Source organism: Gigantopelta aegis, chromosome 4, assembly GCF_016097555.1.
Source record: "Gigantopelta aegis isolate Gae_Host chromosome 4, Gae_host_genome, whole genome shotgun sequence".
NCBI classification, from domain to species: domain Eukaryota; kingdom Metazoa; phylum Mollusca; class Gastropoda; order Neomphalida; family Peltospiridae; genus Gigantopelta; species Gigantopelta aegis.
The window spans coordinates 98,725,376-98,797,464 of NC_054702.1; the positions used below are offsets into that span (position 1 = coordinate 98,725,376).

The 72,089-nt window shown below is 36.4% G+C and overlaps 1 protein-coding gene across 1 annotated transcript; it reads left to right on the forward strand.

Annotated features, from left to right (window-relative positions):
• Positions 1–7,082: 7,082 nt before the first annotated feature.
• Positions 7,083–35,522, forward strand: LOC121371544 (cell division control protein 42 homolog). Its single transcript, XM_041497517.1, has 3 exons — positions 7,083–7,636; positions 11,364–11,422; positions 33,613–35,522. The coding sequence occupies exons 1-3, from the start codon at positions 7,450–7,452 to the stop codon at positions 34,108–34,110; spliced, it is 744 nt and encodes a 247-aa protein (XP_041353451.1). The 5' UTR covers positions 7,083–7,449; the 3' UTR covers positions 34,111–35,522.
• Positions 35,523–72,089: the final 36,567 nt, after the last annotated feature.

Genomic DNA, 72,089 nt, shown 5'->3' on the forward strand with positions numbered 1-72,089 from the left:
TCATGAGATTTGGAGGATTTAGCTCAGTCGGTTGAGTGCTCGCTTGAGGTGCTTGCATCGCAGGATCGAACCACTTCGGTGGATCCATTCAACTCATTGTGTTCTTCCCGTTCCAACCAGTGCACCACAACTGATCAAAGGCCGTGGTATGTGCTTTCCTGTCTGTGGGAAAGTGCATATAAAAGAGATCTTTCCCTCTGATGATTACGTGTCATGGTGTCGTTAAACAAAACAAAATTCATGAGATTTGAAAAACATGGTCTATCATTTTACAGTGTCCTTGAATGAGTTGGGTATTTACTCTATTGTATAATGCGAATGACAAAGTTCCAAAACACAACTATGTCCGTTAGAACCCTATTACTTTCTGGTTACAAGCACAGGTCGGCTTACGGGTGGTGTTCGTGGGGTGCCAGGCTCAAACCCTTTGTAGTTAGAAGTACACCAACTCGACCACCAGCCGCCGTTGAATTTCAGTATTGCTTTCTCGTGCTGAACCATCTGCCTAATTATCAGTTACGTGAAACATTTCAGTAATCTGCAGGTGATTAAGTACAAAGCATTTCGCCATCCATATCGCATTTTCTAATGTCCTCACAGTCCGTAACGTTCTTGGGCCATCGTCATCATAGCAGCATGCATGCTGGTACCGCAGATATCTTAAAATCCGTAAAACATTTCCGCAGTTTTGTGTAATTACTGTTTCACTTAGTGGTTTCATGGAATCATTATATATCTTAGTATTTCATGAAATCCCTACAAAAGATTGTCGTGGATTTCTCAACATTGCTGAAGCATAGATAATTATGTTGACATTGCATTACAAAATATCGGAACATAACAGAAACAAAACTAATTAATTTAAACATCACTGAAGATCAAACTAATAATCCATCTAATAATGGTTATCAAGTAATTTATAAATTAATATAAATTAACACACATGCTCACCAAACAATTTATTATCACACACTAGGCTACCGTGGAACCAAGCAACTATTTAAAGCATATGTTTACGATTTTCGGGGATTTTGTGAATCCGCTGTCTTCACAATATTATTGTAACATATAGAGGGAGTATGTACGACAGACGTGCTTGAACCAATATTGGTTAAAAGTACGTTAAATCCCTATCCTGACCCATCGACAACTGGTGTTTTGTCTAGGAACCAACATTGATTAGAAGTAAGTTACATTGTTTTCCTCATCCTACATATCTGTCCGAGATAAAACTAAGACAAAATACTCTGATGTCTAAATATTATTTGATGAATGAGATTACGGTAGTACATATTATTAAAGCAATGTTCAGTATTTAATTCGAAAAATGATTGTAAAACATTTTAAATAATATTTTATGAAAAAAAAGTAAAGCTTGTTTTATTTAACGACGCCACTAGAGTACATTGATTTTTTATCTTATCATCGGCTATTGGACGTCAAACATATGGTCATTCTGACACTGTTTTTAGAGGAAACTCGCTGTCGCCACATAGGCTACTCTTTTACGACAGGCAGCAAGGGATCTTTTATTTGCGCTTCCCACAGGCAGGATAGCATAAATCATGGCCTTTGTTGAACCAATTATTGATCACTGGTCGGTGCAAGTGGTTTACACCTACCCACTGAGCCTTGCGGAGCGCTCACTCAGGGTTTCAAGTCGGTATCTGGATTACAAATTCCATGCCTCGACTGGGATCCGAACCCAGTACCTACCAGCATGTAGACCGATGGCCTAACCACGACGCCACCGAGGCCGGTAATATTTTATGAATTAATATTCTTCTAAAACACGTTTGACAATTTATAACTTTTTCTAAGAGAAGAAAACTAACGTTGGCATCCCATATTTTCGTTCATCCAATTGTAGACATTTTTGTGCTTACGTCCAATTAAGGTTCAAGAGGTTCAAGCACGCTATCCTGGACTATTTGAGTTAGTGATTAGTGAGTGAGACGTCGGTGCAGTGGCTTTACACTTACACACTGAGTCGTTAAACTGGCTCTGAGTGGGAACCGGTACCAGGAGACGAACCCATTCTTATGGCCGGTGCCTTAACCACGACACCACCGAGGTCGGTAATATCTGCTTTATCGCTTATATACATATGTTATCAATTTATTGTCATCCGATCTCTTTGGTAATAACATTTATGTTATGTTTATGTGATGTGAAAATACTAATCAATTTAAGTTAATAACAACGACTGAACATATTACGTTTTGTATTGTCTGTACAAGCTAAACGGTCTGTGACGGAGTGGAAAACTAATGGCCTTAACCGACCCCTGACTGGTTTTCGATGCGCGATAGTTTGTGGTGGCTGATCACAATCGAGAAACACGTCATTCCCGTGGTCACAACATTCCAGATGTTCAAAGTGCTCGTGAAAACGTGAAATAGTCCGTGAGACAACCTATGAACTATGCTAAGATATCAATCTCAAAGTTTGCCGCCATTGAACTCTGTCATCAGTAATCTTTCTCGCGCTACAGGCGTCATTCCAAGCAGTAAACAGCACTCGTTTCAGGGCAATCGTGAGTCTAGACAAAATGGCAAACGAGCTTCTTGTAATTTTATTTTAGTTACTAAATGGTGATTTTAAGGAGCTGATTTTACTGTTAGCTGTTTTGTATCAGCGTTCAGCTTGTCTTAATGCATAGTCTGTTTCAGAATGATCATAGGAGATAAAACAAATTACAACATATGCATTCAGTTATTTTAATTGTGTTTAGTAATTAAAATATGTAATTTATAGCTTTATTTTCTTCCCATAATGAGCCATTCTTCTACTTCTGGTTCTTGTTGTGTTAACCTTGGCCATGTACAACTTCAGTTTTTGCCATAGCGACGTTCTGAAGATAGATTATCTCTGACATGCATTGTTCTTCGATATATTATAACAAGACGACACTTGTATATTGTGTTGTGGTAATTGGCCATACTTTGATAACAATGAAACACTTTTTTAAAGCTATACATTGTCGTGTTTAGTTGTTGTTGTTGTTGTTGTTGTAGTTATCGTCAGTAAATTAATGAACAAGATATTTCTTGTGCATATCTTTTGGAGAACTTGAACCTTTCTTGATAATAATTGTAAGTGAGACATTTCAAAGAAGAAAAGAAAACCACACATCTAACAAATAAGCACCGAGAGAGAGAGAGAGAGAGAGAGAGAGAGAGAGAGAGAGAGAGAGAGAGAGAGAGGAGAGGAGAGAGAGAGAGAGAGAGAGAGAGGGGGGGGACTATTATGAAACCTTTTATAGTTAATCTGATACATGTATGTAATATTATTTATTCACTGTGAATAACAAGACAAGATAGATATTTATTCAGTTATTGAGGCCACATGACCAAGATAACTACTTTTAAAAACAAATTAATTGTGCGCTACGCGTGTACAAATTTACAATACATGTATATTCAATTTAAACTGGCAGATTTCTTTTTAAAAACAAGGCTATTCCTTTAATACACTTTATATTTTGGGTAGAAATCAATAGATTAATTTTTTCTCTTGAAGGATTTACTATAAAGTATTCTGATATGAAATATTTCCTGCTCAAAGCATAATATGGATATACTAAAAGAAAATGATATTCATCTTCCACTTGATTAAGATTACACTTTAAACAGATAGTTTCATTTCTTTCTATTACTGGATTATATCTGCTTTTCTGTACTTTTAATTTATGTGACAAACACCTAAATTTAGAAACAATTCTCAAGAGATCTTTGTATTGTGACAAATATAATATATACTGTGAATAACGGATTGATTATAAATAGAAAACGTTAGTCACTGATTACGAACAAATGTTGTTATTGTGGCTTCAATAACACTCGGTGGTCGTTTTCCATGAGTACCCTTATTAGGGTTGATATCCGATTGTTGCGTGTTGCTCAATCGGGTTTAAAGCGCGTTCTTCACAATGGAGTGTCTGGTTTTTGAGTCAGTTGTGACACACTACAAAACAGACTGTTTTCTTGTCGCAATCAGATCTGATTGCTTATTGTTCACTTGTGGTGGTCAACGAATTAGCAGTTATTTTACATTTAGCTTTTGTGAGAATGCATAACTGGAAATAATATTTATTTTGAAAGTAAGCCATTGTATTTGTCATGCAGACCATACGCCTGACTTTGGAGAATTATCATAAATGATCATAAATTACTGGTCTTTTGTACAAGTTGGCTAAGAAAAAAGACAATTATTTACATATTTCATATATATATCTATAAATCACATATAAACATTATACATATATATATATATATATATATATATATATATATATATATATATATATATCAGAGAGAGAGAGAGAGAGAGAGAGAGAGAGAGAGAGAGAGAGAGAGAGAGAGAGAACGTTAGTCACTGATTACGAACAAATGTTATTGTGAATATATATATGTGTGTGTGTGTGTGTGTGTGTGTGTGTGTGTTCACAATATATATATATATATATATATATATATATATATATATATATATACGACACCTAGACACTTATGCGTAGAATCTACACAGTTGTGTGAGATAAATGATGTTGTTAAATATTCTTATCTGTTGTATATAAAGTGGAAATGTTTTACTTTTCTGTTGCATATAACGTCGAAAGGTTTGACAGTAATAGCCCACAATTAACAGTTGTCGATGGCAGGATTATTCCGCCGCATTTTAATTAGCAATAAAGTGATGAAAATACTTTACAACACACAATGAAGTTGTCGGTTGCGTAATCAATTAGATGTTGATACAAGGACAACTGCCACGGGGACACTAATGGACTAAAGTTGTTTTGTAATTAATACATTGTGTTTTATATCAAAGGTGTTTGTATAAAACGATTTTATTTTTACGTTAATGTAAGTACAATATCATTCCTATGAAATTCATTTGATGTCACCGCAACTTGTTATACGCTACTGTATGTAAATCGGCTCCCACGGGAAGCTAAATACATAGTTATTTTGTCGTGAAGTATAAAGTTAATTGAGCATTTAAAACAAAATGACGCGCTCAAAAAGAAAAGAAAGAAAGAAAAAGAAAGAAAGAAAAAAAGAAAGAAAGAAAAAAGAAAGAAAGAAAGAAAAACAAGAAAGAAAAAGAAGGAAAGAAAGAAAGAAATGAATTTGCACTTTCTCTGCAACAAAAAAAAGTGGAAAGGTTCTCTTTTACGTTTAAGTGTAAATTTAAGTATTTTTTGTAATCAAGTGTCCGCTGTGACTTTATCTGTCCTAAAAAACTTCGGGGGGGGGGGGTTGGCAGAATAAAAACAAAATATTCATAGCATGGTCTTGTCCCCACCCCACCCCCCCCCCCCAATATAGTACTTTTTAACTAAAAATTACATTTTAGATAGCTATTGACACATTCCAAGGGAGCTAACTTGTGTTGCCATCTTTATTGTATATGTACAGCCAATTCAATACTGTAGTAATAAAACGGGTATGACTTATATGTTCTATCAATATTCGTGTTATGTATTGTCTTTTTTATGGGCAAGCCCATATAAAATAAAATCATGTTCCTAATCGCAAATAGTAACCTAGACAACGCAGCAACAAAACCCTCCGCACCAGCTAACTATACACTACCAAACCATCTCTCTCTCTCTCTCTCTCTCTCTCTCTCTCTCTCTCTCTCTCTCTCTCTCTCTCTCTCTCTCTCTCTCTCTCTCTCTCTCTCTCTCTGCTTTTATGGGGGTTTTTAAGGGGTTTTGTTGTGTTTTGGGGTTTTTTTGTGTTTGTTTTGGGGGGTAAAAAGGGACGGGCGGATTTGAGTGTTAGAGAACCACTTTCACCCATTGGCATTGACGATTGTTTGTTTGTTTTATTTAACGACACCATTAGAGCACATTGATTTATTAATCATCGGCTATTGGATGTAAAACATAAAACATTTGGTAATTTTGACATATTGTCTTAGAAAGGAAACCCGTTAAATGTGTCCATTAGTAGCAAGGGATCTTTTATATGAACTATCCCACAGACAGAATAACACATACCACGGCCTTTGGTATACCAGTCATGGTGCACTGGCTGAAATGAGAAATAGCCCAATGGGTCCAACGACGGGGGTCGATCCCAAACCGACCGCGCATCAAGCGGACGCTTTTCCACTGGGCTACGTCCCGCCCCTGACATTGACGAGTATATGTCTGCTATATCATAAATTATTTTGATATGCTGGTACGTATTGTTTTTCTGTCTTTTTGTCAAAAAGTAGGCCTGGGCTTAACATTTTCTAAGTACCGTTTTATTTAAACAATAAATAAATAAATAAATAAATAAAAACTCATTGCCTTTCTTTCGTGATAAAGTAAAACTTTCCAATATCTTATGTATTGTTCAAAGGGCAGTTTATAATTTTTCAGTTTGTTGTTTTTCGGGATGTTTGTGTTTTGGTTGTTGTTTTCTTTTTGTTTTTTGATTGTTGTTGTTGGGGGGGGGGGGTATTTGTTTTCGGGGGGGTTTTGGGTTTGTTTTTGTGGGTTTTTTTGTTTTTTGGGGGGGTTATTGTAAAATGTGGGCTTTTTCTGTATTATTTTTCGTTTGTAATTGGTTTGTTTTGATGTTGTGTCATGTTACGTTGTAATTCTTGTTGTTGTTTTGTTTTGTGTTTTTGTTTGTGATGGGGGTTTTTTTGGGGGGAGGGGGTTTTGTTGTTTTGTTGTTGTTATGTTTTATGTTTTGCCGATTCAGATGTCGCAACTTCACTTGTAATTTTAGGTCCGATAGGCCTACACGTAGCCAACTAGCCTACATACATATATCAAAAGTTGGTTACATGAGATAAACAATAATTTCCATTCATGTGACAATTTATTTGCATCTGTTACCAAATTTGAACCACAATAATGAATGGTACCTGGTGACATCACTTGTAACAACGTTCGGTTATCAATCAACTTGATAAACTGCCGATATCCGTGACTCATTCACGGTGACATTTTGAGGTGTCCAATCAAGTGATTTGACACACAGGTTGTTTTGGGAAGGCACGAGACGAAAGCGACGGGGATTCGGCGAGTTAACCAATCAAAACAATCGACACACTGGTTGATTCTACCGGCACGAGACGTTTACCGTCAGTTGACCAGCTGGGTCGAGAGAAGTAACATACGAAGAAGTGAGGGTTTTAAAAAGAACGCATATACACGCTATCAACAGGACAATTTAGCTGTTTAATTAATCTGTATTGGTTATCAACTGTCACTTGGATTATTGGTATTGTGTTGGAGATTGTAATTTTAAAAACGGCGGAGTTAAATTCCGAAACATGAATCTGTGCGAATCGAAACATTCATCTGTCAGTGTCGCAACAACCAGCTGACGAATTGCGTTTCGTGTTTTCACTGCAGCCGATGAGAAGTATTTTTCAAGTTTCGTTCTGTAGTTTGTTTTTCTGTAGTAGAAGCTTTGTTTCCACAGACCCGGCGTTAAGATGCCCCCACATTCTATGATGGATCATAACACGAACTTGTTGCCAGAGTTGGACCCTCTTGAACAGCAGAGGGTCAAGTGTGTCTTGGTTGGGGACGGGGCGATCGGAAAGACTAGTTTGGTTGTCAGTTACACCACGAACGGATACCCCACAGAATATGTGCCAACAGCATTTGACAATTATTCAGGTGTGTATTTGTTCATTCAACAGAAGAGGATATTATATTATATGTATACATGCCAGTTCAGGGCCGTAGCTAGGATATTTATTATTATTTTTTTTTTTTTTTTTTTGGGGGGGGGGGGGGGGCGCAACTGAGTAGTTAATAGTCTAAAACTCCTTTTCTTTAACTTTCTATAATGCTTTCAAATTTTTTCTATTGCCCCCCCCCCCTGCTAGCTACGGCCCTGCAGTTAGGGTTATAATTTATTACTAAACTTTCCTAACCCAGTGTGTCTACTTACCATTTTATATTTATTTATTTATTTATGTCACTTATTATTAAATGCTGGGTGACCCAGAGTCTGTTGGTTAGAACCTTTGACAGAGGAAGGAAAGGGATATTAGTTTAGCCATACACAGCACATTGTAAACAACAGCTATTAGGTGTGTAACATGATTATTATAACACATAATTTAGATAGAAAAAAAACCCATTGCCATAATTAAAACCCATTGTCATCAATAAAAGTACTACTGAATGGCAGCTTTTTTGTATGTACTTTCGCAGGCAGGATAGTTCATACTATGATCTTCCATATATAACACCAGCAGGGGCCTAGCTTCCACATACGCAGGTACACAGCTGCGTACCACCTGATATTACAAATATTTTTTAAATTAAAATATATGATGTAAATGTGTGTATGCTCTATGCCAATAGCATTTTGTTCCATCGCCGAAAAATTCTTAATACCACGTGAAAATCCCAAGCTAGACCCCTGACCAGTATACCATCAGTGTTATGGCACCTCATTTATAGAAGTGACAGCCTGGAACAGTTTGAGAGATGTCTGCATTGTTGATATATGTTTGACAGCTAATGCAATAAGGTACATGACTAGTACCTTTATGAAGAACGCCAGTATACAAATGTTCCCCCCATACACACCCTCCCATCTCATCCAGTGGGTATGGCTAGTACATCAAAAGCTGGTGTTGGTCCTGGTCAATGGGAAAATGAAAAAGATTCCTTGCTATTTTTCAATAGTAGCTTCAGTGACAGCTATAGATGTTTAGATTCTCTCTAGACACGAAATAGTCTAGTTGCTGATGTGTCATAAAACAAATATTCCTTTCTTTTCCCATTACTGATTTATTTTAGGTCACTAAGTACATATAACTGTATACATATACCTGTACAAATACTGAGTTGAAACCTAAAAATATTGCTTGCTGAAACCAGAACAGCTCATGGAAATCATCATGACTCACTTTGTGTTTCAAACATAAAGCTGACTCTGTGAAAGGGTTTTTTGTCAAAATATTGTAAAGAAATTGAAAACAATGTTCACAAATTATGTTTGTAAATGTAAGGTAGTGGCTAGAAAACTACAAGAGTTGAAGTAAAATATAGATGTTCAGGCAGTGATGTAGCGTGGGTTGCCAGTGCCCAGTTAGCACTCCCCGAGTCCCTTCCACCAGTCCATAATTTTGCGCCCAGGGCGACAGCCACGGTGGCCCCACTCACGCTACACCACTGTGTTCAGGTGGGACATTTGGCCCCAAGTAATCAAACAAGACAATACTTTAAATCCTTTACCGTAAACAAAAAAAAGAGTTGAAGACCTAAAAGTAATAAAACAGGTTTTAAAAGTATATGGTATGTATCACCTTCCGTGCAAGGTTAAATTTCAAGTAGGTGTGTGTGATCATTTTACAGTGGGGCTATGACTATAACTATAACATAATTTTTATAGGTTAGCAATAAGAAGACAACAGTGATATAGTTAGTCATACATGAAAGAAAACAAAAACAAAATAGTCCAAGTAACGTTTTAGACCTAAAAATAGTGAAACGTGTTTTGGAAGTATATAGTATGTTAATATTGTTATCACCTTCAGTGCAAGGTTAGAGTTTATTTAGGTGTGTGTGATAATTTCACCACGTGGGCAATATCAACATGCATGGCTTAGTATCACGTGTGCAGTACCGGTACACTGCACTGTAAAATCAGTAATGTGACTGTGGATGACAATATATTAACACACTTTTAATACATAAAACCGTAAAACAATTAGACACCTGTTAGACCGGCCTTGGTGGTGTCGTGGTTAAGCCATCGGACATAAGGCTGATAGGTATTGGGTTCGCAGTTTGGTACCGGCTTCCACCCAGAGCAAGTTTTAACAACTCGGTGGGTAGGTGCAAGACCACTACACCCTCTTTTCTCTCATTAATCACTAACAACTAACCCACTTTCCTGGACAGACAGCCCAGATAGCCGAGGTGTGTGCCCAAAACAATGTGCTTGAACCTTACTTGGATATAAGCACGAAAATAAGTTGAACTGAAAATATTAGATGTCTATCAGCAGGATGTAGCTAGTGGGAGAGTGCTTGCTTAGTGTGCAGTGTATCATAGGATCAGTTGATCACTTTGAGGCTCAGGGACTAGGGATTTTTTCCTGTCCCAACCAGTGCCCCATGACTGGTATATATACCCTTAAAGACCATAGTATGCACTATCCCTTCTTTGAGAAAGTACAAACATCCTGCACTGTTTTATTTTGATGTGGGAAACTTAGAAGCAGCAGGTTTCTTCTATTTCTTTCAACTAAGCATATAAATAATAACATATTACATACTACATTAAAATGTGATAAGGAGTTGCTATACAAATATTCCTTTCATTAAATTCAAATAGCCACTGACAAAACAATTGGGACTTGTTTGGGAGTATGATCTGAAAACTGTTCAGCACCACGACTGGTATATCAAAGGATGTGGTGTGTGTTATCCTGTCTGTGGGATGGTGCATATAAAAGATTCCTTTCTGCTAATCAAAAAGAGTAACCCATGAAGTGGCAACAGCGGGTTTTCTCTCTTAATATATGTGTGTTCCTTAACCATATGTCCGACGCCATATAATTGTAAATAAAATGTGTTGAGTGTGTCGTTAAATAAAACATTTCCTTCCTGAAAACTGTTAATTTTTGAGATGTAACAGTTTATAGGATTAATCATTTCCCTGATCTCTGTAGCTCTATATTTATTTTCCGCATTCCAAACATCCACAAATGGTTTGTCAGTGTCTTTGGTGTTTGCTATCTTGTCAGAAAAGATAATACATATATACATGTATATTGGATCCCTTGCATCCTTGAACAAAACAAGTAACGGTAAAAATGACCAGGATTCTTTCATTTGGTCATGTTTGACATCTTTATTAAGCATTTATAAAAAAAGAGTGTGCACCATTTATTTAATATAATTTAATCATGTAGTACAGTGTCCTAGAAGTGTGATTTTTAACACCGAACTATATATAAAATATATGTGCAAGAACACCAAACTCCCCAAAAGGTTTGATGACATCTCAAGATTATCATCTTCAAATATTTTGATTTAGAGGTAAAGCAAAGCATTGATCCCTCAATATAAATTCAGTTTTCCAATTTTTCCTATGTACGTGTATGTGTGTATGTGTGTGTTTGTCTGTCGACATAATAGTACATGTATCTATGGCAGTAGTTACTATTCATTTGTGTACTTTTGTCTGTCATTTAAATATTAAAAAAAAAAAAATGGATACAGTCCACTTAGTAAATATGCATTGTTAGCATACCTGTAATTTCAGTTAACACTGTTACTTTTGAAATTGTATATGGATGATCAGGATTAATAACTGCTCTGTATATATGGATATATATACATTTCTGGTTTTCATTTGTTGTGACATTTCTGTTTTTCAGTTGTTGTGACGGTAGACAGTCATCCTGTCCGCTTGAACCTGTGTGATACAGCAGGCCAGGTATTTACAATACATCTTTTTGTTATTAATATGCAATAGGCTTGGCCATGCCACATCTTCATCACTCTACCATGCTTGTTTAGTACCAGTTGTTATTTTTATTAGTAGTATTCCTAATGCTTGACCATTTCACATCTTCGATCATGTTACAGCACGCTACCATGCTTGTTTAGTACCAGTTGTTATTTTTATTAGTAGTATGCAATAGGCTGGGCCATTCCACATCTTCGATCATGTTGCAGCACTCTCCCATGCTTATTTGTTATTTACAACAAGTGTCTGGGGCAATCAGTGTGTTTTTGAGGAAGTCCGATAGTTGACAGTCTGTGTAAGTGTGAGTTAGTGAAGCGTGTGATTCATGAGTGCTGCTGGGAAAAGCAGACAGCTTCTAATTAACGGCTAATTACTCCCAGCTGTTCCCTCAGGGTTTATGTATTGTGGGTACAGGACTATTGTTATTACTGTTGGCATTACAAAAATATATGTTTTGCAATAGTTAGGAGTTTGTCTCATTTGTTAAAAAAACATATATATTTTTTAATATTACAGTATGTATGGTAGGTACATGACTTCTGCCATTACTGTTTGCATTACAAAAATATATGTTTTGCAATCATTAGGAGTTTGTCTCATTTGTCAAAAACACATTGATTTTTTAAAATATATTACAGTGGTACAAATTTACATGTATTATTTTTTTAAAGTCTAGACACTTCGGCCAGATATCACAAGGCTGTATGGATGAAGCACACTGTATATAATTTGTCAATATATTGATTGAATTTAATGTTTTTACAAAGAAATGCAGTATGCTTATAAATACATATGGTTACAGTTTACATGTATCAGGGCTAGCTCTGGGCGAGCAAAATAGCTCGCCAAATTGTTCATTAAACTTTAAAAATTGCAGAAATCAACAGTTATTTTCTTTAAAAATGTCAGTTATTACCTAAAATTATTTCGCCAAATGAAAATAAAATTCGCCAACTGCTTTCAAAATTCACAATTGGCGAATTTGGCGAGTGCCAGAGCTAGTCCTGTGTATGATGTATGCTCAATGTATGATACTGGTGGCAAATAGTATATAGATCTAGCCCTGTGTATGATGTATGCTCAATGTATGATACTGGTGGCAAATAGTATATAGATCTAGCCCTGTATATGATATATGCTCAATGTATGATACTGGTGGCAAATAGTATATAGATCTAGCCCTGTATATGATATATGCTCAATGTATGATACTGGTGGCAAATAGTATATAGATCTGTAAACATCACTTCCTGAATCATACTTCTCCCAGTAAATCACATCACATCACCACTTCTGTTTATGATCACATGTACAAAAAAAAAAATTGTATACAATTGTATGTTTTAGTGTAGCTAACCTCTGTGGGATACATTATAGTTTGGTTTGTTGCTAAGCCACCAACAGTTACCAGTAGTTACAAAATTCACCACAATTATTATTTATTTAGTAGTTTTTAAAAAGTAAATTTAAAAGTACAGTATAACTGAATTTGAGAACCTTAAATGATAAGTAAAATTTAAAACAAATGCTAATTATGTTTTATAACAAGTCAAAAAACTAAAAAAATCAGCACAGACTTGTAATTAAGTTTGTAATAAAAAAGGACCACATTGAGTTGAAAGTTGAAGATTTGATATAGATTAGCAGGGACCAGTAAACCACCTTAAAGCTGTTCCAAAGAGGATGATATGATTGATAGTACTGGAGAAATCCCCTCCATCCACATAACAAAATGAAATGTTATGAATGGGTTTATTTTAATCCAGTGACATCATGCAATAACAACAAAAATACTAGTTCCTCCCATCTCAGATGATAATTATGGAACAGTATCTTAATATTAACAAAATATCTCAATCGAAAGATGAATTTTCTGTATACATAACGAAGAGCAACAAATCAAAATATACTGTGTCCATACACCTACATACAGTTTCATTCACAAACTGTGATCTTTCATGGTGTTTACCACTTGAATAGCTGTGGTAAGCAGAGAGACAGAGAGCCTCTTGTTTTCTTTGTGGAGACTTATTGATGCATGTACGAACCGTGTGTGTATCGGGTGCACAAAAACAGCTTTATGTCTCTTTACCCCACAAACACACATCCCCATCCTTTTGTTCAAAACATTCAATTGATTTGCATAAAAGTGTATAAGAAGTATCACCTAGGTAAACAGATTGAGATTGTGTGGATGTATTTTTTGAATATTAAAAGAAACTTTTAAGACCTTAATATATATTTTTTGAAAAAGATTTCATTATATAAACATGTGTATATATTTGTAAAAATTAAAATACAACAATGGTAAAGAAACCTTTTCAACATGATGTTAAAGATTTCATTATGTAAATGTATACTGTTAAAATACAGTGATAAAAGACTCTTAGGAGGTTCCTTGTGTAAATTCATACATACATACATATATGCATACATACATACATACATACATACATACATACATACATATATGCATAAGATACATTAATCACAGCGTTTATAAATTGTGAAAGTAAGAGACAGTTTGAAAAGCTTTTGTGACTGAATCTACTGAGTGCAGTAAGGTATATAATTGTGAATATAAAAAGTAGGCAGAATTAATATGGTGGCAGCAGCAGTAAGCAGTGCATGGTGGCACATGTACTAAAGAACAGTTTAAAGTTAAGTTTTGTTTAATGACACCACTAGAGCACATTGATTAATTAATCATTGGCTGTTGGATCTCAGACATTTGGTAATTCTAACTCATAGTTATCAGAGGAAACCCGTTACATTTGTAATGCAGAAACAGATCTTTTATATGCACTTCCCCACAGACAGGAAAGCACATATCACAGCCTTTGTTGTGCACTGGTTGGAATGAGAGAGAAAAAAAATCAGTTGAATGGATCCACCGAGGTGGTTCGATCCTGCGACACAAACACCTCAAGCGAGCACTCAACCAACTGAGCTAAATCCATGCCTCCTTCTAAAGAACAATAATTAATTTTTTAAAACATGTATTGTACTATAAAAACTAAATCAATTAATTTTCATTTTAATATGAACGCTATGACAGCATGTACTCACAAAACATGTAAAAACAAGCATCTCTCTAACACCTGTCATCATGGGAAAATAAGGCCTGTAAAAACGTATGTAAACAGTCAGCATAATTAGGGTATTGTATAAGACATGTATTTTGTTACTAATGGCTGAATTACATGTAACTGATGCCCTTGTTTCTTGTTGAAACAGGTGTTTGCTAGGAGGTTGTCATACTCTAGATACTGTATGTACTTTAGACTAGTATAGGTATACATACCTGGGCCCCTTTCCACAATGTGATCTTAGCACTAAGATCACCTTAAATGCGTAATTACTGTATGTGCTTACGGCAATCTTAGCAGTAAGATCGCTTCGTGGAATGGGGCGCTGATGGTTACAAGTATAGGGCTCAACAGTACATTGTTAAAAATCAGTGTATTATAATTTAAATCCTATGTCTATAAAATATTATATTCACTTCTATAGGCATCTATTAATTTACAACTGTGTACTTGTACATATGATTGTGCATTCACAGGTATGTGTAACAGCTCTACATGACTACAGAAAAAGTCACATTCTTGCATTATGCCTGGGGTCTTAAGACATTTTTGTGGTCAGAATAACATGCACACTTGTTTATATCTTTAATCTATATCTGTATCTGCTTGAAACAGATGTAGAACTGGAATAGTTAGTAGCGAGTCTTTATTTATACCTACATGATGATGATTTCTGTTCCACCCAGATATGTCACGGTGTTGACAATGCTATTCTGGGAGAGGTTGCATTTGTTATTGACAAAACACATCCTTGTTTACTTCTCTTGTACAGTCACTCCTCTAGCTGTCTTTGACAGTTTTTTCTGTGTCCATAAAATTAAAAAAATTAAATCAAATTTTTTCAAGGTTGAAAATATGCTTGAAGGGTTATTTTTGGATTGGAGAATATTCATTATGATGTATATGTATATTTGTGGAATTGAGTACACAAGTTGTATACATATACAGGTGCATTAATAGTTTATCTTATTAGTTTTGGGTCATATTAGTCTTCGTAATCAGATGAAGAATTTTAATGGTGGATTGGTGGGTAGGGTCATGACATTAATATAAGGTAGTTCATTGGTGTTGTTGAAAATTATTTTTAAAATGTCTAATTTAAAGAATATTTGATTAGCCAAATGCTAAATGTTGTAGTCATTTTGTATATAAATGAGTCATTGGCTAATTAGGTATGGGCAGGTTGAGCCCTGTGTACATCCATTATTCTACTCTTCATCTCCACGATGCATGTCAACACCCTCACCACCTTCACCACAGCAATCATGGGCAGTATTTTAAAGTGTCACTGGATGTATCTTCAGATTACACACTCATTATGTATACTGGTAAATGGATGTGTACAATGTTAAGTTGTTATTTGATGGACATCGATCAGTGACCTAGCTGGCTGGTCTGTTGACATGGTCATGTTTAACAAGAGCTTCACGAAGTAGTGCTTCACTGTGTGAGAGGGGCACCTCCCTTTTCCAGTCCTTTGATTCTCATACCTGTCACTGCAGAATGGGGTTAAGCTAACAATATATGGTATATTACTTCATCAGTTTTATGCTGGAATGTCAAGCTGTCATTTGTTGGTAGTATTTAAAATACATAAAATAGGTGTGTCCCTTTTTGTGAATAATATCCAAGTTGAATGATAAGATGTTGTGACATATTAATATGGTTGTACCTGACCTTTCGTCCCAGCTGTGATTGTAATATGTATGACTAACAGTTTTGGTATATAGCAACACTAAAGATGTATGCTCTGTTATTATAGTATGATAGGACAATCATTTCAATATTTTTAATAATGCTGATTTAGTCTGCTGTTATTTTGATGTTAAATTAATTTAGTTTTGAAGGCTGGAAGTTATACTGATCTAAAATAAATGGGGATGGGGTTGGGGGCAGGGACTGGAACCAACCACAAAAAGGGCTCTTTGCTGCTACCCACCAACTCAAACCCCACACTGAATATGGTCTTGGTGATTAGGACAAAGTTTTTAAGCACATACAGGTATACTGGAAGTCATGTTTTCTTTGTAATATGATGCCAACCATCAATTTGTCTGTAAAGAAAATTACTCATCTAGGGACATATGCTACTGTTAGCCAGATCAGAGCTCATGTCCATGACAGATATGCTTCAACAAGTAATTCAGATAATTTGTCTTTGTCTTAGAAGAATTTCCATCAGCATTTCGGTAGCTGTATGTGGAAAACTATACTGAACTCCACTGAAAACGCACCAGTTAGATTGGTAGTAGTTATATTAACTGATTTTGTATAACTAGATGAATTCTGGTAGGCCTTAAATAACCACAAAAGGTTATGGTTATTTTGTGTTTTATCACTCATTTGATAGTAACTGAAAATTGGGTGATGCATTTTCAATGGAGTTGAATATATATTGGCTGCTATACAAGAGAATTTCAAATTTCATGGGAAATACCTTTTCGGTTCTGTGCCTTGTGATCATGGGAACCCATCGGAAACTGTTTTTAGGTTTCGCTGAATAGTCGTACTCCATATAATAAATCATGGTAAAAAAAATTTCAGTTCCATGATTTTACAGATATGCTATCAATGAATGCTTGTTCTACCACAGCCTGGAATACTCTGTTAACAATAAACATTTATATACATGTGTACTACATGTACATCAACAATACCACACAAGCTTTGATAAATGTCGTCATAGTCCAGTGGTTGGAACCGGAAGAAACCTGGCTAGTGCAGTGACAGACAATCGATCCCACGATCCCTCGCACCCCAGGACAGATTTAAATCCAGCTCCATTATAACTGGATTGTATTCACATGTCGTATCGGCCGATCTGGCTGTTTTATGCCTCTGACACACACCATTCCCCGCTTGTATTCTTCGCATGCGTTTTCTCCGCGATCAATCAGCAAGGCCTGTTTTTACAGATCGTCACGGCTTCTTGGATTCCACCGGTTTGTGACAGAAACCTGTGCACTTGATCTGAACGTCATGACACGAGGGCCTTGCAAACACGTAAATGATGTAAGGAGACCCAGCCATGGCTCTCTGTCGCCCACATAGTTTTGTCACCACAGATTACGGTTTAGTCTTATCGGAAGATTCATTAGTTGTATGCAAAATGATTGTCCATCACGGAAGCTAAATAAAGACATTATATTAAGACAGAATTTGTGAAAGTATTTTTGAGTTTGTTACCTTTATCTTTGATCAAACTAATAACCATCCATTAAACAGTTTGCTGGGGGAGTCGGTGTTATAAAAATTCCTCTTTTTTTTTGCTTGTGTAAAAAAACAAAACCATTTTTAATGGATAATAAATATTGTTAATGTAAATATGTTTTAATTCAGCTATATGTATATTTATAGCACGTAATAATTCCATTTGAATTGTTTTTCAATTTTGTTCTAATGATGTTTTATGCAGTGTTTATGTTTATAAATTAACACACTTTTCACTAATATTTCAAAGACATATAACAGGATAGCCTGGTTTTAAAAATATGTTAATGTTTTTTCAGCAGTGTAGTGTAAAACCACTTAAAAATGAAGAAAGAGAAAATTGTTTTATAGCTAACCCTGTCTGCTATTTTCTCAAGTTTGTTTAGTCACAGCAAGCAATATTTGTTTAAAGGTTGTCCTAAAAGTGTTTAAAATATTTTCAAGCTGAAATAAAGTATATCTGGGATATTTTCCCCCCTTTTTTTCTCCACCATGAAAAGAAGTGTTCAAATTCCCATGATTTTTCGACGAAAAATATTGTGCAAATGTGTAAAATGTTGTCCAATAGAGAAATAGTTTTTCTGATCATTCTAATTGGAAGATGTTGGTTGTGACCGGAGAAAACTGTGTACTAAATTCCTACCTAGCCGCAATGTTTGCCGAGTTATTCACCAAGTGGATTCAGTCTTGAGTTTGATTAAACAACAGTGGTCAAGAGTTGCCCCTCGAGATTCGGATTGCTAGACGTGTTGGTAATTTGTTTCAGTCTCGGGCTCACAGCATACTGGAAAGTTGTTGCTGAATGCTGGCTCAAGAGTGTAACATTTGTCTCAACTCTCTCAGAATGTATGCCACTGTGTACATGTATGTCGCTGACACCACTAACTAAATAGTCTTGTTGCATGTTTGTATGTCGGTGACATTGTTGACTAAATAGTCCTCAACATGATATACATCTTGTATGTAGAGGTGGGGGGGATATTCCAGATATGTAGTAGGTCACAGAATTGATCCACTTAAACTTCAGTAGAACTATATAAGTACCACACTACCATTCTGTGTGACATTACATATACTTGATGGAGCAGCTTAGTATAATGATGTAGTTCAGTTTAGGAAATAGGTCTTCATTAAAAATATATAGATATACAAAATACAAAAGTGCTTTTTAAAATCTTTATTTGATGGTTACAAGTACATTGGCCATTGTAGCAGGGCTAGTTCTGGGTGATCAGAAAATTTCGCCAAATCATCTTAAAATTGCTAAATATATAGCTATTTTCAAACAAAATATTAATTATTACATATGTTCTTAACATTCGCAATTGGCGAACTTGATGAGTGCCAGAGCTAGCCCTGGATTTGAAGACACTGGAAAGTTTTACTGTTACTGAATGATGAGATCTGTGCCTCTAGCATGCTTCAAAATTAAGTGATTCTGTGTGTAAAAGGTGGATTTTTTGCATGTCAGTCACCAAGTGACTATACTTCCTGACAACACTTTAGTCACATGGTTTTGTCAATATTGTGATACTTTTCATTCTTTATTTTCACATTGAAATGCATGCAGAAGCAAAGTCTATTTCACAACCAGTGTACCAGGACTAACGGATCAGATTTAGTGTTTTCCAGACGTTTCAGAGTAGTCCAAATTCATTTGACCAGGCACTTAATGAGACCTCCCTGTTTCATGGAAGTTATTACTCTCACTCCTCTTCACTCTTCACTCCACTGACATTAGTCTAGGAAAGTCATTTTAGCTTCCTTTAACATGTGAATTTATAGATAGATAGATAGATAGATAGATAGATAGATATATGGTAATACCTTAAATGACTCCGCATAATCTAAGTTACGGGAGCAATTAATCAATGCCTTGTAAAATTCAAATTTTCATAGTGAGACCTGTTTAATAGTGATGGCAGCTGGCACTTTGAGAGTATAGTTAGTACAAAAGCTAAAATAAGCTCTGTTTAAATTCTCTAAAAAAAAGGCTTGGAGTTGTTATGTCACACTTATTAAAACCAGAAATAACTATAAAATGGCCATTATTCACTATTGCTGTAATTATACATGCAAGTGCTACCTGAACATGTAGGTGAAATGAATAAAAACCTACATATAAAAGAAACAGTTTCCTGGATTCATTCGTATGGAGGGAAAGCTGTCTTGCAACATATTTGGAGGTTTGAATAATTCATAACTGAATATGATAATAGCTGGTTTTTCACACTGTTGGCATAGGCCAGTGGTAAAGCACTTGCTTAATGCGCGGTCGGTTTGGGATTGATCCCTGTTGGACTATTTCTCACTCCAGCCAGTGCACCATGACTGGTACATCAAAGGCCGTGGTATGTGCTATCCTGTCTGTGGGATGGTGCATATAAAAGATCCCTTGCTGCTAATCAAAATGAGTAGTTCATGAAGTGGCGACATCGGGTTTCCTCCCTCAATATCTGTGTGGTCCTTAACCAAATGTCCGACGCCATGTAACCATAAATAAAATGTGTTGAGTGCGTCGTTAAATAAAACATTTTCTTCCTTCCACACTGTTGGATTTCTATTTATACTGGTCTGGTGAAATGAAATGAATATAAATAGATTTTTAATATGCAGTAAATAATGCACTTTGTTTTTATTTAATATAGTCTTTTGCAAGCCCTTTTGATAAAGTTATTTAGGCTGTTGTATGCAAATCTTGGTTCTTAATATATGCACACTGTAGGTCTAAAAAAGAAGACCTGTTATTGCATATGTCATAGTGTGAAGTTTTTATTCAGCCTCTTAAATATTATTACTATTAGTTAACATTGCAGGCTTCTTGTATTTTCACTAATGTAATTTTACATTGATATGTAATTTGACTCTTTTATTATTGTGTAATAAAGTCTTATTATTTTCTTTTTTTAAATTTGAATCCTCTATTCTCTTATTGGTGTTGTTTTTGTGGGGGGGGGGGGGGTGTTCTTGTCCCTTCCGGTGCCCCATGACTGGTACATCAAAGGCAGTGGTATGTTCTATCCTGTCTGTGGGAAAGGGAAAGTACATATAAAAGATCCGTTGGGTTTCCCCTGAAGATTAAATGTCAGAATTAACAAATTTTCAGTAGCCAATGAATAATTAATCAATGTGCTCTAGTGGTGTCCTTGAACAAAACTAACTTAACTTTGTGTTTAACTTTTATTTTTTATTAGAATATCGGGTGTCAAAAAATCTTTTGAATCCTAATTCTATTTCAGAATTATGGTTGGTGGGAATTAATTTTTTTATATATATATATATACTGAGAGGCATAACTAATGCAATGAGTATTTCACTGAATATTTTCTTATAGAAATGTCAAATGATATATAATGAGTATGCGGACAAATGACATATTGGTAACAACTAAGTGAAAGAGGATTTTGTCCAAATTAGAAAACAATTGAATAAAATGAGTTTTCAGTAAAAAGCATAACTTTGGTGTTCATTGCAACAACACAGCATTGCATATGAAAATCTTTTTGCATGTGCATTGCCTGCTCTCGTTTTCCTATAAAAGCAACACTTTTTGTGTTTTCTGCCTTTTTTTAATATTACACAGTAAGTAATGTTAGAAAATTGCTGTTTTATTGCAAAAAAAACAAGCTGTGTTTTTTGTTTAAAACCACATTTTATTTTTTTTAAATCCCAATTTGAACAATATCTTCTTTCAGTAACAGTTATTACCAATATGTAATTTGTCTGCAACCTTAATATAGATGAAATAACTTTTCTATAAGAAAATATCAGTGAAATACCCACTGCGTTATTTATGCCTCTCATATAATGGTCCATGCACACTATCACTTGTTTTGATGGTGTATCGTCTTTCCGTTTTTCTCTTTGCCTACTTTATGCCAACTGTACACAGGTTATTGTTTGGCAAATTGAGATGAACTGTGGTGTGTTGTTAGCCACAGATCATATACACCGTGTCTTACCTTACTGCCAAACTATGACTCACATGTCACTTATCTGGCTACACCAACTGGGCCACGGTCCTCCATCTTAGTTATCAGCTAGGCTTTCATTTGGAGATTTGTTTCATGTAACTGATATGTTCAGTGATGAATGTTCATGTTCTCAGACCTGTATACAATATTAATTACAGAGTTCAGGCATTTATCTAGTGGTGTGTCGTTAAATGAAATAAGCTTTAACTTTTAACTTTATCCATACATATCTGCATGAATCTTTTTTTCCTGAAATGTACATAATGTTAATAGATCTTATAAATTTTTGATATTTAAGACAAAATAGTTAATAAAATTTTAAGTTCAATGAGCTTTTTTAATGGATTTTATGCACCTGTTATTCATTAACGTTTTCATATAAAAAAAAATTCAAAACAGTCAAACCATAGTGACGTTTGACAACAGTTCCATGTGACGTCATAATACTTGACCTATAACGTGTATACACGTCTGTAGCACTCGACGGGTTAATTGACCAAAATTGCATTTTAGTGAACATTTCTTGTTGATGTTTTTATGTTTATGTTTGAGTATGGGGGTTTTGGGTTTTTTTTTGCTTTGTTTTGAGTGGGTGTGGGGGGGGGAGGGGTTGTTATTTTTTTTTAATGGTTTGCCAGTGTGTTATTACTTTTCTTACATATACATGTTTCTTAAATTTTCATACCTGTTCACTTACTTAAATTTGTGTTTACAACTGATATATTTTTTATTAATAAATAATGTGTAGGTGTTTCTATACAAGTACACCACAGTATCAATAAACTCGACCTGGATAAACTGTGACATCACATTTATTTAGCGTTGACAATGTCAGTGTGATCGCCAGACGTAGGCAAACAGCGTAAATCAATAACAACATACAGGCAGCACACGTAGGTGCACAATAACGTCACAGCCACGACCAAACCAGAACTAACCAATCCTTTACCACACACCTATTGTGTCCCATTGGTGGCCGGTACTTGAATACCTGCACTTCGAGACTTTTCCATACTCAGTGACGATGAATGAACACAAAGTGTTGTGTGTCAGTCCTGTGAATGGCTGAAAAGACACCATGGAGCTGGAGATAGACTGGCTGTCAGCTGGAAACAAACGAGTATGAAATGCGATACCTATGTACCGAGATGACATCATGCAAGTTGGTAAACAACTCTTGCAATGTGACCGAGTTCCTCTCATTCAGAAGCTATCATCTTGTTTTTTACATTGCGTATTATGCAAGTGGCAAATGGTATGCTGTGTGTGTGTGTGTGTGTGTGTGCATGCGCGTGTGTGCATGCACGCATGCGTGTAATCTTATGCTTGTGGTTGTAGTGTGTGGTCATGGCAGTACATGCCAGTGTTTGTTGTTAGATGACAGGCATCCTTTGTCACTTGATTACCCATCTGTGGACCCATTGGGCTATTTCTCATTCCAGCCAGTGCTCCACAACTTGTGTAACAAAAGCCATGGTATGTACGATCCTGTCTGTGGGATGGTGCATATGAAAGATCCCTTGTTGCTAATCGAAAAGAGTGGCCCATGAAGTGGCGACAACAGGTTTCCTCTCTCAATATCTTGTGTGGTCCTTAACAATATGTCCGACGCCATATAACCGTAAATAAAATGTGTTGAGTGTGTCGTTAAATGAAACATTTCCATCCTTTATCACTTGTTTACTTCTCATGTGCTTACAGTCATATACTTTTGTGCTTTTGGTAGATACAGCCACCTACTTTCCTTGCTTACAGATATACACATCAGTGTGCTCAGTAGATATAACTGCCTACTTTTGAATGTCAGTAGTGTCGAATTGACTGTCAGTAAATTTGTGTGTCCACTTGTGCCCATGTAATGCAAATATGGATACAGGTGCGGGAGTGAACATGGATACATTTTATGTGTGTGTCTATTTATGCAGTTTTCGGTATGGTTATATATGTTTTCATAGACATTTCCATACCTACCATTTATCTGTCAGCAAAAACCTACCTACAGCCATACGCTGGACCGCAGTCCTATGTTATTTAATTATGTGTGATTTTAGCTGTGTCCATGTCTACATACTCAACACAGTCAGCTTGACACTGTGGATTGAAGGTTTTGATTGCAGTCACCATTTTCTGTTACCATTTGTGTGATGCCTTATTTCTTTCCATCAGTACATTTATGGTCCTGTTACTGGGGAAGTATATAGCATGTGTCAATAACAAGTTTCTTCTCTTACATTCCGACCACATGTCACACATATATATCATGTTCAGCACTTATTAAACAGCGTGTTCAGATGTTGTTAAACATCAATTTCCTTTCCTTTACAATATATAGTCTGATCTACAAAGATTTTTTAAAGTGCCCTTTTTCTTACAGTGCAATGGAAAGTGCCACTTGAGAAACATAACCTTGAACATTTAAGTTATGAAACAACAGACATTGCGGTAGATAGACTGTAAACACATTAAGGAAAGCTTCTTGTGTGTTTTGTTTTCCTCCGGTGTCTTTGAAGTGGAATACATGTATGGCTTAGCTGCTGCTACACAAAGCTTCTGTCATGGGGGATGAGTCCCCAGTGGGGGGCTGTTTTTTATGTCTCAAAATGCATGTCATGTTAAGGTCTTCCTTGAACCAGCATGTTATGGTGACAGGTTTATTGTGGTAGGTCAGAGATGTCAGGTCAATGGAAAGATATATCCCTATGACATTTTTTCAGCTTCCGTGTTGCCCACTTAAGAAAGCAAAAGTTGAATGCAGGTTGACGGCTAGGTTCAGGCTATTGATTATAAAGTTAATATTTATTTAGTCTACACATTTCGAATACTGCTAAAGTACACTGAATTGATCAACCTTTGCCGTCTGATTCCACTATTTAAGGGGGGGGGGGGGGTTGCTTTTTTAAGTGTACTATACTTTCTTTTCTCTTTTTTTTTTCTCTTCTTTTTTTTCTCTCTTTTTTTGTTTTTTTGTTTTGTTTTGCTGTAAAAGTACAAATGAGCATTTAGAAGTTTGTACTTAGATTGCTGAATTTTGAAAATATATTAAACTGGACTCTTTATTTAAAGGTGTTGGCTAAAATGTTTACAGTATAATACAGTAGCTTTTGTTTTTGTGGGTTTTGTTGGAAGTGGGGAAGGGGTAAATAAAATAACTACTACTTTTGAACTAAAATGAGTTTAGTTTATTAACTATAGTCCATCCCATCCTCATACCAAAATATTTTTTGTAAATAATTTCAGTTTGGTTTGATATAAGAAAAAAGTAAGTGTTTTAAAAATTAAAAAATTTTGTTTTACTATTTTCAAGTGCAAGTTTAACAATTGGTTCAGAAATAAATAACTTATAGTAAATTCTACAGTATGAAAAAAGGCGTTCCCTGTATGTTATGGTGCATAATAAATTTGATGAGTTGTTTTTCACTAGTGGGCTAGCTAATCCATCAACAAGATCAGAAATCACAGATACGGTTTATTTCTGTCTTTTCCAATAATTTTGTGACTGACCAACTTTCTACATTTGGCACTACCTGATAACGTATCTGTAATATCACATTCATTGCAAAGACAGCTGTTTCGTGTGTTCCATGAGAAACTAACCAAACATTGTGAACAACTTTGATTTCTGACATTTCTCTGTGGGCTAATGGTGTTGTCGAGCAGAACAAAGTTTAACTTTGTAAGTACAGATCTTACCATGAAAACAATTGAGTGGAATGATTAACTGTTGCTCTAGTCTGTCAAGTGCTTACCTGAGGTGGTTGCTTCGCAGGATCAAACCACCTCAGTGGATCCATTCAACTGATTGGGTTTTTTCTCATTCCAACCAGTGCACCACAACAGGTCAAAGGCTGTGGGGCTCTAGTGGTGTTTTTAAACAAAACAAATTTCTGCTCCTCTAACATAGATTATGAGGAGCTATATAAGATATGGCCATATTGATAATATATAAATTGACATACTGATGGTAGCTAAATATTACTCTCCTTAAACAAGCCTCAGGGGGAACAATGGGGAGCCAGAGTGATAGCTCCCCTTAAACAGTGACGTCTGAAGAACCTTTGTTTCTGTAACTTAGTAATATATATTTGTGTTTCATTTTTAACTTATTTTCGTGCTTATATCCAATTACGGTTCAAGCACGCTGTCCTGGGCACACAACTCTGCTATCTGGGCTGTCTGTCCAGGACAGTGAGTTAGTTGATAGTAGTTAGTCAGAGAGACGATGGTGTAGTGGTCTTACACCTATCCACTGAGTCGTTAAAACTCACTCTGGGTGGGAGCTGGTACCAGGCTGCAAACCCTGTACCTACCAGCCTTATGTCCGATGGCGTAACCACATCACCACCGAGGCCATTCTATATTTGTGTGCTGAGATGACAAGTCAAAGCTGTGATTCTAAGACAAGAGACCACCGTAAAACGTGTAAAGCAACAGGTGACCATCTTACACTGAGGAGCCAGCACATTTGTGGAACATCAAACACAGATTTATCTTTCTAATGCATCAAAGTAAACAATTAATTTTGCTTTCTGTCAGATGATAAAGCTTATTGTCTTCTCACAACCCAGTCATTGTGTGTGGTTATTTATATACAAGTAGTTCATCACTGTGGAATCTTGGAATTAACAGCAGGTTGGGGAGGGGGGCGCTGGAGGGTAATGACATGTTTGAAAGGAATGTTTTATGACATGAAAAGTTATTGTTTAATAAATGGATGTCAGTAGTACTAAAACAGAGAGATTCAAGTTGAAGTCGACTGTCCTAATTTCATAGACAACTATTTTCAGTTAAAAGCACTAGTTATTTTATACGGACTTTGCTGCAAACAGGATACCATGTACTGTCTTTCATACATCATAGAGCATTGGTTATTATAACTAAATTTAGCATGGAAAAGTGATGAACTTTTGAAATATTTAGAACATTTTATTGTATCCACACTGGCAAGTCAACTTGACATTAAAAAGGAATAGATGAGGGTTTGTTTCAACTTTTGTACCTTAGTGAACTTCTGTTCATTCAACCATTTTCAGTCATTATTTCACCCAGAAAGGTGACACATCCCAATGGCCATTACTTGGTAATACTGGGACAAGCCATTACCTCTCAGGGGTCAATTTAACAGAATGATTCGAGCCTCGCAACACATTATGACCATCAATTTAACAGAAAGATTCACCCCTCACAAAACATTATGACCATCAATTTAACAGAAAAATTCAAGCCTCGCAACACATTATGACCATCTACATAAAACACGAACCATTTTGAAATGCGTCCCTTTTGTTGGTGTATTAAAATGTCATTAGTGAACATTGTGACACCTTTAGTTGATGTGAGTCATCTGTTTAAAGGAAATTATTTCACGTTTGGTCTGCTGTAAAATACAATCAATGATATGATGGTGGATATCACGGTTCAGGCTGGTGGGAGGTGCTCCAGTACAGTTTACTAGAACAAGTCATTGTTCATTTCACATTCATTCTAGACAGTGGGGTTTTTTTATAAAAAAACCTGCTAAGAATAGCAAATGATGAGTCAGCAAAATGGGATGACACCATAAAAAATACATATATTTCCACATTCATAATGTCATAAGGTGCAATTACTTTAAAAGTAGCACTGCGATATTTACTCAATGACTGTAGTTATCTTGGTTTATTTTTCATATATTTCTTTTACTTAAATAAAATTTGTGTTGCCAAGATGTCTCGGAAATTAACTACACCAAAAACGTTCTACTCTTTTTCTTTGTAGATGCACATATTCCAGACATGGCTAGTGCAAGTTTTTATTACAACTTGATTACTTTAAAAGGTTCATCCATGCAGTTCATGTTGCCAGCACTTTAAAATAATTATTATAAGAGCTTTTTAATACTTATTGCATTCCGGTAATCATGTCACACAGTTGTCTTACTTCACCTACTCCATAACTGGAAGCCCCACCCCCTCCTCTCCACACACACACACACACACATTGTCCCCTTGTTATTGTGCTCAAAAGGCTTGAATTGCCATATTTGAACACCTAAAATTCTAACTTTTCCCTCCGAGCATAAATTAAAAAAAAAAACAATTAAAAGATATTTTGGATATTCAAAATCATATTTCTGACACTCATTATACTGCCTGGGTCTTTTTATAGACATACAAATACATATTATACATAACATGGTAAATAAAATGTAGCAATTATTGTTTCTGGGAAACTGGGAAACTCTTTTTACGTGCCCCTATCCACAAGGGTTCAGGCACGCCCACCCCGGATTCAGCCTCTGACTGCGCCAGTGACCGACTCTTTGTGGCATCCATCACAAACATGGTATTTATAGTTGGATATACACAGTATGTGTTTATAACAGTTCACAAGCTTAACAACAAGTAGAAATAACATTTGATGTAATCAGGACGTATTTCAATTGTTGGTTGAATACAGGTAGGTCTGGGGCGTGTGTCAGATAAGCTCTATATATCTGTTTGGAAATGGCATTTGTTACACTGGCGATCAAACACTAGTATAGAAATTAGCTCTTTGAATGTGTGAGCACTGCCTTAGTCACTTGTTGCTATGCTAATGAAACAGTAGTAATACATATTAGGTAGTAGTATAGCATTGCCTTAGTCACTTGTTGCTACACTAATGAAACAGTGGTAATACATATTAGGTAGTAGTATAGAAATTAGTGATGTGTGGGGGAAAAAACAGGCTGCCATGGTCACCTGTTGCTTCACCGATTAGAGGCCCAACCCATAAATAACATACACATAATATATGGGATTTTCTAACCCCTACTAACCTCATTTCATTTTTTCATTTCAACTTATTTCTGTGCTTTTATCAAATTAAGGTTCAAGCACACACCTCAGCAATCTTGGCTATCTGTCCAGGATAGTCGGTTAGTTGTTGGTGGTTAGTGAGTGAGAAAAGGGTGTAGTGGTCTTACACCTACCCATTGAGTTGTTAAAACTTGCTCTTGGTTGGAGCAGGTACCGGGCTGCGAACCTAGTACCACAACACCACTGAGGCTGATTGCTCCCCTCATGTACATCTTTAATATATATGATCATTAACCCATGTCTCTTGTATGGTGGTACATAATGTTTTCACATTGAAAAGTACAGTGCATACAATTAAGTGCTTGGCATACATGTAGTCCGTCAGCACCCCCATCCCCCCTTACACACACACACACACCTATACTCTTAATATATAATGCCAAAAGCCCATATCAGTGTGTACATACTTTGTGGATGGTCACTTAAACAGTAGTATTATATAGAAATAAGTGAACTATACACAGGAGATGTACTGGCTGCCTTGGTCACTTATTACATAATGAGAGTTTGGATGTTTCTGTAGGTGATATACTATATAAGAATAACAGCAGTATATATACACCACTGTACTGTGGTCATGTCCACCAATGTAATATCACTGGCTATGTAACCACTTGGGTCAGTGAGGTGTAAGCCACAAACTCTGACCAGTGGAGTATAAAAATAGCATGTGTCTCAAATAAGCGAGTAACAATGTCATGGTATATGCTGTCCTGTCTGAGAAAGAGTATATAAAATGGGAAGAACAAGACAAAGTTACTGTATTAACGTGTTCAGAACAGACCTTTTCAGGATAATGAATATGAATTATTGGATATAAGCATAATAAATAATAAACTAATATAAATGAAAATAATTATTATTTTAGTTAAATTTCTGTATTTAATATTTTCAATTTTTTTGTCTTCCCTTTTTTTTTTTTTTTTTTTTTTTTTTTTTAATTTTTTTTTTTGGGGGGGGGTATAGAGTAATGTAAGTAAACATGCATGTTCATGTGTATATTAAAACTAACATAGGAACTGGTTATCAACAAGGACTTTGAAACAAGCACACACAACAAACAATGCCTTTTTGCAATGCCTAGGTGCAATGTTGTGATTATTTAGACAGTGTCTGTACTTGTTAAAACCACAGTGTCTCGAGTCAAAGCTTAGGTAGCGAGTCCACCTGAAGTTGGGTCTGCTTCTCTGGGGTGGTCAGGTCAATTTCCACAAAACAAGTGAAAAAAACAAAATGGGTCTTCACACATTTGAGGCAATTCACACGTTATTACAATACTGAATGGATATAATATGAGCGCTGATGTGGATATAATTAGTCACACAGACAAACACTGGATTTATGCTGTGTATGGGTTTGCGGGGCTGCCATTCAATTGAAGATCTAAGCTCATAAAACGTGCACCTGACCGTGAATTACCCTCGGGCAGTTTCCATAAAAAAAGGTCACTTCTGTTAATCAGTAGTGGTTGTTCTGTGCACCATTAACCTTCACAAATAGCTGGGGCCCTCGCGTTACTCAATGTTGTCTAACCTCTCTACCTGTTGCCTCCTTCACACACACACACACACACACACACACACACCCACACCGGGTGAGAAACGTCCAGTAGTCCAGTGAGTGGGTCGTCTTAGGGACCTGGTAGCACTGCAAACACTGGAGAGAAGTTGTCACTTGTTTCACAGTCCTTTGTCATGTGTCGTATTGCACGTCAGTTACCAATTTCAGATCAAGTGTTAGTTTTACGTGAGCTCCTCCAAACGGAGAAGTTTTGATCTCCATTCAGTTTTTGAAACCTTGTTCCCTTTGAAGTCTTTTCCATCTTTATGATGTATTTAACATGTTTGCTTACCTCGTTCATCTTCCAACGTTTTTAGGATCAGATAATGGAAAATGCTACTTTAACTGAAGCATTGTAAGAAATAAAGGTTTTTATGTTGAATTAGTTTTACCAGTTACATTAACTATGCTAGCTACTTTTTGTCCTTTCTGTAAGTGTAGTCCATTTGGCAGGAGCGCGTTTTTACATTAGTCTTCTTGTTTACATTATGATTACAGTATGACACCTAATAACTGGAAATAAAAAATGTTATGGAATGTCATTTGTCCATCATGAGGAGGCCAGGTATTGTTAGAACAATTTCCTTTCCTATCACTTGGTTGTTCCATTATTTTAGCTGGAGGCCCTATGTATATGATAATATGTTTTAGTATTTATGCAAGATAAAAAATAAATGGAAAATAGATCAAGAAGAATGGATCAGGGAAGGGTAATATTAATAAGTTGGGTCACATATGACAATATTCATTGTTTGTCAAACTTAAAAACAAAATTTAAAAATATATTTTCTTTTTCAGTTATTGTGATATCAGTTTTAAAACTAAAACTAAAGGGCAATGATTGTTAAAACTGTTAACAAGTTTTAGCATAGTCCAAACAAACATGTTTGGTAGTAAGATTATAATTTCATAAAGTAATAAATGATATGTTTTTGATAAGAAGTCTGGTATGATGATAAATGATTAGTAGTATTGTAAATCCAATTCAATATTTTCAGTTTCAAGTAATGTTTCATTAATTATAATTATATCAAAAGTTCATTGCATATGTGCTATCCTGATTATGATTAAATACATAAAATACACCTTGCTGATGCTCAGTAAAAGTAACCTATGTGGCAGCAGCAGGTGTGGGGTTTTACACCATCATATTAAAACTTTACTTGCAGATAGCCTGTGATAGAATGATTGAAATTCAATTGAAACGGTTCTATATGAGTATGTTCAATTCAAAGTTTATCAGCATAATGAATTGTTCTTTGCTGTAGATCTCAAACAAGTCTGATAAATACATTCAAGTCCATAACAAAGAAAATAATGACTTTTCCATGACTAAAAGTCTTCAGTGTGAATATTCTATAGATATGGATTATGTCACAGTTGTACTTGAAAACGGCCACTTGACATCATGCGTGATTTCTTTATGGCTTGTGTGGTAATAAAATATTTATTGCGCCGTATATCTTGAACCACATGAATAATAATAAAGCATTATGAATACATTGAATCAGTAGCTGAAATGTTTATTTGTCAGCTGGTGTACATGTAAATGATGTTTGACATGTGACTGGTTGGGTTTTTTTTCTCTTTTTAATTCACCAATTATCTATTTTTATCTTTTCTTTATCCTTTTCGAATAATTATGCACACTTTTTATAGTTATAAATATTACCCTTTGAAATGATGATTCTGAACGTGAATTGTCTTGGACAAAGGATGTAGATTGTAGGGTTTTTTTCACTTGTCACCATTTAAAGAGTTCTTTTAAGCTGAACATTATTAATGAACAGCCATAACTCACATGGTTTATGACAGATATTGGTGCAGTTTCCTAAAAAAATAAGCCACCCAAACAATTGAGCAGATGGGGTTGGATACTTTTGAGTCAAGAGCAGACGTCAACCACTGAAAGCAGACGTCAACCACAGGGTGCAGACATCAACAATTGGCTGCTTATTCCTACTGAATTTGTGTTTTGAGTGCTGTCTTTTTAGAAGCGTATTGTAAATGACTAACTCGGTGATTGTTGTTCTGCATAAAGCCCAAGTTCTGCCTGCCTGCGTGCCTCTATTAGGCTTCTACTGCTCTTGATCACGAGTCAAAGGCCCATTGAGGCCTTTTGATCTCGTCAAAGAGGCCATATAACACAGGCCTTTGTTGACGGTCACAAGATCACCTGTAGCTTTTACATTCTGGGTGGTGCTACAAAATTGAATCATGATGGCTTTTGAAATAAATAAATAAAAAATAGAAAATGTCTATGAAAACAGCAACTGGTCACCAGGTACACAGGGCAGATTGCATGGGTGGTCAGTGAAGCCTAGGTCATCATATGTCTTTCCTTCCACAGAGTCGATGGCCACCATTTGTTCCAGCCAGATTAAATTATTGTTTATTCAGTATTACCTTCCACATAATATCTGGTGCTGTCAGGAAACATCTCAATTATGTTTTTTCAAAGGCCATGTTTTCAGTGCTGGTGTGTTCCAACTGTGCTAACATCACAGGCTATAACAACAGTGTGATCACAAGCTTCTTCCTTCCTTGCGGTTCACGCACCTCCTCGCACCTCCTCACCAGCAGTGGCAGACCACAACTATTTAATAGGTTCCTATACCTAACCTCACACAATAAAAGGGATTACAATGTACAAAGACATATTTCTCATGTTACTCACTGGCCCATTTCCACCAGCGATTATTTGGTGACTAATAAACGATGGGTTATAGTGTTTACTTAAGATAATTGTATGGGATGTATCTATCTTTATGTTACATACCTTGAACTACCCAGTTTGAACAGAATCGCTAAACCCTGTACAAGATGTAGTATTTTTGGTTTGGGAAACTTGTTTACAAGCATACCTTGTTTAAGGTGGACAGAGGGAGGGATTATTGATATATAAACCATAGGCTTTGGAAGATGACATGAGTGGAGATGGGGTTATATATTAATTTGATGTGCATTTGGGGGCTGGGGACAATGCTGTGTCTTCAGAGTTAGGCATGCCAGTGCCCATTGCACCCCTCCCACTTCTGACTCCTATGTAAATGTGTGCAAAGTTAAAATATTCATCAAGAATTGCATGTGCACAAATAACATAGTTCTTAAAGTATTTATTTCCTTTTAGTGGAAGTAATTAGTACCATATTTATGATGGCATGTTTATTAAATCATTATGTTCAGTTGGTAGTTCATCAATAAAGAGATCAATATTAATATAAATAGCCTGACCTTCCCGAAATCAACTGTTTATTCATTGCTGTATTACTGGAGGTTGCTTATTAATGTCTGTGATTTAATTACAGTAACTAATATGAAATATCGAAACCTGGCCAAAGAGTTGCAGATATTTAGTAATTTGTATATTGGCTTTGAGCTAGACTGTGAAAGGTTTTGTTGATATTGGACTATTGCCACTGTTTATCGTGGCTACCATTATTTTTGTTATTTCCTCTACCTATAATCTCGTCTTTTTGTTCTTGCAGGATGACTTTGACAGTCTGCGTCCATTGTGCTACCCCAACACCGATGTCTTTCTCCTGTGTTACAGCGTCGTCTCGCCAACATCGTTTCACAACATTCTCGAAAAGTGGGTGCCCGAGATTCGAAAACATTGCCCCAAAGCTCCGTTGATTCTTGTTGGGACTCAGTGCGACTTGCGAAATGACGTTAAGGTCCTCATTGAGCTGGCTCGCTACAACGAGGTTCCGGTCCCTGAGAGTGACGCGAAGCACCTTGCGGATAGCATCGGTGCCGTGCAATATATTGAGTGCTCGGCGCTCACACAGAAAAACTTGAAAGAGGTATTTGATGCATCCATTCTTGCGGCTCTGAACATCAACCCAGCCTTCAAACGTGTGATAAGTGCTCGGAAGTCAAAACGGAACAAAAACTTGGACGTGCAAACCCAGTCTGTACAGAGTAATACAACCACCAGTGCCAAGAAGAAAGCAGGATGGAAGAAATTCTGCTGTTTTATGTGATATATAAATATATTATATTAAAAATGAATTAATTAACCTATGCAAGACACATCAGAGAAATGATATCTGTAATACCAGAATGTGTGTGTGAAGGAAAATTCCAACATGTCTTCCAGAGCAATTGTTTTAAAACAGCAACATGGCGTCTGTTGTTTTACAAACTCGATGCAATATGACTGAGTAACTGACCAGTGTAGATCTTTGTGAGACTAGAATGGATGGTTTGGCATGATCGTTTTATGTACACTTGACAGTGACAAAAGTATGGATGACTTTTATGAGAGACAGTTCAACCAGAATGTAGATTTTTCCAATTGCTCAATGTGTGGCTACCATGGCCCAGAAAACTACAAGCACTGTTCTGTGACTCACAAAAACAACAACACGAAAACAAACACACAAACTTTATTTAAAGCAGTTAACACATTTTCTCTTCATATGTTGTTTTAAGTTGTATGCTAGATCACAATATATAATTGTATAAAGAAAGAAGAATTGTTTATATTTTAATTTAACTTAAGAGCTTTCCCATTTTGTTAAATTTGAAGAGAAAATTTGCTAATCGTGTTTCCCAGGCATCATTGTGGCCAGCTGTCTCAAGATTCCAACCCTATAACCGCTGGCAGACTTATTCTTATTTGTCTTCTTATTCGTCTTCTTATTCGTTATGTTTTGTTATTTTAATTTAATATTTTGTTGTTGCTTCAAAGCTTTGTGTGGTATCTTTCTTTTTCTTAAAAAAAGGATTTGCCATCAAACTGAGAAAGGTAAATTGTTCAACCCTGTTGATCATGTTGACATCACACTTTCAAGTATTTTTATTTCTGCATATTTGTATATATAGGAGGCTCATAATGAATTGTGTTCCTACACCTTCCAGTTGTGGACAGTGATGGAATTTTTAAAGTTATCAGGCAAATTGTTGTTAAATCATATTTCTAATAGCTACTTGGCAGAATGTGATGATTTTTTTTTTTTCATCGCCATGTATATATTAAGCAGATGTATGACAAATCAAAAATATTTTGTTTTGAATTTAATGGATTTATGTAGCAACATAAAACAGCTCCAATTGCATCCAGCTCAAATTTGGCTTTTGTATTGACTATATTAGTTTTTTATTTATTGAGTTGATATGAAGAATTTGTACAGATAGCAAAAACACTATACAACTATTTAGCCACACCTGTCTTTGTTTTTAAATTAATATTTTTATTCAGATAAATCACACAGAATGAGTCGATTATGATACTGAGATTTTTCTTTTGAAGGTGTGTTCATATTAAACTAAACTGACCTGGACCTTATCACCACAAATGTTTTAATAGCAGGGCCTCCAAGAGGAATTGTGCAGGAACATCTTATAGTCGACTTGAAATAAATTTGGTCAATAAACTTTTATATGAAAATACTGTTTTTACTTGTTTTTGTTTGTTGGTCAGTATTCAAAACATGTAGCATTTCTGCATCATGTATGATTGTCAGTTTAATAGTAAGAATGATGGCATTTACAAGTACTAGTAATATTAATGACTGGCTTGATGTGTGGTCAGTCAAGGATCAGTCCCCATCTGTGGGTGATTTCTTGTTCTAGTCAGTGCATCACGACTAGTATATCGAAGGTCGTGGTATGTGCTATCCTGTCTGGAATGGTGCATATAAAATATCCCTTGCTATACTAATGGAACTATGTAGCAGGTTTCCTCTAAGATTATGTCAAAAATAAATGTTTGACATCCAATAGACGATTAATAAATCAGTGTGCTCTAGTGGTGTTGTTAAACAAAACAAACTAACTTTCTGCTTATACACCATTATGATCTGGCAAAGAAGTGATATTATGAACACCACTACATGTTTATTATGATCCTGTTATGTATTCACTTTTTTGCATTCAAACTAGTCCGACTGTAAAAATCAAACTTTGATGTTTCCAAAGAAAAAATGGTTCCATTAATTTACAAAAAATAAAAGAAGCAGACAGGAGCAGCAATTTTGGTTTTAAATGAGGCGATGAGTTGATAATTTTGTTGGTGTAAAAAAAATAAAAATTGTGGGGTTTTTTGGGTGAGATTTCTGAATACAACTGTACTCTATGCACTCGTATCTGTGAGTTGTTTTCCTCCCATTTATCTGTTACCAGCGCAACTAGTACATTTCTGCTGTTGATCAACCTTTGCCACTGTTCAGCTTTCAGAACATGAGAACATTTCAACAGTTAGTCTGACTAAAGAGAAAAAAAAAAAAAGATAATTCATCACATGTTGGCAGTTTATTTCCTGCCAGGTGTGAAGATGTTCCTCTAATTCTGCTCATTTTAGTGGCGAAGATAAATGACTATTGTGACATTCCTGTACAAAGACATTCATTCACTATTTTTTTAAACAATATTTATTACTGTTAAAAATAGCGGTCTGGGGTTTGGCCAAAGATATTCACTATTGAAATGTACCTCAATGGATGGTTCCATTGCAATATGACTCGTGAGATTTAAACTATTAGCTTGTAGATGTCATGGGTTGTGGAAAATACATCATAATTGCATATTTTAGCAGAAAGCATTGAAATTGTCTACCCACAAGTGAACCTTTTTTTTCACATGACTTGCATAATGGGAATCAACAGAATGACATTTAAAGTCAGCTGTCAGCCACAACATTTGGTTGAAGTTACGTAAAACTTTGGTTAACGTTCATGTGTCATCACATTCACACCCCTGTATTGAAAAAAATTAGTTTAGTGGATGTTTCATTTAGTAATGAATAGCAGTTAGGTCTTGTTTTTTACATTTAAAGTTGGTTAAAGCCAAATTAAAGTTTCTGTGATTGCATTTAACTCCTGAATTCTTCAGTGGATGTTTTTCATGTTTGGCATGAGTCTTAAGTAAGTCCTTCAACTGTATATGCTAAAACACATCAACTTGTTTAAAGATTTTGTCACTGATTTGAATTCTTGAACCCTTAATTTAATGCATTATCACCATGCTTGTCACCAGATCTTAACACCATTGACTTGGAAGGAAACTGGAAGACAGTTTAGATAGCAAATGTAACCATGATCTGCATAATATGGATACTGTATGTGTTTGGTCCCAGATTCCCAAGAGGTTTCTATTCATAATGAGAAGCTGTGTTAATGTGTACTGTTTATCCCAATGGTCATCACATGTTACGGATGATTACTTTGTTTAAGTATTTCAGCCATGAAATGGTGATATTTAATACTGCCCAATTTAGCAGTATTATTTTTCATTAACCCATTAAAATTTTCATACATGGTTATATTTCATACGTATAGTCTGTGGTTAAAAATCTTCAGATGACAGTTCTAATGGTCAGCATACATGATTCAATTTCATATTTTCAATATTACGAATTTGGTATTTTTAATATTATGAAAATGTCTGCATGATAAAAGAAGAAAGAAGCTGAAAGATAACTGTAAACTCATTGTAAACCGTGTGGTCTTTAGACCTCACATGAGAGAAACTGTATATTGGTCTATCTCTTAGGCATGTCTAAAGTGACAGTAGAAGTGCTTATTTAGATAAATATTGTTTCAGTAATATTATCTTGAGTCGGTTTAGAAACCTTGAAACGTCTGGGAATGCAGTCATTGTAGATTAAACGTATACTTGATCAGACTCTAAAGGTATTTCTGGAAGTTTCAAAAACTTGATACTAAATAAGTTACAGGATAAGTTCCAGTCATTGTAATGGTAAAGTCTGCCGTGTAATAATTTAAAGAATTTTCGGTATTCCTGCTGGCTGTTAACCAGCAGCTTTTGGATATTAAACATGATAAGAACTATGTTTAGTAATGTAAATGTTTTTTAATGCTTTCTAATTCGATTAATTTCAACTTATTTTCATGCTTATATCCAATTAAGGTTCAAGCACGCTGTCCTGGGCACATACCTCAGCTATTTGGGCTGTCTGTGCAAGACTGTGGGTTAGTTAGTGGTTAGTGAGAGAGAAGAGGGTGTAGTGGTTGTACACCTACCCATTGAGTCATTAAAACTGGCTCTGGGTTGGAGCCAGTACCGGGCTGCGAACCCAGTACCTAACAGCGTTATTTCCAATGTCTTAACCAACGACACCACCAAGGCCGGTTTCTATTTCAACATTATGCTCCTCTTTGTTAAGATCAAATGTTTTTAGGATTCTTTTTTAAAACTTTTTTTTATGTGCACTTATGTGTTGTAGAATCATTCTACCACAGTGGAATCTGTTTTGTTTGGTTCTCATTAGAACCAGTGTCCCACCATTGGTACATCAAAGGCCATGATATGTGCTGTCCTGTCTCTGGATGAGAAAGTAAACTTAGCTCCGTTGAAAATGCACCAGTCAGATTTATGGTTTTAAAAAGAAAATGAGAAAGAAAAATAATACATTTGACTAATTTTGTATACCGGTAACTGGATATATTCTGGTAGATAATAAATAACCCAAATATTGTATTCAACTTCATGGGTTCATTGGGCTACTTCTCATTCCAGTCAGTGCACCATAACTGGTATATCAAAGACCATGGTATGTGCTATCCTGTCTGTGGGATGGTGAATATAAAAGATCCCTTGCTACTAATGGGAAAATGCAGCAGGTTTCCTCTTTAAGACTATATGTCAAAATGACCAAATGTTTGACATCCAATAGCCGATGATTATTAAATCAATGTGCTCTAGTGATGTCCTTAAACAAACCAAACAAACACACTTTGGAAGCTGGTTTTCTCTCTATCTACTATCTACAAAGTATCAAAATAACCATATGCTAGACATCAAAACAACTACAGATTATAATTTGTTGAGGTGTAGCTAAACAAATATTCCTTTCCTTTCCCAGTGGGTCTACCAAGTGGAATTGATCCTCTGACCCCTCACACCTCAAGTGAGCACTCGATTTACAAAGCTATCTGTACATTCTGTTTCTCCACACGATGTACAAATGTGAATTGATTCAGTGTGGCACATCATAATAGTACGACTTCCCTGTTGGCGAAATGTTCTAATCCACCAGCAGGAAGAACAGATCTAGCTGTCTGGTTCAGTGTTAACAATTCTTCACAATAGATCACTTCTGAGTCCTGCAAACATACATATAGCATTACTCTGAAGGCAGGCTGGAAAAACAAAGTAGTAACACATTTTAAAGGATATGGAGAGATGGCATGAAGTAATGTGTTTTTTCAGTCCTGATAAGAGAGATTTCCATCTGTGTAAAGCTCCAGGCGATATACATGAATAGATTGTGGTATAAGGCATCTTGCCAGTTTTGTATGCAAGTCAGTTGGGACACATTGCGTCCCAGTGTCTGATATGGTTATCATCAGTTAAAGAGGAGGCCTATACATGTGTTTATATATTCAAGATGTTATATATTGTAATTTTCTGCAATTGTATTTACTTTTTATGATGCAAAAGAAACATTTAGTACATTTTTGTATATTCACATACCATCAGAATGCAATACATGATTTTGGTGCAAAAATAATACATAAATATTTTACTTTTTATTGCGTAAAACTAACATTTAATGCATTTTTGTATATTCATATACCATCATGAGAATGCAATACCTGATCTCGGTACCAAAATAATACATACAAATTTATCAGTGGGATCATTGTAGAGAAGTAAAAAAGGAAGGACGGAAATGTTTTATTTAACAACGCACTCAACACATTTTATTTATGGTTACATGGCATCAGACATATGGTTAAGACCACACAGATATTGAGAGAGGAAACCTGCTGTCACCACTTCATGGGCTACTCTTTTTCAATAAGCAGCAAGGGATCTTATATATGCACCATCCCACAGACAGGGTAGCACATACCACGGCCTTTGATATACCACTCATGATGCACTGGCTGGAATGAGAAATAGCCCAATGGGTCCACCGATGGGGATCGATCTCACACCGACCGAGCATCGAGCGAGCGCTGTACCACTGGGCTACGTCCTGCCCCTTGTAGAGAAGTGGTCATATGGAGAACTTGCATTGGAAAAACCGTTAATCATAGGATACATTACAGTATAGAGAATATAGGTCTCTGATATAGGTTAGAAAATCATTAGTGTAGACAAAAACGTGTAAACTTGTCAAGTAATGCAACATTTTCTCTGCAAGTCAACCTCATTTTGTTTTCATGATCTGAACAACACAAAAACTTTTATTACATTTGGGGTCAATATTCATAGGAAGGTCATTAAAGGGACAGTCCTGAGTTTGTTGTCCTTGTTAAGATGTTGCCAACTAAGAGATGTTTTAATGACTAACATTGCATATTAAATACATTTATTCTGTATGAAATATCAGTGGCTGTATACAAAATGCATTTCTGATCATCCTAATTTTTGTTCTTGGTGAAACTTCATTTTATTTCCTAATGTATATTTCTACAATAGTAGCAAACAAACGACTGGTTTATCAAAGGTCATGGTATGTATTATCCTGTCTGTGGGATGGTGCATCTAAAAGATCCCTTGCAACTAATGAAAAAATGTAGCAGATTTCCTGTCTAAGAATATATGTAAAAATGACCAAATGTTTGACATCCAATAGCCGATGATTAATAAATCAATGTGCTCTAGATGAAAAAACAAAATGTTAAATCTAAAACAAAATTTGATCTTTAAAGCTGCTGATAAGTTCACTCAATCCCACACCTACATCAACCCTAACCCTGTTCCTAAGATAAAAGTATGTCTTTTCACCTGAAGGTACAATAAGGTTTGCAGTTGGCAAAGACTGGCAGTTTGTCTTATTTAAACTTATATCACAAATAATGAGCCAGCCTACTTAACCCTAGTTAGCTGTTAACTAAACAAGCTTCTGGGCACTCTCCAAAATGACGGGACAACAGGCTGGGCCCGAAATAAAATAAAAAAACTTCCTGTGTTTTGTGGTCTTTTCATTTAAACTGGTTACAAGAGTGTCTGCAAGCCAACACTGCACACAGTGACGTAGGCGTGCGTAGTCTGCTGTATAAAGCAAACACTTGTCCCCTCTGAATCGTGTGTTTGTTCACCAATATCCTCTCTGACTAATGCTATAAAAGAATCACGATTTCGACTCGGCCAATGAATCGTTTTATTTTTTCTTGTCCTTCAGGTTCTCGAGGGCTAACTTTTCACAGGGGCAATTATCTTATCCCTCCATTCAAGAGCCAACCTCCCAATTCACTAAGTACCCCGACATTCTATTGCACTGACCGTCATTCATCGGTAGCTGTTGCCCCCATGCCAGTACGGTGTCATTTCCGTGACCACTGTGGTAGCAACTACGCAGCTACAACAGGCCCAGCGTTTGTAATCGGAGGTTAAAATGGGGGCAGAACGTAACATGAGAAATTAGGCAAAGTCTTTCCTTTCAAAGGCACAGGTTGTATGAAAGCCGTATTTGAAGAGAGCCAATTTCAAAATGATGGTATTTACTCTCCGATGTTGAAAACATCTATGAATGTTAGGTATTTTGATACGGACACTACAAAAAAAAAAGAGGTTCCATATAGTTTATGTTGAAGTCAGAAGGCAGTATCATTATTAACCTGTTAAAGGGATTTAAGCACAGTCAAGGACTTATTAATTTTTTATACTATCTCCTGAGGAATGTTTGGCATTTTAATGTTGACAAGAAGAGTCGCATTGTGTCCATGTTGAAATTGGGACACATTATCATGCAGTAAACTGCATCATTAAAATGACAAAATGGTTATCACATTCAAAACTATACTTCTGTATAAGTCAGTCTAAATGTTTTTGTTTTTTTAATGTCTCTTAAGGAATGTTTGGTATTTTAATACAAAAACCAGGAGTCACATACTTTTCTGATCAGGAAGCAAAACTAACAATGACAAAATGGTTATCACAATCAAAACTAAAGTCAGTCTAAATGTATTAATTTTTTTAATGTCTCTGAAGGAATGTTTGGTATGTTAATACAGAAATGAAAAGTCACATGTTTTTCTCATCAGAAAGTAAAACTAAAAATGACAAAGTATTAAAACAATCAAAAGTGTATGTTTGTAAAGACAGTTTATTTCCATGAAAACAGCATTATGACAATTTAAACGACTGCAAACATGAACATCCTTATATACTGGCGTGCACTTCAATAAAAACTGTATGTTTGTAAATATAGTTTATTTCCAAGAAAACAACTTAATTATGAATACCTTTATAAACTGGCATACACATCATTAGAAAGTTTATCTAAACTAGATGGCTATTATAGCACTGGCTTGAATTTAAAAAAATTAACCCTTTTTTAGAAACACATTTTGTCTGTCTAATATGAATCCAGTTTGTACAGAACAGAATACTTGACTTTTTTCACTGTAAGGTCACATTTATATTCCAAAAAAAGTTTTTTATAATAATTGTGGTTTATTTCATATAGCAATAATACATAGTTCAGTGAACAGAATTAATCATTTAAATGATAAAATGTTAGTACATTGAAAACTGTTTGGACAGCAATAATAAAGAAATCCAAATAAACAATTTAACAAAGTTGTGATGTGCCATCTGAACTAACAATTCTTGCTCTAACTAGTGCACCACGACTGGTATATCAAAGCCTGTGGTATGTATTATCCTGTCTGTGGTATGGTGCATATAAAAGATCCCTTGCTATTAATGAAAAAGTGTTGCCGGTTTCCTCTCTATGTCAAAATTACATCCAACAGGCAATGATTTATACATCAATGTGCTCTAGTGGTGTCATTAAACAAAACAACCTTTTATATTAACAATATCTGGAGAATAACTCTGTTGTGGAAAGTACACTGGTTTTCGTACCAAATGACTTGTTCTTTGGCCCTAGTGAACTGCAGAGACTATTTTTAGGGAAAGCTCATTAATATTCATGAAGCTAATCATGGACAAAAGATTGTTTGAACAAGGAGTAATGTCTGACTATATGTCAAAATTACCAAATGTGCTCCAGTGATGTTATTTGACATCCAATAACCTATGATTAATAAATCAATGTACTCAATGTTCTCCAGTGATGTTATTTGACATCCAATAACCGATGATTAATAAATCAATGTACTCAATGTGCTCCAGTGGTGTTATTTGACATCCAATAACCAGTGATTAATAAATCAATGTACTCAATGTGCTCCAGTGGTGTTATTTGACATCCAATAACCGATGATTAATAAATCAATGTACTCAATGTTCTCCAGTGATGTTATTTGACATCCAATAACCGATGATTAATAAATCAATGTAACCGATGATTAATAAATCAATGTACTCAATGTGCTCCAGTGGTGTTATTTGACATCCAATAACCGATGATTAATAAATCAATGTACTCAATGTTCTCCAGTGATGTTATTTGACATCCAATAACCGATGATTAATAAATCAATGTACTCAATGTGCTCCAGTGGTGTTATTTGACATCCAATAACCGATGATTAATAAATCAATGTACTCAATGTTCTCCAGTGATGTTATTTGACATCCAATAACCAGTGATTAATAAATCAAATCAATGTACTCAATGTGCTCCAGTGGTGTTATTTGACATCCAATAACCAATGATTAATAAATCAATGTACTCAATGTGCTCCAGTGGTGTTATTTGTATGATTATTTGACATCCAATAACCAATAATGATTAATAAATCAATGTACTCAATGTGCTCCAGTGGTGTTATTTGACATCCAATAACCAGTGATTAATAAATCAATGTACTCAATGTGCTCCAGTGGTGTTATTTGACATCCAATAACTGATGATTAATAAATCAATTAATAAAATAATAAATCAATGTACTCAATGTTCTCCAGTGATGTACTCAATGATTAATAAATCTCCAGTGATGTTATTTGACATCCAATAACCTATGATTAATAAATCAATGTACTCAATGTGCTCCAGTGATGTTATTTGACATCCAATAACCGATGATTAATAAATCAATGTACTCAATGTGCTCCAGTGGTGTTATTTGACATCCAATAACCGATGATTAATAAATCAATGTACTCAATGTGCTCCAGTGGTGTTATTTGACATCCAATAACCGATGATTAATAAATCAATGTACTCAATGTGCTCCAGTGGTGTTATTTGACATCCAATAACCAGTGATTAATAAATCAATGTACTCAATGTGCTCCAGTGGTGTTATTTGACATCCAATAACCGATGATTAATAAATCAATGTACTCAATGTGCTCCAGTGATGTTATTTGACATCCAATAACCTATGATTAATAAATCAATGTACTCAATGTGCTCCAGTGATGTTATTTGACATCCAATAACCGATGATTAATAAATCAATGTACTCAATGTGCTCCAGTGGTGTTATTTGACATCCAATAACCGATGATTAATAAATCAATGTACTCAATGTGCTCCAGTGATGTTATTTGACATCCAATAACCGATGATTAATAAATCAATGTACTCAATGTGCTCCAGTGGTGTTATTTGACATCCAATAACCGATGATTAATAAATCAATGTACTCAATGTTCTCCAGTGATGTTATTTGACATCCAATAACCAGTGATTAATAAATCAATGTACTCAATGTGCTCCAGTGGTGTTATTTGACATCCAATAACCAATGATTAATAAATCAATGTACTCAATGTGCTCCAGTGGTGTTATTTGACATCCAATAACCTATGATTAATAAATCAATGTACTCAATGTGCTCCAGTGGTGTTATTTGACATCCAATAACCAGTGATTAATAAATCAATGTACTCAATGTGCTCCAGTGGTGTTATTTGACATCCAATAACCGATGATTAATAAATCAATGTACTCAATGTTCTCCAGTGATGTTATTTGACATCCAATAACCTATGATTAATAAATCAATGTACTCAATGTGCTCCAGTGATGTTATTTGACATCCAATAACCGATGATTAATAAATCAATGTACTCAATGTGCTCCAGTGGTGTTATTTGACATCCAATAACCGATGATTAATAAATCAATGTACTCAATGTGCTCCAGTGATGTTATTTGACATCCAATAACCGATGATTAATAAATCAATGTACTCAATGTGCTCCAGTGGTGTTATTTGACATCCAATAACCGATGATTAATAAATCAATGTACTCAATGTGCTCAGTGATGTTATTTGACATCCAATAACAGTGATGTACTCAATGTGCTCCAGTGATGTTATTTGACACATCCAATAACCACCGATGATTAATAAATCAATGTACTCAATGTGCTCCAGTGGTGTTATTTGACATCCAATAACCAATGATTAATAAATCAATGTACTCAATGTGCTCCAGTGGTGTTATTTGACATCCAATAACCTATGATTAATAAATCAATGTACTCAATGTGCTCCAGTGGTGTTATTTGACATCCAATCCAGTGTTATTTGACATCCAATAACCTATGATTAATAAATCAATGTACTCAATGTGCTCCAGTGGTGTTATTTGACATCCAATAACCAATGATTAATAAATCAATGTACTCAATGTGCTCCAGTGGTGTTATTTGACATCCAATAACCGATGATTAATAAATCAATGTACTCAATGTGCTCTAGTGGTGTCATTAAACAAAACAATTTTTGGGTAACTAGTGGTATCGTTAAACAAAGCAAACTTTTAACTGAACTAATAGCAACTTTCCCCTAGCTAAATATATGTACTGCTAAGAGCACTTCACACAAACACTATTATTTTTGCATTAGTCAGCCACTGGCATTTTATTTCTATGATATATAGCCATTTTAGCTGAAAAGTCTAAAATATTTGACAGATATACTTGACAGATCATTCATCATCACTAATAGTTGACCAAGACTGAGAGAAACAAAGCCTGTGGTATGGTATGGATCTTCGGTAATTCACATGATGTAATTATGCACTGAACAACCTAAACCCTATTTCAGTTTGTTAAGACATTCCAAAATTTATTTTTACTGAAATAATAGTTTCTAATACACACTAGCTGAGGCAAATGAGGGATGTTTTTATTTAACGATGCACTCAACACATTTTAATTACGGTTATATGGCATCGGACATATGGTTAAGGACCACACAGATCATGAAAGAGGAAACACGCTGCCTTCATGCAATGGGCTACTCTTTCCAATTAACAGCAAGGGATATTTGTATGCATCAACCAATAGACAGGATAGTACATACCATGGCCTTTGTTACACCAGTTGTGGACTTGAACTGTATTTACGTGGTCATATACTACGAAGGCTTCGAACACACCTGTCTTGGGAGTAACCTCTGACATCGCCAGTGACTAAGTCCAAGCCAGGATCCAGTTGTGGAGCACTGGCGTGAACACAAAATAGTCCAATGGGTTCACTGATGGGCATTGATCCTAGACCAACTATACAACAGCTGAGCACTTTACCACTGATCTACATCCCACCCCCAATACAAGCTGAGACATGTGCCCAGTATAACACATTGATCCTAGACCGACTATACAAGAGCTGAGCACTTTACCACTGATCTACATCCCACCCCCAATACAAGCTGAGACATGTGCCCAGTATAACACATTGATCCTAGACCGACTATACAAGAGCTGAGCACTTTACCACTGATCTACATCCCACCCCCAATACAAGCTGAGACATGTGCCCAGTATAACACATTGATCCTAGACCGACTATACAAGAGCTGAGCACTTTACCACTGATCTACATCCCACCCCCAATACAAGCTGAGACATGTGCCCAGTATAACACATGATACAAGTACAAAATGGGATGGGACATAGGCAGTGGTAAAGTGGTATTTGATGTACAGTTAGTTTAGGATCAATCCCCTCATTGGGTTATTTCTCATTCCAGCCAATGCTCCACAACTGGTGTAACAAAGGCTGTGGTATGTGCTATCCTGTCTGTGTGATGGTATCATGGTACATATAAAAGATCCCTTGCTGCTAATAGGAAAGAATAAGCCAATGCATGGTGGCCGTGGGGTTTTTTTTCATTATCTGTGTAGTCCTTAACCAAACGTCTGATGCCATATAACTGAAAACAAACTGAAATAAATGAAAGTCAGTGAGCCTGTTTTCAGTGACTCAGTCAGGAGCTGTAAGTTCACATCACCGATGCTCTCTCAAACAATACTAATATCAAACCTGTCTATTCTGGACAGACAGCTCAGATAGATGAGGTGTAAAAAATTGTTTTGTTTAACGACACCACTAGAGCTATTGGATGTTAAACATTTGGTAATTCTAACTCATAGTCATCAGAGAAAATCCACTACACTTTTCCTAATGCAGAAATGGATCAAACATATGTACTTTCCCACAGACAGGAAAGCATATACCACTGCCTTTCTTCAGTTGTGGTGCACTGGTTGGAACGAGAAAACCCCAATCAAGTGAATGGATCCACTGAGGTGGTTTGATCCTGCAATGCAAGCACCTCAAACAAGAGCTCATCTGACTGAGCCAAATTCCACCCTAGATGAGATGTGTGCCCAGGACACAAGTATGAAATTCATTTGAAATAATAAAGTAAGTAAGACTGGTTTTACTTAATAGCTCAGGAGGGGCAGGACGTAGCCCAGTGGTAGAGTGCTCGCTTGATGCATGGTCAGTCTAGGATTGATCCCCATTGGTGGGCCCATTAGGCTGTTTCTCATCACAACCAGTGCACCACAACTGGTATATCAAAGGCCATGATATGTGCTATGTGGGATGATGAATGTAAAAGATCCCTTGCTACTAATGGAAATGTGTAGCATATGTATGTCAAAATTACCATATATTTGACATCAAATAGCCAGTGATTAATAAATCAATGTGCTCTAGTGGTTTTGTTAAACAAAACAAACTTTAAACTTTATATGCACAAAATAGATTTCAAATGAACACTACAAAGTGATTTGCCCTAAACATTTAGCTTGAATCCACTGAGTGATTACAGGCAACATTAATTCATTTCTTGATCCTTAAGCCAACTGCATTTAGGTGCCATTTTATAATATTCACTTCAGACGCACAGGTTTACAAATGCTTTTAATTTATTGGGTAGAATTAATTCAATGGCTTTCCTGCTGATAAAATTGAAAACTAATTCTTTACCAAATGTTGTAAAAAAAATGTGCATGCATGACCAAGAGTTTCATTATAAGACTGTCATTGAGAATTATATCAATGCATTCAATCTATAGCTTTTTATTTTTCAGGCAATTTGATACTGTTGTAAGGAGCAAAATAAATTCAGTTTAATTTGCATATGTTTGAATGGAACTACTATGTGACATGCAAGTGTATGTACAATCAAACCTGTTTGTAAAAGCCACCATTGAGACTTACAAACACTTCACAAACATGTGTTCTTCAAAATGAATGGATAGGTGGATGGATGGATGGATGGATGGATGGATGGATGGATGGATCAGTGGGTGGGTGGGTGGGTGGGTTTTGAGTGAGTGTGTGGATGGATGGATGGATGGATGGATGGATTAATTGATGGTTAGATGGATGGATAAATTGATGGATGGATGGATGGATGGATGGGTGGATGGGTGGATAGAAGGATGGGTGGATGGATGGATGGATGGATGGGAGGATGGGTGGATGGATGGATGAATTGATGGTTATTGGATGGATGGATAAATTAATTGATGGATGGATGGATGGATGGATGGATAAATTAATGGATGGATGGATGGATAGATGGATGAATTGATGGATGTGTGGATGAATTGATGGATGATGGGTTGATGAATTGATGGATGGATGGATGAATGGGTTGATGAATTGATGGATGGATGATTAATTGGTGGATGGATGGATGAATTAATAAATGGACAGATGAGCAGATGAATTGATGGATGGATGAGCAGATGGGTGGATGAATTGATGAATGGGTGGATGAATTGATGGATTGATGGATGAAAGAATAAATGGACAGATCAGCAGATGGATGGATGAATTGATAGGTGAATGAATGACCTACCTGCACAGACAAAAACGTAAGCTAATAGGTACAAAGGTAGGATTGTTTGTTTTAATATAAACTGGTAGTTGCTCTATAATGTGGCCTTTATATGTTTCTCTGTATACAGCAACTCAGAGTTCTTAATGCAAATATGATTCAAGCAAAATTCTGTTAAAACCATCATCAAATTTTATCTATAAAACAGTTACTGGTATTTATAAACTGGTGCCCTTGTTATACAAAACAGTGTCATGTATTCTTAAAATTGGTCTTCATTGACACGTTTGCTCTACAAGGAACATTTTATAGCTGGTTTGACTGTACCAGTGCACAGTATGCATCGTGACTGACTGTGGGAAGCCCATGGTTAATTCAGTGAATTCAGTGTTACCAGTCTGACTGGCCCTGTATCATCTCAGGGCCCACAATACACACAGTAGATCTACATGAGATAGGAGGAGAAAGAAAGCCATTCATTTCCCTCACATCAAACAGCCGCACTGCGATGAAAATTTGCATCGTCCGTCCGTTTGTCAATAAGGAATAAAATGCAAAGCTTGGTTGTCACAGTATCAAGTTTAGGAGCCTCCATGTATGCATTCATACTTTATCTAATGATCCATTGTATTCAATTTATAAAAAAAGATAATAAGACTTAAAATAAAAATACTGCTGATTTAATTCATCCCAGGTTTATATGTTTAAAAGTATGAATAATGAATGTGTGAGAACCTATACGATCATAGTGACATAGTGGTTAAGTCACTGGACATGTGGCTCGTAAGCACTCGATTCGCATCCTAGTACTGGCCCTCTTTCAGAAGGAAGGAAATGTTTTATTTAACGATGCACTCAACACATTTTATTTACAATTATATAGCGTCAGACATATGGTTAAAGACCACACAGATATTGGGAGAGGAAACACATTGTTGCCATTTAATGGGCTACTCTTTTTGATTAGCAGCAAAAGATCTTTTATATGCACAGGGTAGTACATACCACAGCCTTTGATATGCCAGTCATGGTGCACTGGCTGCAATGAGAATGGGAATCGATCCCAGACTGACTGCACATCAAGCGAGTGCTTTACCACTGAGCTTAACGATCAATACACCAACTTCTCTCTCACTAACCAACAACCACTAACCATTAACCCACTGTCCTGAACAGACAGTCCAGATAGCTGAGGAGTGTGCCTGGGACAGTGTGTTTGAACTTTAATTGGATACACGCATGAAATCAGTTGAGTTTTATTCATTCTAACTACTGCTTCATCGCTTATATAATGAATGGTTGTGGTATGTGTTGTTTTGAATATATGAATATACATTGTACTGCTGAATAAAACAAACATAGCAGCCACTTTATTCTCTTATACTTTATCTTACCGGTAATGCCATGTAGATGCTGATTAAACAAAGTGAAAGAACAGATAACAAAAATTAATGATTTAGAAAAAGCTCTTTAAAATAATAAAAATAAGAAGAAGAAATAACAGAATCTTAATTAAAAATAATTTTGTGTATTAAATACTATTTTATTTTTAAATTAACAATCTCATCTAGAAAAAAATTCTGAATATAATTTATAATGCATAATTTATTTTATTTAATAGCCTGTCATCCACTCTCTGTCTCTTGACCACAAGTCCAACATACATTGGTGCCAAAACTGGTTTACTCAGGCTACACCATACTGCCAGTGACCATCAGCCCACTGTCCAGTGGGCCTAGCTAATAGATTTACACCTGTGAAGATGGTCAACTGCTACCGATGTGATGACCACCAGGTGGCAGCAGCTTTTAGTGAAAAGGGACATAATTAGGGAACTCTCATTAAACTTGTGACCTGCATTTGACATTACCTTTATGACAACAGATAATGGAAAACTATTGTATTGGCTAGAAATGGGCGAATAACAGCTTGTTCTTGGAGGACCATATGGGTCTGTTTTAATGTTCTTACACAGCAAGCATAAACATAAAATTAGACATAATACATGAACACTGTTGTCAATGCTTACTCACATGTAATTAAATGGGATACATTAAGCTATTTTTAGTGCAGCTTAAACTAATTATATAATATACCATTATAATTCAGCATATGTTTAATGATCAATGGAAGTGTGGTGGACAATAAGTTGAGTAAAATTTAACCTTTATACACGTTATAATAAAACAAATTTAGTTAATCACTGCTTGCATTTAACTTCAGGAAAGCATTTAACTTCAGGAAAGCATTTAACTTCAGGAAAGTTAAAACTTGCTTTACAAAAACTTGCCATTCAATCAAATACATTTGGATATATAATAAAACTTATGGTAACCATGTGGCTAGCAAATACAGATGTTAACAACTGGAGTTGGAGGCAGATATTAAATGATAATAATTAACCCTGGTTATACTAAAAACAATGTCCTCACGGCACTAACTAATGGTTGCTGGTAGTAGGGGTGCATAGTAGGTGGTTGCAAGTGCCTCTTAACAATACCAGAAGTAACTACTGAACACTTCGAAGTGGTCAGACTAAACACACAGCTAAAAGCTGATGGGGAATGGCAGGTGTGTGGCACAGATAGCTACAAGAGACAAGCACCTGTCGCAGTTGGAGAGACAAGGACTGGGATGTGGAGGTGGACATTGAAAGAAGTTGAAATATAGGAGGAATTGCCAGGTCGGGAAGAAATGAGATGGAATTCAAAGAAGAGAAAGGAAAGGGGGGCACTGAGATAAAAAAAAACCAAAAAATAATTTAAAAATCCTGTTAACATTGTGATGAATCATGGGTTACATTTTTGGTGAACGTGCTAGAGAAATGGTAGGAGTAGAAACTAAAATATTATTACAAATCCGTATTTTGCTTTTTAACTGGAGTTGCAACATATTCTGGCCCCCAGTTTCTGTTCTGAGATAGGGTAAAGTCTACCCCCCCCCCCCTACCCCAGCTTCACCACCACCACTAACACCTATAATAAGGAAGGTCAAAGACTGCTCTCTTAAGATAGAACTTTATAGTTCAGTTTGTACCAATGTCATATATATCGTAGTCAAACCTGTGTTAAACAGCCATCAAAGTGAACATCTAAATTGGCCTTTTAAGACATGTGGTTGCTACAGGTCAGCTTATATTATATTAGATGATTTGAGAGAGTAAAAATATGGCCTCTTATTACAGGTGGCTGCTTAATACAGGTGCTCATTAGAGAAGGTTTGACTATGTGATCTTGTTTGGAAGAATAATCTGATGGTCTCTTATGAGAGGTTACTGCTTTAAAGAGGTGGCTATCTGAGCAGGTCCAGTTGCACCTGTAACATACAAGGTTACTTGATTTAAAATTAAGAAGCTGTAAATAAATCAAATTACTTGAATGCCTCTTTTCCAATGACAAGCAGGCCAACCTAAAGTGAAAGTATTTGTTCTGAGATCAGATTCAATGACAATATACATATATTCAGTACACCATGCCAGCGAAGACACATGGGGTAAGCCTGTTGTCAAACAGTTGCACTAAACATTTCATGATCAGAGAAGGAAAGGAATGTCTGTTTCATGACACCTCAGCACATTGGTTAGTGCCAGACATAACATTATGATTATTGTGACCTTTGGTTTGTCTGTGTGTGTGACTTTTAATCATGCTCATATACCACAGGTTTCGAGCATGTCTGTCCCAGGTTCCGCATTAGGATAGCCAGAAACCCAACCCGGGACAACCTGCTGCAGCCATGACAGAGTCTACTCCTTCCAAATAGGATTGTCAGTGGGCCTATTGGGTTAGTTCTTGTTCCAGCCAGTGCTCCACAACCAGAGTAAAAAAGGCTGTGGTGTATACTATCCTGTCTGTTGGATGATGCATGTATAGTTGAATCTCATTGGCTCGAACCCCGTCAGTGCTCGAGAAACTGTTCAACCCATCGTGTAGTTCAACCCATCGTGTAGTTCAACCTAACCATTTGGTCAACATTGTTTAAGTGTAACTCGGGACTTCATTTTCAGTTCGAGCATTGTGGTGTAATTGACCCTTCCGAGTTAGATGCAACAAGATTCTACTGTATATAAAAGATCCCTTGTTGCTAATTGAAAAGAGTAGCTGCAGTGGGTTTCCTCTCTCCTTATTTGTGTGGTCCGTAACCATATCTGATGCCATATAACCATAATTAAAATCTCCAGACAAGGATTGTTTGTTCAGCAATATAAATCAGAAGACTTATATAGCCATTTCCTGTCTGTTTTGGGAGTTGGAAGCATTTTTGCAGGCGATGGAGGAAAACACAACTTGTTTTAGAATTTGTTTTACTGATGCTTCATATATACTGTGAAAGGTATACATAGATACCAAACAATGGTAGATTACATATAAGCTTGGACCTTTAACAGACAACAATAGAAAGAAAGAAGAAAGAAAAAGAGACTGGAACAAATAAATAAATAAAGAAGCTGTTTGAACCAGCCATAAGATTGGTAGGAACAGAGTTCATACCCTGGTACCGGTTTCCATCCAGAGTGAGTTTTAACATCTCAGTAACACCACTACACCAATGTCTCTCTAACTAACTGCTAACAACAAACCATTAACCTACTGTCCTAGACAAACAGCCTAGATAGCTTAGATGTGTGCCCAGAACAACATGTTTGAACCGTAATTGGATATAAGCACGGAAATAAATGAAAAGAAACTAAATTTTGGCATATAGGACAGTAACAGGTCTATTTTCTCACACTCTGAATCAGGCGTTGCTCTAAGTATAACATTTTTGACACCTATAAATGACTCATTAATCAAGATGTTTGACAAACACATAAGTCTGGCTTCAAAATAATGGATAGGCTCAAACATATGGGAGGTTATAAAACTAGGGGAGAGGAGGAAAGGAATGTTTGCTGGATGACACCTCAACACATTTTAAACTACAGCTATGGTATTTGGGATCTAGCAAATTTTCTCATTTTGTCTAGATAGAGAGAAAACCTACTGCAACCTATCTAACCCAATACTACCACATGGGTTACTTTTATTGGACCTGTTGCCATCACAATAGGTTACTTACATTGAGCCTGTTGCCACTACATACGTTACTCATATTGGACCTTTGCCATTACATAGGTTACTCATATTGGACCTATTGCAACTAAATAGATTACTCATATTGGACCTTTGCCATTAAATAGGTTACTCATATTGGACCTATTGCAACTAAATAGATTACTCATATTGGACCTTTGTCACTGCAAAGGTTACTCATATTGGGCCTACTGCCACTACCTAGGTTACTCATATTGGACCTATTGAAACTACATAAGTTATTCATATTGGGCATATTGAAACTACAATAAATTACTTGTATTGGACCTATATTGCCACTAACTAGGTTACTCATATTGGACCTATTGCCACTACATAAGTTATTCATATTGGGCATATTGAAACTACAATAGGTTACTTGTATTGGACCTATTGCCACTACCTAGGTTACTCATATTGGACCTATTGCCACTACCTAGGTTACTCATATTGGACCTATTGCCACTACATAAGTTACTCATACTAGACATGCTGCCATCACATAAGTTATTTAGATTGGACCTGTTGCCATCACATAGGCTATTCATATTGGACATGCAGATACCACATAGGTTACTCTAATTGTACCTGCAGATACCACGTAGGTTACACCCATTGACCACATATGCAACCCAAGCAATGAGCAATTACAGTGTTTCTGTAGCATTTATTTTGCCTGGGAACTTTTAACTTTCTATGTCACTTTTCTTTCTTTTTTGTAACACAGACAAATTAAACTCCTTTCTTTTTACCATATTACAGAAATTATATGGTTGTATCATTGATAGCTTTGTCATATTGTTAAAATAAAGACTCTTTACGATTCTACAGACATTTCAACAGTTTGATCTGTGCTATCTAAGTGGATTAAGAGAGATTTTCAGTATCAATACAGGACTGCATATTCAGACTGCTGGGTCCACAACAGTAGACGGAGGTATGGTAAATGATTTGTGGTGTGTTCAGCTAGCCGCAGATAATGACTTAACTTGGAGACAGCGTGGATCAATGTGGAACATATTACAGTGGGGAGCAGGCTCACTGAGTTAGGTTACATAACCAGAGAAAAACACTCACCGGGGTAATGTCAGTGACCGCTAGGTTAAGCCAGTCAAATTTATGATATTATCTCTGTTAATAAAATATCAATTCATTCATTCATTTTAACTTATTTTCGTGCTTATGTCTAATTAACACTTAAGCACACTGTCCAGGACATTAGGTTAGTTGTTAGTTGTTAGCATTAGTCAGAGGGAAGAGGGTGTAGTGGCTTTACACCTACCCATTGAGTTGTTAAATCTGGCTCTAGGTGGGAGCCGGTACCAGGTTGCGAACCCAGTACCTACTAGCCTTAAGTCTGATGGCTTAACCACAACACCACTGAGGCTCAGTGGTAACAATATATAAATAAGTAGACAGACAGACAGACAGACAGGCAGACAAACAGACAGACAAAAATAAAAATAAATAAATAAATAATGTAATATATATATAATAAATAATTATAATACATTTTTAAAGTTAAATATCTGCAATCTAATATTTACCATTTGTTACTACAACCAGGTATTTATATTTATCTTTAAAATGTTATTAGTTACTACCATAATCCTTTATTTAATCAGCAGCTGTTTGATGTCAAACATAGTAATTGTGACGAGTCTGTACATTAGTTTATGAAGGAAAACAAAATTACCTGTCACAGTACACTGGGTGTAACCCAAGACAATGATCATTCAACCCATCACAGGACGTAGCCCAGTGGGAAAGTGCTTGCTTAATGTACTAGGATCATTCCCTGTCAGTGGACCCACTGGGCTTTTTCTCATTCCAACCATTGCTCCATAACTGGTGTAACCATGGCTGTAGTGTGTACTATCCTGTCTGTGGAATGGTGCTTATAAAAAATCCCTTGCTGTTTATTGAAGAGAGTAGTTCATGAAGTGGCAGCAGTGGGTTTCCCCTCTCAGTATCTGTGTGGTCCTTAACCATAAAAACTCCAGAGTCATAAAAACTGTGTACCGGTATAATAAAAATGAGTTGAGTGCATTGATAAAACATTGCTTCCTTCATTCTTTACTTCATGCAATTGCTCCCCTGAGAAACTTTTGAATTTCAAATGTTCAAATACAGCATTTTCAGCATTTTGAAAACAACAGTATGAAAAAGTGAGGGGCCATGACCCCCCTCACCTCCCCCCCCCCCCAGCGGATCTCCTGTTCCATGGCTCCTGAGCTCAAGACATGCACTGCACACAGCCAGCCTGGACATGTACGTATGCCCTGAAGCACTGACTGGAGTGGGAGAAATGCAGTGGGTGTGTTGAGGGGAATTGATCCCACAACCTCTTGAACTTCATGCTGATGCTGAAGATCTTGTTTGGGTGGAGACGAGTAGTAAAATCAATATGCAGTGTTTGCTCACCAGTGTGAAGAGAGGAATGTTAATATTGTTATGTACAGGGAGATTTCCTCTAATGGAATCCAGGCCAAAACAAAATATTTGGTATTGCAGACGGCACACAGCATAATGCCATAATGCCACCACTGGCCGGTGGTCTATGATGATACATACATAAGTCATTACAGATATATTGATTCACATGAATTCCTCACTAATGGATAAAGCTTATTTTTGTGTGGACAAACAACTGAGGTTCCTGGGCACTAACTGACCTGTTAATGGGAAAGTTGGAAAGAAGATATTTGCCACCAGTTTGTACTCTATTCTTACTGATTTATTATTTTTCATTTATTTTAGCATTTATGGTATATCCAGTTATGGTTCAAGCATGTTGTCCTGGACCTTCATCTTAGCTATCTGAGCTATCTGTCCTGGACCAGAGTTAATGGTTAGTTGTTAGTTGTTAGTGGTTAGCAGTTAGTGGTTAGTTGTTAGTTGTTAGTGGTTAGCTGTTAGTTGTTAGTGATTGGTAAGAGAAATGTCAGTGATCTGGACTTGCACCTCCTGAGCTATTAGAAGAAAAAGAAGAAATGTTTTATTTAACGATGCACTCAACACATTTCATTTACGGTTATATGGCTTCAGACATATGGTTAAAGCCACACAGATATAGAGATAGGAAACCCGCTGTTGCCACTTCATGGGCTACTCTTTTCGATTAGCATCAAGGGATCTTTTATAAGCACCATCCCATAGACAGGATAGTACATACCACGGCCTTTGTTAAACCAGTTGTGGAGCACAGGCTGGAATGAGAAATAGCCCAATAGCGCCACCAGTGTTACTTTATTATTTTAAATGTCCTGGGCACACATCTCATCTAGGGCAGGATTTGGCTCAGTCAGAGAAGCTCTTGCTTGAGGTGCTTGCATTGCAGGATTAAACCACCTCAGTGGATCCATTCAACTGACTGGGTTTTTCTCGTTCCAACCAGTGCACCACAACTGGACAAAGGCAGTGGTATATGCTTACCTGTCTGTGGGAAAGTACATATATTTGATCCTTTGTTGCATTAGAAAAAATGTTTCCTCTGATGATTACGAGTTAGAATTACCAAATGTTTAACATCCAATAGCTGTCTGTCCAGAATAGACAGGTTTGATATTAGTATTTATTGAGAGAGAATCAGTGATGTGAACTTACAGCTCCTGAATGAACCACTTAAACCAGGCTCACTGACTTTCATTTATTTCAGTTTGTTTTCGGTTATGTGGCATCAGACGTTTGGTTAAGGACTACACAGATAATGAAAGAAAACCCACGGCCACCATGCATTGGGTTACTCTTTCTTATTAGCAGCAAGGAATCTTTTATATGCACCATCACACAGACAGGATAGCACATACCACAGCCTTTGTTACACCAGTTGTGGAGCATTGGCTGGAATGAGAAATAGCCCAATGGGCCCATCAATGGGGATCAATCCTAGATAAGTCACAGTCAGCATTTTCCAAGCAGAGAGTTTTCACACACATACACCCAATTCCGTTTGCAGGCATGATAAGGCAGGGAACATTTAGTTCAACAGCGCATTCCAATTCACTACGCAAAATTTCAGAGATCGCTACACAATTATAAAACATTAAATAGTAGTTGCTACTTAATTTTTCAATTAATCAACAACTGTTGCTAATCAAAACAAAATATTCCCAGTAGTGCATGGGAGTGATTGATTTTATATAAATAGCCTGAGACATGCTAGTATAGGGAGGGCAGGACATTGCCCAGCATTCACTTGATGTGCAGTTGGTTTAGGATCAATTCCCATCAGTGGGCCCATTGGGCTATTTCTTGTTCCAGCCAGTGCACTACGACTGGTATTTGCTATTCTGTCTGTGGGATGGTGCATATAAAAGATCCTTTGCTTAGAATAAAAAAATGTAGCAAATGTTTTATTTAATGACGCACCCAACACATTTTATTTACAGTTATATGGCATCAGACATATGGTTAAGGACCACACAGATATTGAGAGAGGTAACCTGCTGTCGCCACTTCATGGACTACTCTTTTCAATTAGCAGCAAGGAATCTTTTATATGCACCATCCCATAGACAGGATAGCACATATCATAACCTTTGTTACACCAGTCGTGGTGTACTGGCTGGAGCGAGAAATAGCCCAATTAATGGGCCCACTGATGGGGATCGATCCCACACTGACCGCACATCAAGCGAGCACTGTACCACTGGGCTATGTCCCGCCCTTCCCTTGCTACTTATGCAAAAATGTAGCAGTTTCTTCTCTAAGACTATAATGTCAAAATTACCAAATGTGTCACATCCAATAGCTGATGATTTATAAATCAGTGTGGTCTTGTGGTGTCGTTGACAAAAACATCTTTTACTAGTATAAGCATATGGTGATAACACTATATAGGGAAATCCCTGTTGTAGTGCAAGGTGTCCTATATAATGTGCTGCATTGTCATTACACATACAAACGTTCAGATCATACATGTACATTAACTTTCTCTCCACTGACCTCGCCTACTACAATACAGTCAAGGTGTGAACGTGATGATACAAGCCTTCAAGTGTCCTTGTACAAAGTGTTACAACATATACACGTTAAAATAGATAATACCCATTAACACCTGTAATTCCGTTCTCCTGGGGATACAATATTGTCATGATTACTTAGAATAGAGTGCTAATTTGAATTTACACTAGAGGGGGATTCAAGGAGGGGGACCAGGGTCCCATTTCTCCATAAATATATAAACATTTATCCTTTTTTTCTTGTTTTTCTTGTTTTTCTTCATTGTGTTGCCCTTTTCATGAGTTGGTCCTTGCGTCCTTTTTCTCTTAACCCCCCACCTTACCTCTTATATCTTTCAAAAATGATAGTTAAGACAATGAAATTCCAAAACATTCACAAAAGAAATTAATTATGGTGATAAGTAGGGGAGTCATGATACACCGATGCATAACAATATTACTGTTGACAATACAAGACATGATACCCTTGCTTGTGTATTGATTCCTATATTAATTCCGTATTGATTTACCAATTTGTACTGGTATGTATTGGCAAATTATCTCATTCACACAAAAAAATAGAGACAGAGAATATATGTTTCTACATTAATCAGTGTTTCACTTTTATCAGGTTTATTTATTATTTTTAAATCACATCAACCTAAGCTTCAATGGGGGAAATCCCATGAATCAGGTATCGTGATACGTATTGTATCGTGGGCTATGTATTGTGATACATATCGTATCATGAGGTAGGTGTATCATGACACCCCAAGTGATAAGTGGTATATTAAAGGTTGTGGTATATGCTGTCCTGTTGGTGGAAATGTGTATGTATATAAAAGACCATTCACTACTGACCAGTATAAAAAAGAAAGAAAGTTATATGTTATATGTTTATTTAATGATGCACTTAACACATTTTTATTTTTGGTTTTATGGCATTGGTTAAGGACCACACCAATAATAAGAGAGGAAACCTGCTGCTATGCAATGGAAGGAAGGAAGGAAATGTTTTATTTAACGATGTGCTCAATACATTTTATTTACTGTTATATGGCATTGGACATATGGTTAAGGACCACATAGATATTGAGAGAGGAAACCTGCTGTTGCCATTTCATGGGCTACTCTTTTTGATTAGCATCAAGGGATCTTTTATATGCACCATCTCATAGACAGGATAGTACATACCACAAACTTTGTTACACCAGTTGTGGAGCAGTGGCTAGAACGAGAAATAGCCTAACAGGCCCACCGACGGGAATCGATCCTAGATCGATCATCCCTCAGGCGAGCGCTATACCACCGAGCTACATCCCACCCCTCCATGGAGTGGATGATTAATGTTTTCAATTAGTAGCAAGTGATCTTTTATATGTACCATCACACAGACAATATTACATACCATGGCCTTTCTTATACCAGTTGTAGAGTGAAAAATTGCCCAATTGGCCCGCCAATGGGGATGGATATCAGAGTTTAATTGGGTAGTGTTGAAGAGAAAACTTGTTTGTTCCAATTAGCAGCAACAAGTATTTATATAAGTACAGTTTAGCACTAACAGACAGCAAATAGGGTACCGCACAGTATATAGCGATGCCTGGAATGGGAAATAACCCCATGGATCCTCTGACAAGTATTGATCCTTCAATCCATCACACCTGAGGCTTACAAGAGATATACAAGTAAGCTACATGTTTGTATATCTTGGGTCTCTGAAATGTCTTTCATTTTAACATTTTAAACTTGATAAAAAATGAAGATCAAAATGACATTATTGGACTGGAAAAAGTCTGAATAACTTTACAGTGACTTGAAATGCAAGGGTTCATGGTGACCATTTCAAAATATATACACATTTTTGTTAAAACCAGAACACAACAAAACAAAACAAAACAAAACAAAACAACAACAACAAAACAAGGATAGGATAGTTTTAAAGATGGTACTAAATTCCAAAATTCAAGAATTATTAAGTGGATGTTCACATCTCCACTCTGCTCCCCCCCCCCCCCCCACTGCATTTTCTTATGGATCTGTTGCAGTGGCATTTCCTGTATCAAAGTGAAAGAAATCAAACACAAGGCTGATGAATTCACTCACACTGTCACGATCAAAGTATAACATATATCACCGAGACATGGAGGTGACACGTTCGTCTGCCTGCACACATCAAAGGGATTATTTAATCCCCAAATACATGAGATATTACCTCACACCACACCACAGCTATCATCTGATTTGGGGTGTGGTGCACACCACGGAAACCTTTATCACTTTTTATTGATTCTGTTACTCTCAAGACGAGAGTTATCTGTATCTATTTCGTATTCCCTGTCTGCCTTGCAGGCATCGTGTGTGCACCACAGCTCTATGGGTCAGAGTTATTCAGAATTACTGTGGGTGTATCAACCTTTGTAAAGAAACAATTGAAATTAGATATGTGTTCAAAGACCACAGATTGTTCAACTGCAATAAAGATTTCACTATCTTATTTTACGAGGTTTACTTTGATAACATTTTTTTTCATATTTGCTAAGGTTAACTCAGTACTAAGTATTATACACACCTCTAATGAAACTAAATTCAATGGAAAAAATATACAGTACAGTAACTTATTTCACTGTATGGAGGCGGGAGGCAGCCCAGTGGTAAAGCACTCTCTTGATGCGAGGTCGGTCTGGGGTCGATTCTCATAAGTGGGTCCATTGGACTATTTCTCGTTCCAGCCAGTGCACCACGACTGGTATATCAAAGGCCATGGTATGTGCTGTCCTGTCTGTTGGATGGTGCATATAAAAGATCTATTGCTACTAATGGAAAAAATATAGCAGGTTTCCTTTCTAAGACTATATATCAGAATTACCAAATGATTTAATAAATCAATGTGCTCTAGTGGTGTCATTAAACAAAACAAACTTTTAACTCTATTTCTCTTTACATACATTATTTTTTCATTATATAATTAATATTAAATACATGTAGGTAAATAAAAATAAAAATTACTGAACACTTGATGTTCAGGACATATGATCGCAAGGAAGGTCTATTTTTAACACAGACACAGGTTTTTTTTAATAATACTCGAGTAGTTTCACCCAAATTGTTCAGTGAAAATTAAAAATATTCTACCAGTCATTGCACTTTACTTTCACATTATTTTAACAAAGCTACTATTGATAGAAGAAAACAACAACACAGAATTGCCATCTATCCATTGTTAGAAGATGTTTAAAATTATTTTATGCTGAATACAATATATATATATATATATATATTTACATCAACTTGTATTGCTGTAACAGTGTTTATCAATATCAATTACTGTGAAGGTAAACATATCAATACAGATGTCAGAGAACAATGGCCACAGATGTCGGTCTACGTTTAGTGTAAAGTTAGGTACCGGTAAGTTTTTTTTTTTTTTTTAAACCATTGAAAATTGATTTATGTAATCTTTGTAGACTTCAGGTAAAAGAATAACAAATAGCGAAAATGTATTGTTAGTAATGTATTTAGAATCTTTTTAGAGCATTTTTTAAATAGTTTTTAAAGAAAAAAAGTTAATAAAATAAATAAATGTTAAATATATCATGTGATTACTGAATGAGAATGTGCAATTCCCAATTGTTCCTATAATAACAAGTCTTTTAACCCATTATGTATGTGTAAATCTCTTGAAGAAACTTTCTTTGTATTCACTCATAGAAGTTTTGCATTATTTTAAACAAATCTAGAAGAATCACAAGAAGGCATCTTTATACAGGTGGCTGCTTTTCAGATTTGGTTACAAATATCACTGTATATATTTTCAGCCACTCCACATATATTTCTAGTAAAGTTTGTTTTGTTTAACTACACTACTAGATCACACTGATTAATTAATCACCAACTATTGGAAGTCAAACATTTGATAGTCTACAGAGAAAGTTGCTACACTTTCTCATTAGCAGCAAAGGGTTTGTTTGTTATGTTTAACAACACCACTAGAGTACATTGATTTATTGGATGTCAAACATTTGCCATTAGTACAGAGAAAAAACCTGCTACATTTTTTTCATTAGTAGCAAGAGATCTTGTATATGCATTATCCCATAGATGGGATAGCTCATAACATGGCCTTTGTGTTGAACTGGCTGGAATGAGAAATAACCCGGGACCACCGAAAGGGATCGATCCCAGAGTGACTGCATATCAGATAAGAGCTTTACATTGAGCTATTAGTAGCAAGGGATCTTTTATATGCACTTTTCCTAACATGTCAACTCTTGTGATACGTCCATCATTATCCTATTATCGAAGCACCTGAGGCAAGTCTTCTGCTGACTGCACTAAATCCATCCCCTATATATAGTTCTAGTTCTGAGCATTCAAAACATACACCTCCACCCTGGAACCAAGCCACTGGTCATACCAGAGGCAGGGGCCAGGGTGGACATGCCTGAACCTTGAAAGATGTGGGCATGTACAAACCGTTTGAATTTGAATTCAAATTCCAAAACAGAACTGAATATTTTATGAGTAATAAATTGTTCAGGAAACTATCATAGGAAACCTATAATGCTTAGTAATCTATTTCAGCTTAGAGAAACTGACAACATGATGTCAGGTACAGTCAATCCATCTCTATTGGCCATCCATATTAAACAGCCACTTGTCTTAACAGGTCTCTTTGTACTATCCTAAAATAATCAAACATGGTCAAATGACCTGTGTTAAGCACTTAACTGTGTTTAGAGACCATGTTTGAATATTTCTTTAGGTGGCTGCTAAACAAAGGTTTGACTGTAGTTTTAAATAAGGAAATGTAAAATTGTTTTCTGTTTAATTCCCAGGATCGAAACTATGGTAACTGGCCTGCAACTTTCCTGTAACACAAACCATCATTGTTCAAACCTACAGTCATATCTGTATGACATCAGCAACGCTTGCGTAACCACCACCGTATGCACAGATGACTCATCCAGCGACATGACACCTTTCACTGTTAAACGCATATCAACAGTTTATTAATAACAAGCATGGTGGTTATCAAGTTATACATACAAATAAACCAATGTTGAGAGACCATTTAAAGTCTCTGTTTTATTTTTTAATTAAGGTGGAATATTTTAAAATTATTTTGTTTCCCCTGCAACATACAAATAAGTGTGATTATTATGAGAATCAGCATGAATAAAAACTGATTTTTTTACACTGATCCCAGAGTCCTAATGTTAACTTGTAAGATTAAATGCAATTCATGAAACTTTATAAAAATTCATTTGAGAGAAGTAGGATCTACCTCATTGAGTAGTGCACTCAAGGATCGAAGGATCGATTCCTATTAGTGGACACATTCTCTGATGGATGTTTTTCATTCCAACTAATGCCCCACGACTAGTATATCAAATGCTGTGGTATATGTTGTCCTGTCTGTTGGAAAGTTCATATAAAAGATGTTTGTGGGTTCATAAGCATATGAGGTGGGTCAGCAGGGGGGCAACTGCCCCCCCCCCCCCCCCCCATACTAGAAACAATCCTGAAAACAATGAGGTGACCTGAAATGTTTTCATCATGTATGTCCATCAATCTGCCCACAATATTAGTTGTAATCCATGTAAAAATTGCATAGTGATTTGTTTGCAGTCCTATATAGATGTTTGGCAGTAATGTTAATATGAATAAACAGAGGATACTCCCCAAGTGTCTTGTGATACCATAATTTATCAGCACAAGTTGATAAAAGTATGAAGGAAGGAAATGTTTTATTTAATGATGTACTCAACACATTTTATTTACAGTTATATGGCGTCAGATATATGGTTAAGGACCACACGGATATTGAGAGAGGAAACCTGCTGTCACCACTTCATGGGCTACTCTTTTCGATTAGCAGCAAGGGATCTTTTATATGCATCATTCCACAGACAGGATAACACATACCACAGCCTTTGATATACCAGTCATGGTGCACTCGCTGGAATAAAAGTATGAAATCTGTGGCTTGCTGAGGATTTTTATACTTTTATCAATGAGTGCTGATAAATGTTGTTATCCAGATTTGGCATTTTAGTTTAATTTAGCCAAAAATTGGCCTGCCCCCTAAAAAAAATAGGAACCTATATACATATGTTCAGAATTTTCTCTGAAAACCAATTACCAAATGTTTGACATCCAGTATCCAATGATTAATGAATGAATGAGGTTGTTCAATCCTACAGTCCAAACAACTGAGATGAGCACTCTACCAACTGAGCTAGATCCTGCCCATGTTGCTTTAAGATCTAATATCCATTATATAGTCCAAACAACTGAGATGAGCACTCTACCAACTGAGCTAGATCCTGCCCATGTTGCTTTAAGATCTAATATCCATTATACAGTCCAAACAACTGAGATGAGCACTCTACCAACTGAGCTAGATCCTGCCCATGTTGCTTTAAGATCTAATATCCATTATACAGTCCAAACAACTGAGATGAGCACTCTACCAACTGAGCTAGACTGCCATGTTGCTTTAAGATCTAATATCCATTATACAGTCCAAACAACTGAGATGAGCACTCTACCAACTGAGCTAGATCCTGCCCATGTTGCTTTAAGATCTAATATCCATTATACAGGAGGCCAGACATAGCCCATTGGTAAAGTGCTCGCTTGATGCACGGTCGGTTTGGGATCAATCCCCATCAGTGGGCCAATTGGGCTATTTCCTATTTCTCGCTCCAGCTAGTGCACCACGACTGGTATATCAAAGGTTGTGGTATGTGCTATCCTGTCTATGGGATGGTGCACATAAAAAATCCCTTGCTGCTAATTAAAAAGAGTAGCTCATGAAGTGGCAACAGCAGATTTCCTCTCTCAATATCTGTGTGGTCCTTAACCATATGTCCGATGTCATATAACTGTAAATAAAATGTGTTGAGTGCTTCTTTAAATAAAACATTTCCTTCCTCCCTTCCTTCCATTATACAGGAATGTTTGAACTGTGTATGAAACACTTGAGAAATTATGGAACTTTATCACTCGATATCCTTGAAAAGTTCTGTTAGAAAACTTACAGCAAACTAACACACAAACAGAACATAAAGATTGCATGTTAAGGGAAAATCTTAACATTAGCTGAAAACTGTTACTGTTTCTACACAGCACATCTGATAACAAATATCAAATAGAGCTTATCTTGGACATTTTTTTCTCTGAATATATCCAGTTTATTTTACCTTGATCAAGGCCGCATTGGTGATAAATGTATAACTATTCACCTTCACACATGTTAAAATAGGCATTTACACAACTGAAGCACATACCCACCATCATAAACATATACTCTTCAAAAAAAGAAACGCAAAAGGGTACAAATGGGTTATAACTCCGATTTTATGTTTCCTACCGGTTCATGCTTTGTGAATATAAGGTCATTGCATGTCCCAAACACATTCCCACGGTTACATTCGATAAAACGCAGCTACTGTACAATAAAGTTCCAAAATATGAATATTCGCAAAAACGCAGCCACGTGCAAACCATGTCACCACTGCACGTGCGTTGTCTGCACGTGCAACATGAACACCGACAGTATAAAAGTGCAGGGTGTTCACTTGCCTGGCCTCTGTATCTGGCCGACAGTTGACTATCCAGGACATGCCACGTCTCAGTGAACCGCAGAGAAACAATGCCATCGGCCGACTAGACGCAGGCGAATCCAGAACGGCCGTTGCCAGGGCATTCCATGTGTCCCCAAGCACCATCTCCAGACTGTGGGACCGTTACCAGCAACATGGATCAACACGTGACCTCCCTAGATCCGGTCGACCATGGGTCACTACCCCCGGGCAGGACCGCTACATCCGGGTACGCCACCTTCGGGAACGATTGACTACTGCCACCTCCACAGCCGCAGCAATACCAGGTTTGCACAGGATATCCGACCAGACCGTACGGAACCGCCTACGTGAGGTAGGAATTCATGCCAGACGTCCAGTTCGAGGTGTCATCTTAACACCACAACACCGTCGACTCCGACTGCAGTGGTGCCAGATTCATCGACAATGGCCTCAACTGCGATGGAGACAGGTGTGGTTCAGTGACGAGTCCCGATTTCTGCTCCGACGCCATGATGGAAGATGTCGCGTGTATAGGCGTCGTGGTGAACGTTATGCGGCAAACTGCGTGCAGGAAGTGGACAGATTCGGCGGGGGTAGTGCCATGGTGTGGGCAGCCATCCACACACTGGCAGAACTGACCTGGTCCACGTGCAGGGCAACCTGAATGCACAGGGCTACATTGACCAGATCCTCCGGCCACACATCGTTCCAGTTATGGCCAACGCCAACGCAGTGTTCCAACATGACAACGCCAGGCCTCACACAGCACGTCTCACAACGGCTTTCCTACAGAACAACAACATTAATGTCCTTCCTTGGCCATCGATATCACCGGATTTGAACCCAATTGAGCATCTATGGGACGAGTTGGACCGACGCCTCCGACAGCGACAACCACAGCCCCAGACCCTGCCCGAGCTGGCAGCAGCCTTGCAGGCCGAGTGGGCCACCATCCCCCGGGACGTCATCCGTACTCTGGTTGCTTCAATGGGCAGGCGGTGCCAGGCAGTTGTCAACACACGCGGAGGCCACACCCGGTATTGACTCCAGATGACCTTGACCTTGGTGGTGTGTCCTATCACTTACTCACAATGGACTAGAGTGAATTGTGAACAATCCTGCAACATTTGGTAATTATCGGACTCACCATTCAATAATTAAATCAATTCTCCAAATGTTACGACAATGTGGTTTTGTGTTTCTTCTTTTGAAGAGTATATGTTGAGGTATCCTAATAGTATAGATATAAACATAGTGTCAGGAAATATATAGAGAGGAAACCTGCTACATTTTTCCATTAGTAGCAAGGGATTTTTTATATCCACTATCTCACATATAGGATAGAACATACCACACCCTTTGATATACCAGTCATGGTGCACTGGCTAAAATAAGAATTACTTCAGGGATCAATCATAGACCAAACGTGCATCATGCAAGCGCTTTACCACCAGTTTGTCTATGTCCCACCAACCTCCTAAAGGAAAATGTTGAGGTGTCTGAATTGTACAGACATAAACTAGTGAATGAAAATACTATCATTAATCCAAGGTTGCCTTGACAAATACACTCAGATCTGTTCATGAGGACACCTCTATTAAGCAGACCTCTTAAAAAACAGACCATTTTTATTATAAAAAATTTATATAATTATGATTTTATCTTTCATTTGTTTTTAAGACAGTGATACTGACCAGGAGCAGATCCATGACATTTGAAAAGAGGGAATGAAAGAAATGTTTTATTTAATGACACACTCAACACATTTTATTTATGGTTATATGGCATCAGACATATTGTTAAGGACCACACAGATATTGAGAGAGGAAAACCTGCTGTCACCACTTAGTGAGCTACTCTGTTCGATTAGCAGCAAGGGATCTTTTATATGCACCATCCCACAGATAGGATAACACATACCACGGCCTTTGATATACCAGTTGTGATGCATTGGCTGGAGTGAGAAATAGCCCAATGGGCCCACCAATGGGGATCGATCCCAGACTGACCGCACATCAAGCGAATGCTTTACCACTGGGATACGTCCCACCCCTTGAAAAGAGGGTGTTACTGGCGATGGTTAGGATCTCCTCCCTATCCATAGAAAAACATGAATAGAAATTCTAGGTTTTTAAATAATTTTTGATACACAAAACTTGTTTTATTGCTGTTTAAATAGTGATTAATGCAACATCAAATAACAGCAAGTAGTTAATGAATGTATTGCAATATTATGTTAAAACTACTGAACATCAAAAGGAGAAAGTGTACTCAGTGTGACAAAATAAAAAGTCTGGTTTTAAGGGGTATCCAGTTTAGCGAGGTTCTATTCTGCACTAATATTTAAAAAGGGACCGTGAAAAATGTCCAGTTTTGAGGGAATTCCGGTTCACTGAGATTCCAGTTTTAAGGAGTTTTACTCTATATTTAAACCATGTTTTCATAAAGGAAAAACAGCAGATCTATCAGGCATAAATTTAAAATCATAGTACCTCCCAATTTCTACAGTGATTCCCACCCCCACCCCCCAATCCAGTCCCCTGTGATTAGCTCTGGAACAGCCCTGTGGTTTCTCTGGTGGTCCTCATCATGTAGAAAATGTTAGAGCTCTGTCAATATTTGCTCTGAAGTAATGAAAGATGAGATCTTAATGTTGAGAAGAATCTCGGTCTAACATGTTTCTTCTTTGTTATTGCTGTATGTGAATCACCGCACAACAGCCAGTCATTTTATAATGTGACGGGCGGTGTCAATACAAAATCAGTTCATTTTCTTTTAATTTCTGTGGGTATGAGAACAACACTGGTGTGACAATGGCTGAAATGAGTGTAGACACAGTGTGGTCAGTTAGGGTCAGGCCACACAGATCAAACAACAGAGGAAAACACACACCTACAAGTATATGTTTCACTGCGGAATGTTGATGCAAACACCATCGCAGACAACTTTGAAACCTGTAAAGTGCAATTGTTTACACAGGTCAAGTAGAAGTTAAATAAGTCTTATCCATTATCACCTCACCGTCAGCTTGGATTTGTTAACACTGACACACAAAACTAAATACCCATGGCATGTCTTTCACGAGAATAATCTCAAATGAAGCTATCAGAAAAAAAAGCTAAATACAATCATGAAATATGAGAAATCACCAGCCGGAATTAAAACCAGAGAAAATTTACCTTCTTAATATTACCAAATAACCACAATGCCTCCTTTGCAATCTTTATGATTATCTCCCCTGATAAGAATCTCCAGTTTTTATTTGCTGTCCATGACTGAGAGCGGATATCAAGTGTCAAGTCCACTCCATAAGACTTGAACTCTTGGGAACAAGTGGATACTTAACAAGAGTTGTTGGATCTATTACAGCTCGGAATGTCCTGAGTGTTCTGGTGTGAATACTAAGAAAATATGAAATCATAAATCAGACAAGCCACATGTAAAATTTGATATCTTACAAAAACAAACAGTATGTGAATCAATTGATATCTGACATATACACATGCAAATCTGCAAATACCACAACATACCAGTGTGTTTTAAGCTTACAACTGGTATATATTTATAAAAGAACTGGTATGTGATATGATACTGTGGGAAAGTGCATAATATAAAATTCCCTTTCTGTTAATAACAAGCATTCTAAGAGCACTTACCAGGCTCAACAAAGTTTTTGTATCTCCTAAGTTCAAAGGGTAAATCACAATGAAAGTCAAACTTGATGTGTAACAGTACATAATAAAACTATACACAAAAATTTGGCTCAATATCTTGAGGCATATTGTGGTGGGGGCAAGGGGAGGGGTGTGTCCAGGAAAACAAATTTTCATATTGTCTAAGTTCAAGGGCCATAACTCTGTGAAAAATGAGAAAAGTCAACTTAATCTGTAACAGTACATGTTTAAGCTATACACAAAAGTTCAGCTCAATATCTTAAGGTATTGGGGAAATTGTTGTTGAAAAACAAATGTTCATATTTCCTAGGTTCAAGGGTCATAACTCTGTCAAAAAAATAGGTAAATTGCCATGAATCTCAACATGATCTGTACGGAGACGAAACCTATAGTCCGCTCAGATTGGACTGCTAGAGAACTAATAAAAATACAGACCTTCTGGTTCTGTAGGTTTTTTCTCATAACTGGTTAAATGTACAAGATCAAACGAATGATTTCCCTCATTAGATTTACCACATTGCATTTTTTCATAACAGTAGACTATACTGGCAGTACCTACCACAGCTTTTAATAAATCAAATGGAAAACACTGGTAGAGTTTATAACATTTATGATCCACCATCTAACAATACAATAACTTTGGTATATGCATGTTGCATATTTACAATTGTAATATATACCACATACACTCTAACTATTAATAATACACATCCAAAATATTTTTACTAGACAATGTAATTTGAATGGGACATTTTCAGTACCCAGTACCAGTATTTATATTCATCATAAATTAATTAAAAGCTATGGTGCTTTGGTCACTTACAGTGCTTGGAGTGAGGTAAACACACCCTCAGAACGCACCCTCTAGATCCACCCCTGAATATATCGATATATGTAAATTTTTATACCATTATGCAAGAATTTTCATTTTGAATTTTAAAAATTTCATGTATCTATGTTGCTTATGTAATGTATTTTACTAACAATATTTGGGTGCTTTAGGCAACAACAATTTTGACTATCTTCAACCAATACCATAAGCAAAGGTTTACTAGAGACATAGCAAGACTGCAGCTGTAATAATCACAAACCCAGACACACATGGCTATTATACAGGTGGTTTGGTAGGCATGTAACTGTACACTAGATCTGAAACACGTTTTCTGTGTTTTTCTAATCTCTTGATGTAACAAGTAGAGAATCATTGAACATATGACTGTGAGCTGGTACTAACAAAAATAAATAAACCTGTCTATAAATATCAACCAAAGTCTTTAAATATGTGAAGTCTATAAAGATCAACTGAAGTCTATAAATATCATCAGAAGTATTTAAGGATCATACTGAAGATTTTAAAAATAATTTGAAGTTTATAATGATCATTTCAAGTCCATAAAGATCATTTGAAGTCTATAAAAATTAATCTGAAGTCTTTAATGATTATCTGAAGTCATCAAAGATTACTGGAAGTTTATAAAGATCATCTGGTTCATAAAGATAATTACAAATGTATATAAAGAGCATCTGAAATATATTACTCAAAAGAAGTTAAGGGTAAAAAATATTTGTGCATATAAATATAAACTAACACACTAAAATGGTGATGACTAATGACAAAATAATTCTTTGATGGCTCAAAAAAAGAAAACACAAAAACCCACTTTTTATTGGAATGACACTCATGCAAAACATGTGCAAATGGTACATGAGGTGTCACAATGGGTGTTTCAAGGCAGTTTGTCAGGTTAGTCTTATTAAG

Excerpts from the sequence above, each read along its gene's own strand:
- LOC121371544 (XM_041497517.1), top strand. The coding sequence starts at position 7,450 with ATGCCCCCACATTCTATGATGGATCATAACACGAACTTGTTGCCAGAG. Across the intron at positions 7,637-11,363 it reads AGCATTTGACAATTATTCAG|TTGTTGTGACGGTAGACAGT; the intron begins GTGTGTATTTGT and ends TCTGTTTTTCAG. Across the intron at positions 11,423-33,612 it reads TGTGTGATACAGCAGGCCAG|GATGACTTTGACAGTCTGCG; the intron begins GTATTTACAATA and ends TTGTTCTTGCAG.